Source organism: Perissodus microlepis, chromosome 8 (assembly GCF_051167445.1).
Source record: "Perissodus microlepis isolate ML-2025 ecotype Zambia chromosome 8, ASM5116744v1, whole genome shotgun sequence".
Classification (NCBI taxonomy): domain Eukaryota; kingdom Metazoa; phylum Chordata; class Actinopteri; order Cichliformes; family Cichlidae; genus Perissodus; species Perissodus microlepis.
In genome coordinates this window covers 17,965,553-18,036,263 of record NC_140468.1, presented here as the reverse complement: position 1 = coordinate 18,036,263, position 70,711 = coordinate 17,965,553, and the positions used below count along the sequence as shown (strand labels likewise).

The window sequence follows — 70,711 nt, the reverse complement described above, 5'->3', positions numbered from 1 at the left end:
CGACGGCGGTTTTCGCAAAACCCACCCTCTGCAAACCTAAGCGTACTCTAGCGAGGAGCGTGACAAGGATGTAGAGGGAGCAAGGAGGACGAGGAGGCTCGGAGAGCCTGAGGTCCAACTGGAGGGCGGTGTTCGCGTAATAGGCAGGCCAAGCAGCTGCTCTTTCACTAGCGAGGCGCAGGAGAACGATGGAGAAGGAGCAAGGAAGACGAGGAGCAACGGAGAGCCCGTGGTCCTCACTTAGGCCCATTTACGCGTAACCCAAGGCCCATCCGGAAAAGCGCTCACCTGCGAGGAGCAGGAGAACGGAGCAGAAGGAGGTCGCAGGACGGGGAGGCAGGGAGAGTCCGAAGTCCTCACTTAGGCCGGTTTATGCGAACACTGCCGAGAAGGAGACGATGATGATGATGATGATGATGATGATGAGGTGAAGTTGAGAGTTGTTTGCTCCGGCGGTTCGGGGTCCCCCCATACCCCAGTGTTTGCCATCGTAACTTACGAATGTGCATTGGGGTTGCGAAATACCCCATCGTGGGTACACTTTGACCCCTTAGTAATCGCGGAGCAGAGAGCACCCCCGGTCCTCGCGAAGGCCGGTTTACGCGTAACCCGGGGCCCACCTGGCTAAGTGCTCCCCTGCGAGGAGCAGGAGAAAGGAACAGAAGGAGGTAGGAGGACTAGAAGAAAGGGGGAGTCCGAGGTCCTCACGGAGGCCTGTTTTCGCGTAACCTGGGGCCCATCCGGCTAAGCGCTCGCCTGCGAGGAGCAGGAGAACGGAGCAGAACGAAGAAGGAGGACGCTGAGGCAGGGAGAGTCCGAGGTCCTCACTGAGGTCCGTTTACGCGAACACTGCCGAAAAGGAGACGATGATGATGTGAAGTTGAGAGTTGTTTCCTCCGGCGGTTCGGGGTCCCCCCATACCCCAGTGTTTGCCATCGTAACTTACGAATGTGCATTGGGGTTGCGAAATACCCCATCGTGGGTACACTTTGACCCCTTAGTAATCGCGGAGCAGAGAGCACCCCCGGTCCTCGCGAAGGCCGGTTTACGCGTAACCCGGGGCCCACCTGGCTAAGTGCTCCCCTGCGAGGAGCAGGAGAAAGGAACAGAAGGAGGTAGGAGGACTAGAAGAAAGGGGGAGTCCGAGGTCCTCACGGAGGCCTGTTTTCGCGTAACCTGGGGCCCATCCGGCTAAGCGCTCGCCTGCGAGGAGCAGGAGAACGGAGCAGAACAAAGAAGGAGGACGCTGAGGCAGGGAGAGTCCGAGGTCCTCACTGAGGTCCGTTTACGCGAACACTGCCGAAAAGGAGACGATGATGATGTGAAGTTGAGAGTTGTTTCCTCCGGCGGTTCGGGGTCCCTCCAGACCCCAGTGTTAGCCATCGTAACCTACGAATGTGCATTGGGGTTGCGAAATACCCCATCGCGATTACTAAGGGGTCACAGTGTACTCACGGAGTAGAAAGCACCCCCAGTCCTCGTGAAGGCCGGTTTACGCGTAACCCGGGGCCCAGCAGCTAAGTGCTTGCCTGCGAGGAGCAGGAGAACGGAACAGAAGGAGGTAGGAGGACTAGGAGGCAGGGAGAGTTTGAGGTCCCCGCTTAGGCCGGTTTACGTGTAACCCGGGGCTCATCCAGCTAAGTGCTTGCCTTCGAGGAGCAGGAGAACAGAGCAGAAGGAGGTAGGAGGACAAGGACGCAGGGGGAGTCCAAGATCCTCATGGAGGCCGGTTTACGCAAACACTGCCCTTTGCAAAGCTAAGCGTCCGACAGCGAGGAGCAGGAGAACCGAGGAGAAGGAGGACGCTGAGGCAGGGAGAGTCCGAGGTCCTCACTTAGGCCGGTTTACGCATAACCTGGGGCCCATCCGGCTAAGCGCTCTCCTACGAGGAGCAGGAGAACGGAGCAGAAAGAGGAAGAGGCAGGGAGAGTCCAAGGTCCTCGTTTAGGGTGGTTTACGCGAACACTACCGAGAAGGAGAAGATGATGATGATGATGTGAAGTTGAGAGTTGTTTCCTCCGACGTTTTGGGGTCCCTCCAGACCCCAGTGTTTGCCATCGTAACTTACGAATGTGCATTGGGGTTGCGAAATACCCCATCGCGATTCCTAAGGGGTCACACAGTACCCACGGAACACAGAGCGCCCGAGGTCCCGAGTTAGGCCTGTTTACGCGTAACTCGGGGCCCATCCGGCAAAGCGCTCACCTGCAAGGCGCAGGAGAACGGAGCAGAAGGAGGAAAGAGGACAGGGAGTCAGAGAGAGTCCGAGGTCCTCGCTTAGGCCGGTTTATGCATAACCCGGGGCTGATCCGGCAAGGTGCTCGCCTTCGAGGAGCAGGAGAACAGATCAGAAGGAGGAAGGAGGACTAGGAGGCAGGGAGAGTCCGAGGTCCTCACTTAGGCCAGTTTACGTGTAACCTGGGCCCGTCCGGCTAAGCCCTCCCCTGCGAGGAGCAGGAGAACCGAGGAGCAGGAGGTAGGAGGACAAGGATGCAGGGGGCGTCCGAGGTCCTCATAGAGGCCAGTTTACGCGAACACTGCCCTCTGCAAAGCTAAGCGTCCGACAGCAAGGCACAGGAGAACCGAGGAGAAGGAGGGAGGACTAGAAGGCAGGTAGCGTCCGAGGTCCTTACTTAGGCCGGTTTACGCGAACACTGCCAAGAAGGAGACGATGATGATGATGATGATCTGAAGTTGAGAGTTGTTTCCTCCGACGTTTCGGGGTCCCTCCAGACCCCAGTGTTTGTCATCGTAACTTACGAATGTGCATTGGGGTTGCGAAATACCCCATCGCCATTAGTAAGGGGTCACAGTGTACCCACGTAGTAGAGAGCACCCCCAGTCCTCGCGAAGGCCGTTTTACGCGTAACTTGGGGCCCACCCGGCTAAGCGCTTGCCTGCGAGGAGCAGGAGAATGGAGCAGAAGGAGGTAGGAAGGCGGCAGGGAGAGTCTGAGGCCCTCAAGGAGGGCGGTTTACGCGAACTCTGCCCTCTGTAAAGCCAAGCGTCCAACAGCGAGGCCCAGGAGAACTGAGGAGAGGGCCGGTTTACGTGAAGACTACCCTCTGTAAAGCTGAGCATTTGCAAGTGCAGGGTAGAAGGACCAAGGAGAAGGAGGAAGGAGACGATGATGATGATGATGATGATTATGATTATGTGAAGTTGAGAGATGTTTGCTCCGGTGGTTCGGGGTCCCTCGAGACCCCAGTATTTGCCATCGTAACTTACGAATGTGGTGTGGGGTGGCGAAATACCCCATCATGATCACTAAGGGGTCACAGAGTACCCACGGAGCACAGAGCGCCCGCGGTCCCCACTTGGGCCGGTTTACGCGTAACCCGGGGCCCATCCGGCTAAGCGCTTGCCTGCGGGGAGCAGGAGAACGGGGGAGAAGGAGGAAGGAGGTCGAGGAGGAACGGAGAGTCCGAGGTCCTCACTGAGGCCGGTGTACGCGAACACTCTCGAGAAGGAGACGATGATGATGATGATGTGAAGTTGAGAGTTGTTGCCGTGGTGCTTTGGGGTCCCTCCAGACCCCAAGGTTTGCCATCGTAACTTACGCGATCGATGGAGGGTTACAACCAATTAGGTGCCTTTGTCCGACGCTGTGACGAGACCCGCTATAGCCGGGGGTCCGCTGGACCCCCATCTGACCCCACCGCGAACCGGCGCCCTGTTTCGCGACAAGACCTGGGTCCGCGCTGCCGGGGTCTGCGTGACCCCCCCCCTTCTTTTTTTTTTTTGGTCCAGGGCGCACAAGGGTTAAAGTCTCTGCAAGAAAACAGAGAAGTTCTTCCTTCAGCTCGTCGGAAAACATCACTTCTAACTGATCGTGTTATGGATGCCTTAGCTGCAGAATTTCTCCTCGTTTATGGATTGAAGAAAGAATTTTTTATGTTATAGTTATGATTTCGCCCCCGTTGTGTCTCACGTCGTAGCTCTTTGTTACCACCATCAAATTCACGTCTATGCAACAGAGCTGCACTTGTGAGCAAACCAAAAGTCTCGAAAAGAGGCTGGTCCTCTCCGCCGACACACGTGACCGCTCGCGGTTACACAAACAAGGGAAAAGTGGCAATTTTACCTGTGATTGTTTTGGATCCCTTATCTTTTTTTCCCCTTCTAATGTTTAGGAAAAGTTTAAAGTGGGAAACATAGCACGTAAACACACAAACACACAGTCTAACTCTTTTGTTTTTATGTTGCATAATACAGAAAAAAACTGTTTTTACGACACTAATGATGCCAGTAGCAGTCGCTGTTGGGGAGGACAGTTTACACTGAGCATGTGCAGTTTAAAGATGCCTTTTATTTTTAAGGAGGAAACCATCCTGAGCTGCTAGCTGTCCAGTTTAAAATCTATAGCGAAGCAGTTTCTGATGTCTTCTTATTCCTTTTCAGTATTGTGGATGTTTTTGTCACGGTTTGGCATGGCAAACCGTGGGGGGTGTGGGGAAGGAGGACCCAGGCGCGGTGCTCTATGTACAAACAGTGCGTTTATTTACAGTGTATGGTACAAAACAACAATAAATCCCCGTGCTTTCCCTGACTCCCGTGTCGTGTCTGTCCGTGAATAGTCCGTGTCTCAGTGCTCTCCGCTCCCGTGTCTCAGCACCCCTCGTGCTGGCTGCTGTTTGGCGCTCCACACTTCTCCTGGGGACACAATAGACGCAGCCGTCAGGACACATATAACCGCGGGCATACACACACTAACTCAGTTCAACTGGATGACTAACGTGGAGTCTCATGGAATGATCCCGCATCGGTGGGAGCTCCAAGACTCTCCTAAGTAGCTCCCCCGACGAGGCCTGATCAGCAGCAGGTGTGTGGCTTCGGGTGTGGCCAGACCGTCAGCAGGGCCACACCCACCAGGCCTGAAGGCGCCCACCGAAACACATATACATACACACGCAAACAGGGAGAAGGACAGCAACACCAAATATACATACAATAATAATAATAATAATAATAATAATAATAATAATATAATTCATAACTGCTCAGGGATCCTGGGTCGCTCAGACCCAGGACCCTGACAATTTTGTACAATATTTCCTGTTTGATGTTTGTTTACCAGCCGTATTGGTATCAATACTTCCTGTTATTTAGCCGTAAATAGCCATTGTAGTGTCTTTGATTGAGATATGACTTATCGATCGTATTGATAGTTTACGGAGAGCTTAGAGATGGATATCTGTGCAAGTAATGGCACAGCTTTTTCCCCCCTTTTTTTTTTTTAGTATTAGGATTTTAAGAAAACAAAAACAATTAAACTGTAGCTGAATCTGATCAGAGGAAAAGAGGTATCCATCAGCCGTGACGCTGCGTTCTCGTTGATCTCCTTGAGATCGGAATGACATCAAACTTATTTTTGAAGTTTGCATTTACCCTGTTGTATTAAAAGAATAACTAAAGTTTCTTTTCCATTAGAGAATTTTTTGTTAACCTGTTTACTGGTCTTGATTATGCATCAAGTCAGAATCTGAAATTCATTTTTTTAAAAAAGGACGTAAAACTCCCACGTTTTACAGTGTCGGCTATGCGGAGGCTGCCAGGCGTCGTATTTACACACCCATGGATGTTTAACTGTATTTATTGTGTACAAATAAATGTGAAATAAAGATAGCTTAAATGGAACAAGACTCTGTTTTAACTCTTAATTCCTGCATCCACCTGTTTAAAATATATTATTTTAAAATAATGTGTTACATGACTACACAGAAGGATGTTTCAGCTCAGTATATAGCAAATATGAAAAATATAAATAATTCTTAATTTTAAAATAAACATTAATCTGATTATTAAAAAAAATTTTGCACAAAAAGTACATGGAAAAAAGAACTCGGTGAAATAGAAAAAATGAAGTTCAATATCTTGAAAATCAAATAGAATACAAGCTTTGTTTTCTTCTTTGTTTTCTGTATTTATCTGTTTGTATAAGACAAACAGTTTATCATAAGTAACTGAAAGTCTTTCGGCTCTTCGAAGAAAAACAAATAAACATAACCAAAAACTGCAGCCTCAAAAGTAAAACTCATTTGTTGCTGATAACGAACGCAAATCCAAAGTGTTGTTGTTCCCACCCCAGAGCAGCAGGTGGCAGCAGCACGATACAAAGGAACTGTACTGTACTGGGATTTCTGTTCGTTTATTTTTTTTTTCCAAAAAAAGAAGCCGTTTTTAACGTAAACTGTTGATTAAAGAGTTTTTTGTTGCAGTTTGACCTTCAGCTGAACTTAATGTTGGGTTTCTATTGATTTTAGAGAAGCTATTCGCCGAGAGGTTGTCATAATTCATGCATGAAAGGGTTAAAACTTATCCTTTGTTTAATTTTTTAGTGAAACTCTGGTAGAGTAGCTTTGAAACTGATAATTCAGCATATACTAAAAAATAAAAGCCTTTTCTTACAGTATATTTGTGTGTATTTTATTTTGCAATATTTCTAATTACCACACTTAAAAGTGAACAGCCTGTAATGCTATCATGACTCATCACTCAGATGCGTTTTCGTTTGAAAACGCATCTTTTTCTCTCCGTTTTGGCCTTCCGTCCACACTGAGACAGCGTTTTCGGTCAAGGAAAGCGCAGCGTTTTGAAAACGCTCTCCAAAGCGTATACATTTGACGCCGTTTTCGCGTAGCATTGTGGAAAGCGAACTGGAGCCTTTTTAAAAACAATGATACATTGTAGACTACGTCCACACGTACACGGGTATTTCTGAAAACTGAGATTTTTCGTTTTTTAAAAAAATCCCATCCACACCTCAACACCAAAAACGAAGGAAAATGCTGCCAGGAGCATGCCAAAGCAACAGGTGGCGATATATTCCTAACCGTGTAGAAATGTTGGCCAATCAGATGTCTAGACGCCTGGGCGGGAAAGAGTAAACAAAGATGGCGGCGCAAAGAAGCAGAAGTGAGTCCTATGTGTGGAGGGACAGTAACTGTCTGTGTATGTAAGCATTTAAACACTACAGAGAGTAAAATTAACAGTATTTTGTCTAAGTCCGCCATTGTAGAAATTAATTTCACCGAAACAATAACTTGGCGCACAGTGTGAAGTCAAAAAAGGCGCACACCTTTGACCCTGCGTTTTCTCCCTTTTCCTTGTCCATAGTAAACGCAAAAACGGAGTTCTTGAAAATCTCCACCCAGGCAGGAATTTTTAAAACTCTCCGTTTTCAGTGGCCGAAACGTGTGGACAAAAGGTACAAACGCATAGAAAAATCTACGTTTTCAAAAATACCCATACATGTGGACATAGCCTAGTCAAGTGATGCAATCATGTGATAAATTGTGACAGCCCCGTTAAAGATTAATATCAGTTTGTACATGCTCCAGATAGCTTTTCTTCAAATTCTTTAATTCTCAATCGCTTTTGCAACTTTGTACTTTTGTATTACTTGCAGCAACAACTCCACCTCATTGTTAGTCCATTTAAAAAACTCGTCGCTTTTCCTCGACATTTTGCCGCGACGTTTCAAAGAGCCGGAAAGTAAATAAACAGCAGACAGAAATGAGGCAGGTCGAGTCACCTTGCGTTTCACGCATGCGCAGTACTGGAACGTAAGCGTTTTCGGCCGTTTCAATGTGGACGCACAACTCTGTGAAAACGGTAGTCTGGAGCGTTTTCAAACGAAAACGCCTTTTTCAAATTTATCCGGGCTAGTGTGACGTAAGATCACAGGCCGTTCCAATGACGTCACCAATCACCACACTTCAAAGCACAAAGCCTGCGTTGTCACAGTAACGCATTCTGCGATAGGAGGTCATATATAGGAGTGAACTTGACTCTCACACAGCCTGAACTGTCTGCCTGTCCTCATGTCTGCAATGCTGCTGTCTCCTGTCACCCTGCATGTTTCTAAGGTTAGTTTTCTCCATATTTATGTTGTTCTTGTAGTTATTGTCCTCTGGTTTTTGTCCTTGAGGTTTGAATATATATATATATATATATGTGTGTGTGTGTAAATATATATTATATATATATATGTATATATATATGTATGTACATATATATGTTTAATTTCCTCATGTGCTTGATAACCATTTTTTCTCTCTCTTTGTTTCTCTTCTGTTGTTGTGAGTGTGTGTCTATGTGAGTGATGGTATTTATTGTTTTGTGTCTTTCAAACAGTTGCCATTCCACACCTGTATCCAGTCATCACACTTCAAAGCACAGTGTGTGATGTCACAGTAACACATTCTGTGATAGCAGGGCATATATAGGAGTGAAATTGACACTCACACACCCTGGACTGGCTCTCTCGACTCGGTTGAAGACGGGTTTCTTGGAGAAGGGGAGGGCAGTGAGGCACAGTCCCCCGTCCCCCCTCGCGATGCCCCTCCTTCTTCGATTAACCCTCTGCAGAGGAGCCGTGAGAGCCAGGAACTTGTGAGTTTTGTATGTCCACTCAGGCATTATTCATACCTGGTCTGTAGGAAGTTCCTGTCAGAAGGAGGGGGCACCGCGAGGGCGTCGAGGGGCGGAAGGCGGTGCCTTAGTGCCTCCCTCCTTCTGACATTGTAAAGGAACCCTAACTTTATTATTTTTTTAATAGTAAGATATATATATATATATATACATATATATATATATATATGTATATGTATGTATGTATGTATGTATGTATGCATATGTTTTTTGTCCTCAGATGAGGTTTGAAGTGTCTGTGTGGTGCAGCTGGTCTGGTCTGTCTCTGTACAGTCGAGGCTGCACCCACCTATAAAAGGTGGAGGCTCACCAGGACATGCACACCTCACAAGTTCCCGGCTCTCTCGACTCGGTTGAAGACGGGTTTCTTGGAGAAGGGGAGGGCAGTGAGGCACAGTCCCCCGTCCCCCGACGCCCCTCGCGATGCCCCTCCTTCTTCGACTAACCCTCTGCGTAGGAGCCGTGAGAGCCAGGAACTTGTGAGTTTTGTATGTCCACTCAGGCATCATTCATACCTGGTCTGTAGGAAGTTCCTGTCAGAAGGAGGGGGCACCGCGAGGGCGTCGAGGGGCGGAAGGCGGTGCCTTAGTGCCTTCCTCCTTCTGACATTGTAAAGGAACCGTAACTTTATTATTTTTTTAATAGTACGATATATATATATGTATGTATATGTTGTTTGTCCTCAGATGAGGTTTGAAGTGTCTGTGTGGTGCAGCTGGTCTGGTCTGTCTCTGTACAGTCGAGGCTGCACCCACCTATAAAAGGTGGAGGCTCACCAGGACATGCACACCTCACAAGTTCCCGGCTCTCTCGACTCGGTTGAAGACGGGTTTCTTGGAGAAGGGGAGGGCAGTGAGGCACAGTCCCCCGTCCCGCGATGCCCCTCCTTCTTCGACTAACCCTCTGCAGAGGAGCCGTGAGAGCCAGGAACTTGTGAGTTTTGTATGTCCACTCAGGCATCATTCATACCTGGTCTGTAGGAAGTTCCTGTCAGAAGGAGGGGGCACCGCGAGGGCGTCGAGGGGCGGAAGGCGGTGCCTTAGTGCCTCCCTCCTTCTGACATTGTAAAGGAACCGTAACTTTATTAATTTTTTTAATAGTACGATATATATATATGTATGTATATGTTGTTTGTCCTCAGATGAGGTTTGAAGTGTCTGTGTGGTGCAGCTGGTCTGGTCTGTCTCTGTACAGTCGAGGCTGCACCCACCTATAAAAGGTGGAGGCTCACCAGGACATGCACACCTCACAAGTTCCCGGCTCTCTCGACTCGGTTGAAGACGGGTTTCTTGGAGAAGGGGAGGGCAGTGAGGCACAGTCCCCCGTCCCCCGACGCCCCTCGCGATGCCCCTCCTTCTTCGACTAACCCTCTGCAGAGGAGCCGTGAGACCCAGGAACTTGTGAGTTTTGTATGTCCACTCAGGCATCATTCATACCTGGTCTGTAGGAAGTTCCTGTCAGAAGGAGGGGGCACCGCGAGGGCGTCGAGGGGCGGAAGGCGGTGCCTTAGTGCCTCCCTCCTTCTGACATTGTAAAGGAACCGTAACTTTATTATTTTTTTAATAGTAAGATATATATATATGTATGTATATGTTTTTTGTCCTCAGATGAGGTTTGAAGTGTCTGTGTGGTGCAGCTGGTCTGGTCTGTCTCTGTACAGTCGAGGCTGCACCCACCTATAAAAGGTGGAGGCTCACCAGGACATGCACACCTCACAAGTTCCCGGCTCTCTCGACTCGGTTGAAGACGGGTTTCTTGGAGAAGGGGAGGGCAGTGAGGCACAGTCCCCCGTCCCCCGACGCCCCTCGCGATGCCCCTCCTTCTTCGACTAACCCTCTGCATAGGAGCCGTGAGAGCCAGGAACTTGTGAGTTTTGTATGTCCACTCAGGCATCATTCATACCTGGTCTGTAGGAAGTTCCTGTCAGAAGGAGGGGGCACCGCGAGGGCGTCGAGGGGCGGAAGGCGGTGCCTTAGTGCCTTCCTCCTTCTGACATTGTAAAGGAACCCTAACTTTATTATTTTTTTAATAGTAAGATATATATATATATATATATGTATGTATATGTTTTCTGTCCTCAGATGAGGTTTGAAGTGTCTGTGTGGTGCAGCTGGTCTGGTCTGTCTCTGTACAGTCGAGGCTGCACCCACCTGTAAAAGGTGGAGGCTCACCAGGACATGCACACCTCACAAGTTCCCGGCTCTCTCGACTCGGTTGAAGACGGGTTTCTTGGAGAGGGGGAGGGCAGTGAGGCACAGTCCCCCGTCCCCCGACGCCCCTCGCGATGCCCCTCCTTCTTCGACTAACCCTCTGCATAGGAGCCGTGAGAGCCAGGAACTTGTGAGTTTTGTATGTCCACTCAGGCATCATTCATACCTGGTCTGTAGGAAGTTCCTGTCAGAAGGAGGGGGCACCGCGAGGGCGTCGAGGGGCGGAAGGCGGTGCCTTAGTGCCTTCCTCCTTCTGACATTGTAAAGGAAGCCTAACTTTATTATTTTTTTAATGGTAAGATATATATATATGTATGTATATGTTTTCTGTCCTCAGATGAGGTTTGAAGTGTCTGTGTGGTGCAGCTGGTCTGGTCTGTCTCTGTACAGTCGAGGCTGCACCCACCTATAAAAGGTGGAGGCTCACCAGGACATGCACACCTCACAAGTTCCCGGCTCTCTCGACTCGGTTGAAGACGGGTTTCTTGGAGAAGGGGAGGGCAGTGAGGCACAGTCCCCCGTCCCCCGACGCCCCTCGCGATGCCCCTCCTTCTTCGACTAACCCTCTGCGTAGGAGCCGTGAGAGCCAGGAACTTGTGAGTTTTGTATGTCCACTCAGGCATCATTCATACCTGGTCTGTAGGAAGTTCCTGTCAGAAGGAGGGGGCACCGCGAGGGCGTCGAGGGGCGGAAGGCGGTGCCTTAGTGCCTTCCTCCTTCTGACATTGTAAAGGAACCCTAACTTCATTATTTTTTTAATAGTAAGATATATATATATATGTATGTATATGTTTTTTGTCCTCAGATGAGGTTTGAAGTGTCTGTGTGTTGCAGCTGGTCTGGTCTGTCTCTGTACAGTCGAGGCTGCACCCACCTATAAAAGGTGGAGGCTCACCAGGACATGCACACCTCACAAGTTCCCGGCTCTCTCGACTCGGTTGAAGACGGGTTTCTTGGAGAAGGGGAGGGCAGTGAGGCACAGTCCCCCGTCCCCCGACGCCCCTCGCGATGCCCCTCCTTCTTCGACTAACCCTCTGCGTAGGAGCCGTGAGAGCCAGGAACTTGTGAGTTTTGTATGTCCACTCAGGCATCATTCATACCTGGTCTGTAGGAAGTTCCTGTCAGAAGGAGGGGGCACTGCGAGGGCGTCGAGGGGCGGAAGGCGGTGCCTTAGTGCCTCCCTCCTTCTGACATTGTAAAGGAAGCCTAACTTTATTATTTTTTTAATAGTAAGATATATATATATGTATGTATATGTTTTTTGTCCTCAGATGAGGTTTGAAGTGTCTGTGTGGTGCAGCTGGTCTGGTCTGTCTCTGTACAGTCGAGGCTGCACCCACCTATAAAAGGTGGAGGCTCACCAGGACATGCACACCTCACAAGTTCCCGGCTCTCTCGACTCGGTTGAAGACGGGTTTCTTGGAGAGGGGGAGGGCAGTGAGGCACAGTCCCCCGTCCCCCGACGCCCCTCGCGATGCCCCTCCTTCTTCGACTAACCCTCTGCAGAGGAGCCGTGAGAGCCAGGAACTTGTGAGTTTTGTATGTCCACTCAGGCATCATTCAAACCTGGTCTGTAGGAAGTTCCTGTCAGAAGGAGGGGGCACCGCGAGGGCGTCGAGGGGCGGAAGGCGGTGCCTTAGTGCCTTCCTCCTTCTGACATTGTAAAGGAACCCTAACTTTATTATTTTTTTAATAGTACGATATATATATATGTATGTATATGTTTTTTGTCCTCAGATGAGGTTTGAAGTGTCTGTGTGGTGCAGCTGGTCTGGTCTGTCTCTGTACAGTCGAGGCTGCACCCACCTATAAAAGGTGGAGGCTCACCAGGACATGCACACCTCACAAGTTCCCGGCTCTCTCGACTCGGTTGAAGACGGGTTTCTTGGAGAAGGGGAGGGCAGTGAGGCACAGTCCCCCGTCCCCCGACGCCCCTCGCGATGCCCCTCCTTCTTCGACTAACCCTCTGCATAGGAGCCGTGAGAGCCAGGAACTTGTGAGTTTTGTATGTCCACTCAGGCATCATTCATACCTGGTCTGTAGGAAGTTCCTGTCAGAAGGAGGGGGCACCGCGAGGGCGTCGAGGGGCGGAAGGCGGTGCCTTAGTGCCTCCCTCCTTCTGACATTGTAAAGGAAGCCTAACTTTATTATTTTTTTAATGGTAAGATATATATATATGTATGTATATGTTTTCTGTCCTCAGATGAGGTTTGAAGTGTCTGTGTGGTGCAGCTGGTCTGGTCTGTCTCTGTACAGTCGAGGCTGCACCCACCTATAAAAGGTGGAGGCTCACCAGGACATGCACACCTCACAAGTTCCCGGCTCTCTCGACTCGGTTGAAGACGGGTTTCTTGGAGAAGGGGAGGGCAGTGAGGCACAGTCCCCCGTCCCCCGACGCCCCTCGCGATGCCCCTCCTTCTTCGACTAACCCTCTGCAGAGGAGCCGTGAGAGCCAGGAACTTGTGAGTTTTGTATGTCCACTCAGGCATCATTCATACCTGGTCTGTAGGAAGTTCCTGTCAGAAGGAGGGGGCACCGCGAGGGCGTCGAGGGGCGGAAGGCGGTGCCTTAGTGCCTCCCTCCTTCTGACATTGTAAAGGAACCGTAACTTTATTATTTTTTTAATAGTACGATATATATATATATATATATGTATGTATATGTTTTTTGTCCTCAGATGAGGTTCGAAGTGTCTGTGTGGTGCAGCTGGTCTGGTCTGTCTCTGTACAGTCGAGGCTGCACCCACCTATAAAAGGTGGAGGCTCACCAGGACATGCACACCTCACAAGTTCCCGGCTCTCTCGACTCGGTTGAAGACGGGTTTCTTGGAGAAGGGGAGGGCAGTGAGGCACAGTCCCCCGTCCCCCGACGCCCCTCGCGATGCCCCTCCTTCTTCGACTAACCCTCTGCATAGGAGCCGTGAGAGCCAGGAACTTGTGAGTTTTGTATGTCCACTCAGGCATCATTCATACCTGGTCTGTAGGAAGTTCCTGTCAGAAGGAGGGGGCACCGCGAGGGCGTCGAGGGGCGGAAGGCGGTGCCTTAGTGCCTTCCTCCTTCTGACATTGTAAAGGAACCCTAACTTTATTATTTTTTTAATGGTAAGATATATATATATGTATGTATATGTTTTCTGTCCTCAGATGAGGTTTGAAGTGTCTGTGTGGTGCAGCTGGTCTGGTCTGTCTCTGTACAGTCGAGGCTGCACCCACCTATAAAAGGTGGAGGCTCACCAGGACATGCACACCTCACAAGTTCCCGGCTCTCTCGACTCGGTTGAAGACGGGTTTCTTGGAGAGGGGGAGGGCAGTGAGGCACAGTCCCCCGTCCCCCGACGCCCCTCGCGATGCCCCTCCTTCTTCCACTAACCCTCTGCATAGGAGCCGTGAGAGCCAGGAACTTGTGAGTTTTGTATGTCCACTCAGGCATCATTCATACCTGGTCTGTAGGAAGTTCCTGTCAGAAGGAGGGGGCACCGCGAGGGCGTCGAGGGGCGGAAGGCGGTGCCTTAGTGCCTTCCTCCTTCTGACATTGTAAAGGAAGCCTAACTTTATTATTTTTTTAATAGTAAGATATATATATATATGTATGTATATGTTTTCTGTCCTCAGATGAGGTTTGAAGTGTCTGTGTGGTGCAGCTGGTCTGGTCTGTCTCTGTACAGTCGAGGCTGCACCCACCTATAAAAGGTGGAGGCTCACCAGGACATGCACACCTCACAAGTTCCCGGCTCTCTCGACTCGGTTGAAGACGGGTTTCTTGGAGAAGGGGAGGGCAGTGAGGCACAGTCCCCCGTCCCCCGACGCCCCTCGCGATGCCCCTCCTTCTTCGACTAACCCTCTGCAGAGGAGCCGTGAGAGCCAGGAACTTGTGAGTTTTGTATGTCCACTCAGGCATCATTCATACCTGGTCTGTAGGAAGTTCCTGTCAGAAGGAGGGGGCACCGCGAGGGCGTCGAGGGGCGGAAGGCGGTGCCTTAGTGCCTCCCTCCTTCTGACATTGTAAAGGAACCGTAACTTTATTATTTTTTTAATAGTACGATATATATATATATATGTATGTATATGTTTTTTGTCCTCAGATGAGGTTCGAAGTGTCTGTGTGGTGCAGCTGGTCTGGTCTGTCTCTGTACAGTCGAGGCTGCACCCACCTATAAAAGGTGGAGGCTCACCAGGACATGCACACCTCACAAGTTCCCGGCTCTCTCGACTCGGTTGAAGACGGGTTTCTTGGAGAAGGGGAGGGCAGTGAGGCACAGTCCCCCGTCCCCCGACGCCCCTCGCGATGCCCCTCCTTCTTCGACTAACCCTCTGCATAGGAGCCGTGAGAGCCAGGAACTTGTGAGTTTTGTATGTCCACTCAGGCATCATTCATACCTGGTCTGTAGGAAGTTCCTGTCAGAAGGAGGGGGCACCGCGAGGGCGTCGAGGGGCGGAAGGCGGTGCCTTAGTGCCTTCTTCCTTCTGACATTGTAAAGGAACCCTAACTTTATTATTTTTTTAATGGTAAGATATATATATATGTATGTATATGTTTTCTGTCGTCAGATGAGGTTTGAAGTGTCTGTGTGGTGCAGCTGGTCTGGTCTGTCTCTGTACAGTCGAGGCTGCACCCACCTATAAAAGGTGGAGGCTCACCAGGACATGCACACCTCACAAGTTCCCGGCTCTCTCGACTCGGTTGAAGACGGGTTTCTTGGAGAAGGGGAGGGCAGTGAGGCACAGTCCCCCGTCCCCCGACGCCCCTCGCGATGCCCCTCCTTCTTCGACTAACCCTCTGAAGAGGAGCCGTGAGAGCCAGGAACTTGTGAGTTTTGTATGTCCACTCAGGCATCATTCATACCTGGTCTGTAGGAAGTTCCTGTCAGAAGGAGGGGGCACCGCGAGGGCGTCGAGGGGCGGAAGGCGGTGCCTTAGTGCCTCCCTCCTTCTGACATTGTAAAGGAACCGTAACTTTATTATTTTTTTAATAGTACGATATATATATATATATATATGTATGTATATGTTTTTTGTCCTCAGATGAGGTTCGAAGTGTCTGTGTGGTGCAGCTGGTCTGGTCTGTCTCTGTACAGTCGAGGCTGCACCCACCTATAAAAGGTGGAGGCTCACCAGGACATGCACACCTCACAAGTTCCCGGCTCTCTCGACTCGGTTGAAGACGGGTTTCTTGGAGAAGGGGAGGGCAGTGAGGCACAGTCCCCCGTCCCCCGACGCCCCTCGCGATGCCCCTCCTTCTTCGACTAACCCTCTGCATAGGAGCCGTGAGAGCCAGGAACTTGTGAGTTTTGTATGTCCACTCAGGCATCATTCATACCTGGTCTGTAGGAAGTTCCTGTCAGAAGGAGGGGGCACCGCGAGGGCGTCGAGGGGCGGAAGGCGGTGCCTTAGTGCCTTCCTCCTTCTGACATTGTAAAGGAACCCTAACTTTATTATTTTTTTAATGGTAAGATATATATATATGTATGTATATGTTTTCTGTCCTCAGATGAGGTTTGAAGTGTCTCTGTGGTGCAGCTGGTCTGGTCTGTCTCTGTACAGTCGAGGCTGCACCCACCTATAAAAGGTGGAGGCTCACCAGGACATGCACACCTCACAAGTTCCCGGCTCTCTCGACTCGGTTGAAGACGGGTTTCTTGGAGAAGGGGAGGGCAGTGAGGCACAGTCCCCCGTCCCCCGACGCCCCTCACGATGCCCCTCCTTCTTCGACTAACCCTCTGCATAGGAGCCGTGAGAGCCAGGAACTTGTGAGTTTTGTATGTCCACTCAGGCATCATTCATACCTGGTCTGTAGGAAGTTCCTGTCAGAAGGAGGGGGCACCGCGAGGGCGTCGAGGGGCGGAAGGCGGTGCCTTAGTGCCTTCCTCCTTCTGACATTGTAAAGGAAGCCTAACTTCATTATTTTTTTAATAGTAAGATATATATATATATGTATGTATATGTTTTTTGTCCTCAGATGAGGTTTGAAGTGTCTGTGTGTTGCAGCTGGTCTGGTCTGTCTCTGTACAGTCGAGGCTGCACCCACCTATAAAAGGTGGAGGCTCACCAGGACATGCACACCTCACAAGTTCCCGGCTCTCTCGACTCGGTTGAAGACGGGTTTCTTGGAGAAGGGGAGGGCAGTGAGGCACAGTCCCCCGTCCCCCGACGCCCCTCGCGATGCCCCTCCTTCTTCGACTAACCCTCTGCGTAGGAGCCGTGAGAGCCAGGAACTTGTGAGTTTTGTATGTCCACTCAGGCATCATTCATACCTGGTCTGTAGGAAGTTCCTGTCAGAAGGAGGGGGCACCGCGAGGGCGTCGAGGGGCGGAAGGCGGTGCCTTAGTGCCTTCCTCCTTCTGACATTGTAAAGGAACCCTAACTTCATTATTTTTTTAATAGTAAGATATATATATATATATGTATGTATATGTTTTTTGTCCTCAGATGAGGTTTGAAGTGTCTGTGTGTTGCAGCTGGTCTGGTCTGTCTCTGTACAGTCGAGGCTGCACCCACCTATAAAAGGTGGAGGCTCACCAGGACATGCACACCTCACAAGTTCCCGGCTCTCTCGACTCGGTTGAAGACGGGTTTCTTGGAGAAGGGGAGGGCAGTGAGGCACAGTCCCCCGTCCCCCGACGCCCCTCGCGATGCCCCTCCTTCTTCGACTAACCCTCTGCGTAGGAGCCGTGAGAGCCAGGAACTTGTGAGTTTTGTATGTCCACTCAGGCATCATTCATACCTGGTCTGTAGGAAGTTCCTGTCAGAAGGAGGGGGCACCGCGAGGGCGTCGAGGGGCGGAAGTCGGTGCCTTAGTGCCTTCCTCCTTCTGACATTGTAAAGGAACCCTAACTTTATTATTTTTTTAATAGTAAGATATATATATATATGTATGTATATGTTTTTTGTCCTCAGATGAGGTTTGAAGTGTCTGTGTGGTGCAGCTGGTCTGGTCTGTCTCTGTACAGTCGAGGCTGCACCCACCTATAAAAGGTGGAGGCTCACCAGGACATGCACACCTCACAAGTTCCCGGCTCTCTCGACTCGGTTGAAGACGGGTTTCTTGGAGAAGGGGAGGGCAGTGAGGCACAGTCCCCCGTCCCCCGACGCCCCTCGCGATGCCCCTCCTTCTTCGACAAACCCTCTGCAGAGGAGCCGTGAGAGCCAGGAACTTGTGAGTTTTGTATGTCCACTCAGACATCATTCATACCTGGTCTGTAGGAAGTTCCTGTCAGAAGGAGGGGGCACCGCGAGGGCGTCGAGGGGCGGAAGGCGGTGCCTTAGTGCCTTCCTCCTTCTGACATTGTAAAGGAACCCTAACTTTATTATTTTTTTAATAGTACGATATATATATATGTATGTATATGTTTTTTGTCCTCAGGTGAGGTTTGAAGTGTCTGTGTGGTGCAGCTGGTCTGGTCTGTCTCTGTACAGTCGAGGCTGCACCCACCTATAAAAGGTGGAGGCTCACCAGGACATGCACACCTCACAAGTTCCCGGCTCTCTCGACTCGGTTGAAGACGGGTTTCTTGGAGAAGGGGAGGGCAGTGAGGCACAGTCCCCCGTCCCCCGACGCCCCTCGCGATGCCCCTCCTTCTTCGACTAACCCTCTGCGTAGGAGCCGTGAGAGCCAGGAACTTGTGAGTTTTGTATGTCCACTCAGGCATCATTCATACCTGGTCTGTAGGAAGTTCCTGTCAGAAGGAGGGGGCACCGCGAGGGCGTCGAGGGGCGGAAGGCGGTGCCTTAGTGCCTCCCTCCTTCTGACATTGTAAAGGAACCGTAACTTTATTATTTTTTTAATAGTACGATATATATATATATATATGTATGTATATGTTTTTTGTCCTCAGATGAGGTTCGAAGTGTCTGTGTGGTGCAGCTGGTCTGGTCTGTCTCTGTACAGTCGAGGCTGCACCCACCTATAAAAGGTGGAGGCTCACCAGGACATGCACACCTCACAAGTTCCCGGCTCTCTCGACTCGGTTGAAGACGGGTTTCTTGGAGAAGGGGAGGGCAGTGAGGCACAGTCCCCCGTCCCCCGACGCCCCTCGCGATGCCCCTCCTTCTTCGACTAACCCTCTGCATAGGAGCCGTGAGAGCCAGGAACTTGTGAGTTTTGTATGTCCACTCAGGCATCATTCATACCTGGTCTGTAGGAAGTTCCTGTCAGAAGGAGGGGGCACCGCGAGGGCGTCGAGGGGCGGAAGGCGGTGCCTTAGTGCCTCCCTCCTTCTGACATTGTAAAGGAACCGTAACTTTATTATTTTTTTAATAGTACGATATATATATATATATATGTATGTATATGTTTTTTGTCCTCAGATGAGGTTCGAAGTGTCTGTGTGGTGCAGCTGGTCTGGTCTGTCTCTGTACAGTCGAGGCTGCACCCACCTATAAAAGGTGGAGGCTCACCAGGACATGCACACCTCACAAGTTCCCGGCTCTCTCGACTCGGTTGAAGACGGGTTTCTTGGAGAAGGGGAGGGCAGTGAGGCACAGTCCCCCGTCCCCCGACGCCCCTCGCGATGCCCCTCCTTCTTCGACTAACCCTCTGAAGAGGAGCCGTGAGAGCCAGGAACTTGTGAGTTTTGTATGTCCACTCAGGCATCATTCATACCTGGTCTGTAGGAAGTTCCTGTCAGAAGGAGGGGGCACCGCGAGGGCGTCGAGGGGCGGAAGGCGGTGCCTTAGTGCCTCCCTCCTTCTGACATTGTAAAGGAAGCCTAACTTTATTATTTTTTTAATAGTAAGATATATATATATATATATGTATGTATATGTTTTCTGTCCTCAGATGAGGTTTGAAGTGTCTGTGTGGTGCAGCTGGTCTGGTCTGTCTCTGTACAGTCGAGGCTGCACCCACCTATAAAAGGTGGAGGCTCACCAGGACATGCACACCTCACAAGTTCCCGGCTCTCTCGACTCGGTTGAAGACGGGTTTCTTGGAGAAGGGGAGGGCAGTGAGGCACAGTCCCCCGTCCCCCGACGCCCCTCGCGATGCCCCTCCTTCTTCGACTAACCCTCTGCATAGGAGCCGTGAGAGCCAGGAACTTGTGAGTTTTGTATGTCCACTCAGGCATCATTCATACCTGGTCTGTAGGAAGTTCCTGTCAGAAGGAGGGGGCACCGCGAGGGCGTCGAGGGGCGGAAGGCGGTGCCTTAGTGCCTTCCTCCTTCTGACATTGTAAAGGAACCCTAACTTTATTATTTTTTTAATGGTAAGATATATATATATGTATGTATATGTTTTCTGTCCTCAGATGAGGTTTGAAGTGTCTGTGTGGTGCAGCTGGTCTGGTCTGTCTCTGTACAGTCGAGGCTGCACCCACCTATAAAAGGTGGAGGCTCACCAGGACATGCACACCTCACAAGTTCCCGGCTCTCTCGACTCGGTTGAAGACGGGTTTCTTGGAGAAGGGGAGGGCAGTGAGGCACAGTCCCCCGTCCCCCGACGCCCCTCACGATGCCCCTCCTTCTTCGACTAACCCTCTGCATAGGAGCCGTGAGAGCCAGGAACTTGTGAGTTTTGTATGTCCACTCAGGCATCATTCATACCTGGTCTGTAGGAAGTTCCTGTCAGAAGGAGGGGGCACCGCGAGGGCGTCGAGGGGCGGAAGGCGGTGCCTTAGTGCCTTCCTCCTTCTGACATTGTAAAGGAACCCTAACTTTATTATTTTTTTAATGGTAAGATATATATATATGTATGTATATGTTTTCTGTCCTCAGATGAGGTTTGAAGTGTCTGTGTGGTGCAGCTGGTCTGGTCTGTCTCTGTACAGTCGAGGCTGCACCCACCTATAAAAGGTGGAGGCTCACCAGGACATGCACACCTCACAAGTTCCCGGCTCTCTCGACTCGGTTGAAGACGGGTTTCTTGGAGAAGGGGAGGGCAGTGAGGCACAGTCCCCCATCCCCCGACGCCCCTCGCGATGCCCCTCCTTCTTCGACTAACCCTCTGCGTAGGAGCCGTGAGAGCCAGGAACTTGTGAGTTTTGTATGTCCACTCAGGCATCATTCAAACCTGGTCTGTAGGAAGTTCCTGTCAGAAGGAGGGGGCACCGCGAGGGCGTCGAGGGGCGGAAGGCGGTGCCTTAGTGCCTTCCTCCTTCTGACATTGTAAAGGAACCCTAACTTCATTATTTTTTTAATAGTAAGATATATATATATATGTATGTATATGTTTTTTGTCCTCAGATGAGGTTTGAAGTGTCTGTGTGTTGCAGCTGGTCTGGTCTGTCTCTGTACAGTCGAGGCTGCACCCACCTATAAAAGGTGGAGGCTCACCAGGACATGCACACCTCACAAGTTCCCGGCTCTCTCGACTCGGTTGAAGACGGGTTTCTTGGAGAAGGGGAGGGCAGTGAGGCACAGTCCCCCGTCCCCCGACGCCCCTCGCGATGCCCCTCCTTCTTCGACTAACCCTCTGCGTAGGAGCCGTGAGAGCCAGGAACTTGTGAGTTTTGTATGTCCACTCAGGCATCATTCATACCTGGTCTGTAGGAAGTTCCTGTCAGAAGGAGGGGGCACCGCGAGGGCGTCGAGGGGCGGAAGGCGGTGCCTTAGTGCCTTCCTCCTTCTGACATTGTAAAGGAACCCTAACTTCATTATTTTTTTAATAGTAAGATATATATATATATATGTATGTATATGTTTTTTGTCCTCAGATGAGGTTTGAAGTGTCTGTGTGGTGCAGCTGGTCTGGTCTGTCTCTGTACAGTCGAGGCTGCACCCACCTATAAAAGGTGGAGGCTCACCAGGACATGCACACCTCACAAGTTCCCGGCTCTCTCGACTCGGTTGAAGACGGGTTTCTTGGAGAAGGGGAGGGCAGTGAGGCACAGTCCCCCGTCCCCCGACGCCCCTCGCGATGCCCCTCCTTCTTCGACTAACCCTCTGCGTAGGAGCCGTGAGAGCCAGGAACTTGTGAGTTTTGTATGTCCACTCAGGCATCATTCATACCTGGTCTGTAGGAAGTTCCTGTCAGAAGGAGGGGGCACCGCGAGGGCGTCGAGGGGCGGAAGGCGGTGCCTTAGTGCCTTCCTCCTTCTGACATTGTAAAGGAACCCTAACTTCATTATTTTTTTAATAGTAAGATATATATATATATGTATGTATATGTTTTTTGTCCTCAGATGAGGTTTGAAGTGTCTGTGTGGTGCAGCTGGTCTGGTCTGTCTCTGTACAGTCGAGGCTGCACCCACCTATAAAAGGTGGAGGCTCACCAGGACATGCACACCTCACAAGTTCCCGGCTCTCTCGACTCGGTTGAAGACGGGTTTCTTGGAGAAGGGGAGGGCAGTGAGGCACAGTCCCCCGTCCCCCGACGCCCCTCGCGATGCCCCTCCTTCTTCGACTAACCCTCTGCGTAGGAGCCGTGAGAGCCAGGAACTTGTGAGTTTTGTATGTCCACTCAGGCATCATTCATACCTGGTCTGTAGGAAGTTCCTGTCAGAAGGAGGGGGCACCGCGAGGGCGTCGAGGGGCGGAAGGCGGTGCCTTAGTGCCTTCCTCCTTCTGACATTGTAAAGGAACCCTAACTTCATTATTTTTTTAATAGTAAGATATATATATATATGTATGTATATGTTTTTTGTCCTCAGATGAGGTTCGAAGTGTCTGTGTGGTGCAGCTGGTCTGGTCTGTCTCTGTACAGTCGAGGCTGCACCCACCTATAAAAGGTGGAGGCTCACCAGGACATGCACACCTCACAAGTTCCCGGCTCTCTCGACTCGGTTGAAGACGGGTTTCTTGGAGAAGGGAGGGCAGTGAGGCACAGTCCCCCGTCCCCCGACGCCCCTCGCGATGCCCCTCCTTCTTCGACTAACCCTCTGCATAGGAGCCGTGGGAGCCAGGAACTTGTGAGTTTTGTATGTCCACTCAGGCATCATTCATACCTGGTCTGTAGGAAGTTCCTGTCAGAAGGAGGATGGACAGTGAACATTTTAAGCCCACTCGGCAGCGACAGATGGCCACCCCTTCCTGAGCCTGGTTCTGTCGGAGGTTTCTCCCCGTTAAAAGGGAGTTTTTCCTCCCCACCGTCGCCAAGTGCTTGCTCACAGGGGATTTTTTGGGCTTTTTTTTAAAACCAACTGCTGATAAGTTCACTGCCATCAAGTTTAGGACTCTGCAAATATTTAAATGGATCATTCGTCATCAAGTGAGGAATGATCCATTTAAATCATATTTGAGAGTCACATATATTTGTATATAAATATGATTTGTTGGACAATAAGGCCAATCACAGACTAATTTGGACAATTGGGAAAAATTTAATAAATAAAAAAAATTGGATAAAATGCATGTGTCATTGTTTCATATTGATTTCAAATAACATACCATTTGATTTCAACATATTTTTGTTACACTTGCAGTGGTGTTATTTTGTTATGATCCTGTTCATTTTAAATATAAATATAAATATAAATCATCTAAATAGAAATGGAAAACTAGAAAAATTAAAAATATAGCTTTACTAATCTGAGAGTTATTTGTCATTGGATCCATCATTCCCACAGTGGAAACACATTATTTCATATTATGTTCAATTCAGTAGTTAAAAGTATAAAATTTAATAATGTCTATTTTTAGTTTACTTTGTTAATAAACACATTTTTTAGTATTTTAGAAACACTAACATCATACATATCCAAATATGAAGCAATGTTTTAACTCCCATTTACATACAGACCTGTGGCCAACTTTATAAACCATTTTGAATTTTTTCCAGCTGAGGCCTTCAAAATAGATATACTTTTGATTGTCACAGTGTTATTTGGGCAGCTGCCTGCCTAATATAACATAACATCACCACAATATTTTACATTAAATGAGGAAATGTATCTTTGTTTCCTCAGCTAAGACTGCTTGGCTGCTGTAGCTTGTGTTTATGTTGAGAGTGACATCTGATTTAAAAGCAAGAAGCAAAAGCCACTGAGCACCATCAGTCAGCACAGAGGCAATGCTACAAATTTAAGGAACGAAGGTCAATTCTTTGTGTGTGTACATGCACAGAGCACATGTGCACACGGTTGTGCAGATTAACTCACAGATGTATATGACAACTCACGTTTGTGGCATTGACATTGTTTTCCAATCTTAAATGTAATACATACATTTCCGTCATTGGCCATAATTCTTGCAAGGAAGGGACTCAAAGGTCACAAGTTATTAAATAAAATTAATTAAACACACCATTAAAAGAAGTTCACTATTCACTCCTTAAACATCATAGCTAGCAGCAGTTATTTATATCTATGAAAGAGAGAGCTTAATTGTTTGATTAAGCTTGATTGGAATGTCAGCTCCACACTGTGGCTGGTTGATTAAATAAGTTGGGGGAGCAAAAGTAAAATGAGCTACTTGTGGGATACTATTTAACTTGGGTTGGGTTGGGTAAGCTGCTCATTTTATGCTCATTTTACTTTTCAGATGGTGTCAAGCCTGGCAGTTTGGTGTAATTGTTAGCCTAGTAATTCATAGTAATATATTTCTCACACACAACCTCAACCTCAACCTCTGCCTCTCCATGTGAGCAGAGATGCAGCAGCATCTTGTTTCTGCAGGAAGCCTGATTAAAATGTGAGGCATTGATACGGTGTACAAGATTAAAGAATATAAAACTGATATTACTAAACCTGATTTCCTTCCATCTATTTTCTGCTGCTTATCTGAGTCCGGTCATGATGCCCAGACGTCCCCCTCCCCAGCCACCTACTCCTGCTCTTCCTGGAGAACAGTGAGCCGCCACTCTGGTGCCTTTCGGTGTAAACGAGTAGCTTTCCAAATAACTCAGCTCTTCATCATGTTTCTAAGGCAGAGCTCAGACATCCTTCAGAAGATGCTCATTTGTGTCAGATTTTAGTCATAGGTAAAGGTATGACTGTAGACTGACGGGTAAATCAACAGGGATCAATACCCTGCTCCTCTTTTTTCCAATACAAGTTCCTCTATCAAATCATTTTTTGACACTTGAGTCAGCAGTCCAAGCAGAGATGTCCAGAAGTTCCTTTTCCCACTTAAGTGGTATTTATGGTCACACAAATGCGTCTGACAACAGACAGGCAGCGAATACTGGGATACCACGGCGAGCCGGCCGAGATACATAATGTGTCCCAATGTGTCCAGTGTGTGTTTGGTCTGCCATTACCAGCTCGTCTAGGAGACATTCTGGAGGCCTCCTATTTCAGATGCCAGTCAAACCACCTACACTGGCTCCTTTCCTTTCTGTGAATGATCACAGTTGAGGAGGAGAAGCTATGCTGTCCCCTGGTATGGTCTCCCCAAGGCAACTGGTTCTTGATGAGGGGCCAAACTTAAGTACAATTCAAAAGACCAAAGTTACTAGCCTGGGACCAGTACTGGGGAGGTTTCTTTTTTTTCCAGAACAGCTGATAGCTGTGCCCCATGAGTTCAGCTTAAAATATCCACACAGGTACTTCGTCCTCCCTCAGGTGGGCAGAGAGCTTTGTGGTCCAGGTGGTGGTCCAGTCCCCGGCTGCTTTAGCTGGCTTTAGAAAAAACCTGAAATTAGAATTAAAACTGTACCTTCACCTGTGTTACTTACAGTGATATGTTATGTAATTTGTTAACTGTCTCCTTAAGCTTTCAGCAGCTGGAGGGTGAGCGTTTGTTAAAAATAGTCTGTGTGAAAATAGGCAGGCGGTGAACTCGAGCCTGTGATACGTTTTTAATGTCAGGCTGTGACCACAAACACCAGAGTGGTCATCAGCATTCAGATCAGCTGATAGTAACCAGAAACGGCTTTATGGTCATTCTCTTAATTGTTATTGGCGTTTTCTTTTATTTGACTTGTGTAAAATAATAAAAAGCTGATTTGGGTTCATTTCATAAGCAAATCAAATAACTTAATACAACAGAAATAAACTGACAGAGTAATGGAAAATAAAAAATTATAAATGTGGCCCTAAGCTACACGGATCACTGGCCACAATTCATTCAGCTGGAGGTCTTTTTTTTTTTTAAGTTAATTTTAAATAGAAATAAATGTGGGCAAGAAATTAAAACTAAATAGGGAGCAAGCCTGAACCCTAAAGGCTTTACTAAGTGTTAATTGTGCAGGTTTAGACATGGGCTGATTTGTAAGCTTGTGATAAACCTTAAATAAGTATATATGTATATTTTTGTCTGTTCCCTTGAAACACATGCAGGTTCTGCAGGAGTTTCACCAGCAGCTGTTTGTGCAGAAGAACATGGCGTTCCAGCAAGCACCAGACTTCATGTTCCAGCCTGTCGACTCAGACACGGTAAATACTGATGTTTTTCTCTTTTTATTCATTATTAAATGCATAAAATATCACATGTGATTGCTTTTAGTGATTATTGGGGAAAATAAACTCGTATTTATTATGCATGGAATGAAATCCCCAACCTTAAAAATTTTGAACTTAACATGATTTCTCTAAAATGTTCAAGTAAAACTTGAAGAATAATTTTTGAAACTATTAAAATCCAAATCTCAAAGTGTTTGGGTTGCTTTTAATACAAATTTTGTAGCATAAAATAAGGTACGTGTTTGACTAATTTCGTTGGCAGGAGGTGTTGATCAGTTTACCGGAAAATCAATTTCTACAGAAAGGTGAAGTGAAAATGTGGATCCTTCAGGTTTGAACTGCACAGGTTGGAAACCACAGATAAAATGCTGTAATGAAAACAGATCAGAGGAGATTGTTGAGAAGTGGAACAAAGCTCAACAGATGACAGATTCATTTGTTTAGACAACAATCAATACAAAATCAGACGAGTGGAACAAGCAGCTCACGGGCATCCTGAAAGCTGAGCTGGCCGGGCCACGTGGCCACAAAAGCCCGGACTGGACTCGGCTCAGGACCTTGATGCTCAAAGCGGCTTTAGGCAGAGCAGATCCACCATTTTGGTCCAGAGTTAAACATCTCAACAATACCAGATGCAGAAAAGATTTTTTGTTTTTAGACATTCATGATCACTGGATTATGAAGCTTGAGAAGCTGGGGGATGACTTTCCCTCTAAATTGATACACAAGCAGGAAAAAATGTTCAAATTTTTCTAATTTTCTAAAAATTTGTAAGTAACAGACAAAGTAGCTCCATTGTTTGAGTGTCAATAATCTGTCTGCACTGAAATAAACGACTAATTTAAATAGATTTTAATCACGAAAGTGCTGCACACACATTATGGAACAGTCTGGGTAAGAAGTCAAAGCAGGAAACATAATAAGTCCTGCGTGATTGGTCTTTATCTTTGTTAGTCTGAACTATGAGCCTGAAGGCAGAACAGTGAACTCTTGACTTTGTACTGTACTCCTCGCCCTGCACAGGAACTTAGATTATTTCCCATTTTTAGTTTTAATTTACAGATGTGTCGTCTCATTTCCTCACCGTGGGACTATTTCCAGCTCGTGTTTGTTCCGACTTTATCAGACTGTTTATCTTCCTAAATAAATGCACAACCTCTACTTTTAATTTGCACTTCAGTACACACACACACATACATATACATATATATATATATATATATACACACACCTTTTAAAAAGCATATCTTAACTAGTCGCTGTCCTAAACACAGAGGAATATCTGCACAATATAATGACATTTTCCATTTTTATTGTTAATGCACACCACGCACTTATTCCTCTGAACTTCACACTTCCAGGAAGTGTAAACAGATAAACGCGTGCTTTAAAGCAGCGGTCCCCAACCTTTTTTGCGGCACGGACCGGTTTATGCCCGACAATATTTTCACGGACCGGCCTTTAAGGTGTCGCGGATAAATACAACAAAATAAAACTAGTACTGGTACCGAAAAAAAGAAGATTTATTCATAACACATGTGAAAAGACCCAGCAAAACCGAGTTAACGATAAAAACGATAACAAAATAACGCTGAAAACCCCGAAAACCATACATTTCACACCTGAGCCTCAACTCTCGCGGCCCGGTACCAAACGACTCACGGACCGGTACCGGTCCGAGGCCAGGGGGTTGGGGACCGCTGCTTTAAAGATTGTCTCAGCTCATTGTCCTCACTGCTAAATGACCTGTGATTATAAGACAAGATACAGACACAGTAATCTGGAAAAGACTGTCACTGTTTTCTAGGGCTGGGCGATATATCGAGTTTTTTAAAAATATCGATATATTTTCATACGAGATATAAGATGTGACAATATCGTTTATATCGATATAGTCTATGTTACGTTATAATTATACTTGTGGAGCCGCAGGTTTGCCTCTCTTTCGTCCACTTTTGTCTCTACGCAACGTTACTCGGCCTCGCCTCTCCTTCACTGAACACAACTCCCCCTCCCCCATAGCTTCACCTGCAGGCAATGACAAGATGAAAGCGGAAAATCTCCGTTAGCGAGTTACCGCAGATCGCCCCGTGCGTGGGGCTGGACGGCGTCAACGTGTTAGCGAGCTAACCGCGCTAACGACATGCAGCCCGGAGGGGCTGCACGGCCTAAAATCCTTTCATTTTCTCAAAAATCGACAGTGCGCCTTATGTATGAATTCTGGTTGTGCTTACTGACCGCGAACCGATTTTATGTGGTACACAGCGCTCAGCAATTTGTCAAAAAATGTTTTAATATGACTTTGCTAAGCTACGGAGCTGCACCGCTTGATGGATTGTCGGAGGATTACGGCTACGGAGGAGGAGCCTCGCGGAGTGATACGTACTGTGCTTCAACGTAATATTACCGTACTGTGTGTGTATAAGGACCACAAATGGCACCTGTTCAGAGACGTGGTGCAGCTGTGAAATCTGTCTCTTTGTTATTATGCTCAGCGTCTATTAGTTTACATTTTGACTGCACAATTGTGAGCTTTTTGTTATGCACAAAAACAACATTGTTTTCTTTTATTTATGGACCATGATTATTTAATAAATGCTGATAATTTATTTTTGAGTAATTTCTTCATGTACATCTACGCTGTATGTAAATAAAAGTGCCCGTGTGACATCTGGGACACAGTGTGACTAAGAACTCTCTTTTTGTTCTTAACTTATGGCTTTAAAAAAAAATATCGAGATATATATCGTATATCGCCATCCAGCTAAAAAATATCGAGATATGAATTTTGGGTCATATCGCCCAGCCCTACTGTTTTTCATTTACTTTTGCTTCCAAGCTCTCGTTTTGTCTTGTGCTTTAAATCAAAGAGTTTCACCTCGTTTTAGAAGTCCAAACACTTGTTGTTTATTCATCTTGAGCCATAAGGTTATGAAAAGAGACATAGTATCTGCAGTCTTCTTTATCTGTGATTACCTGGTCTATTTCAGTCATTTTAGAGGCCATCAAAATCCATCCGGCAGCATCAGGCAAAATCTACCTAACTGATATCTGACAGATGCCAGCTAGAAGATGATCCTGGTATAAATATGGAGAAGTTTCATTTGCACTCACTTGGTAGCACACGTTAAGAGCTTTGAGAGTTTTACTCAAAATGCTGTATTCGCCAGTGAATTAATAGAAAACACACAAAACATCCGGCAGCACCGATGTTTGCTTCTGTTTCTCCACATCATAGAGATTAAATTGGTGCAGGATTGCTGTTTGAAACTACTTGAAACAACTCAAAGTTGATTGAAGGAAACAAGATTTTGGCTTTAGATTGTGGCATGTGGGTTAAAGTTGATTATTTGCAGTTTTTTTGTTTGTTTGTTTTTTACCAGAGCTTTAATGTGTTTTTCCAGCCCTGTTAATTTCACATAGATATCTCCTGTACTTATAAAATTATGAATCTTCAAAAGCGCAGTTGAAAAAGTTTTACATTTCAACTCACCACTATGCACTTTCTGCGCCTATAATTCATAAAAATGTACTAAAGTTATTACACATATATATTCAGCTGATTGTAACGGGGTCATGTGGGGTCATGTGTGTGTGGAATGACCCAGGATTTTTATTTTATAAAACACCCGCAGGTCTGAACCTCCCTTTCTACATGATAGCCCTGTGCAACAGGTCATGTAACATGTAACAGGCCTTTAAAGTTAGGTAAGAAGTTTACAGATAATCAAATGCTGCTGTTCACCTCATGATTGCCACAATATGGCTGGTGAAATGATGCTGCTGAGATAACTTTCCAGAGTTGCTAAATTCTTCCTTCCTTCCTTCTTTGCTTCCCTCCGACTGTTTTGCATCTGTTACGCTCTCAGCTTTATGGATTTCTCAGTTCAACTTGACTGCCTGGATTGTTTTTCAGTGCCAGTTCAGGTCTGAAACCTCTGCTGTGGTCAAAATCTGCCCTGGGAGCTGTACTTTAGGTGACAAAAGTAGATATGCGTATATAAAATACACATCCTAAACTCCTTTACGAGTCCCATTGCTGACATGGGTGCAATTCAGGTGCAATATTTTATGTATATTTACTTAGGTGATTATCTTTTCATATACAGATATAGTGTTTTAATGGGGTATTTATTTTAATGAATATAATCATACATAAAAATGTGAGCAATATCATTTATATAGATCTGTTTTAGTGCTGTGATGTCTGTGTGCATTGTCTGTATTTCCAGGCCAGAAACCGTAGCGGACAGGTGGGCTACGTCCCAGAGAAATACCTGCAGCTGCCCTCCTCCAACAGCCTGCTGAGCATGCTGCAGTCGCTGGCCGCGCTGGACGCCCGATCCCATTCCTCCAGCAACTCCACCGAACCTGAAACCGAACTCCCAACCGGCTCCGTCAACGGAGACTCCAGTGGTGAGATCCGCCTCCACCAGATAATATCGGAGTTTTGATTTCCTGCTTTGTTTAATACCCTCGTTGCCACTGTCTGTGTTGCAGTTTCATTCGTAAAGGCTTTGTACGACTACGCAGGACAAACAGAAGATGAGCTGTCGTTCCCAGAAGGCGCCATCATCCGCATCCTGAGCAGAGAGACCCACGAGGACGATGGCTTCTGGGAGGGCGAGTTTAACGGCGTTGTTGGTGTGTTCCCCGCAGTTCTTGTGGAGGATCTCACTGTGACCAGTGAGAATGGAGATGGGCAAAGAGACGGCAGCGCTCAGGTAGGCTCACGCTGACTTAAATTTCATGTTCTACACAATTAAAGTTCTTCTGGTTGAACGCACACACACTGTGTCCCCCCCTGGATCAGCTGCCTCTACATCAGCGCAGTACAAATCTACTGTAGCAACTTATTTGTGACACTAAGTCCTGTGTTGTTAAATAATTAATTTCTTTTTATTTTATATAAAATATTAAAGTTTGCACACCTGTCCACTGTTTGTGTTGAAGGCTTCCCCGTCCACACTCTCAGTGCGACCGCTCCCCTCGTGGTCCCTTCCAGCCGGGACCTCTCCACAGCAGCCCCCTTCAGACCCCCACCGTGTCCTCTCCAGTGTCGAGTCCCTGCAGCGCCACAGCCTCTCCCATTGGCCGACCACCCTCCTATCACAACGGACACCACAGACCGCCGCCGGCTCCACACAAAAGCCCCTTTCACAGTAAGAATCTCTGGTTGTGAGTGGTTATCTGTAAGAAAAAAGGCCGGTGTGAATAATAATCTGCCTCCTCTGCCCTCTTCAGGTCCAGCACAAAGCTCCCCCCAACCCCCCAAATACCCGGAGAGCGGCGGTGGCACCATCCGACCCGTGAGTAAAACCTTCTGTGGTGACGTAAATGACAGCAGACTTTTTTATCTTCATTTTAACTGAGCCGGTGGATTTTTACAGGTACGTGCCGCACCTCCGCCCCCGAAGCAGCATCCTCGCGGGCAGGTGAAGCGGCGAGAGGAGGTTGAGATCACACTGGTGTGAAGGCGGCACCCCCTCGAGCAGGGACTCGTAAAAACACTCCCAAAGGAAACCCAAGGAAACTTAAAAACTCCTGAAGACGCCTGGAGACGGAAGAAGCCCCCCCACTCGGAGAAGGAACACCGCTGCGCCTTTTTCTTTTAACTTCCCGTTCAGTGTTCTCGTTTCTCAACACTACTTTACCCAGAGTTTGTACAAGGCTTCATTCTCACCCCCGAACAGTTAATAAGGTGATAACGAGCAAAAGAAGTTGATAGAAAAGTTAACATCATTTTATCCGTTAGTAAAAATCAGTGTGTTTGGACTCGCTGGCTGATATTTTAGGGAGTCGAGCTCATTCGTTCCCTTGCAGAGAGCTCAGTGTGGTATCATTCATCAGTTCGAGCAGCCAGTTTGGTTCTAAAGAACATGCAGCTGACTGAATGAGGCGTTTCATGATATTTAACGCACCGACAGCATAAAACAGAGTGGTTAGCTGATGAGCAGACCCTGGATTTTCTGTTGTTTGAGACTCGGTCATAGCAGCGTTTCATGTTAAAGTAAAACATGTTAGACTGGACTGACCTTGACCTTTGACAGGTCAAACTGAAGGAAGCGTTTGTGTTTTACCTTCATTTTTCTGTTTATGAACAAAGACACGAGTCTGCAGAACATATCGTCGATCAGGCCTCTGTTCCCTAGATTTAGACACATTTCACACCCCTTCAGTGAGTCTTGATAATTTCAGCTGTGTTCTGAAATGAGAAACTGAACCCTTGAACACATCAGGGAACTGTTCACAGAGGTCCCAGAGACCTCTATAGGACCAGAAGTCTTTTACAGACGCAGGGGTCGCCCCCTGGTGGCCTGTAAATAGAGTACAGTTTTTTTTTTGTTGCTTCACTTTTCCAACCTGGCAGCTGTGTCAATGTTCTGATGTCTGTGGTCCTTTTTGGCAGTGACGTCATTCCCGAGTTTGTGCATTCCAGCAGGAAAGTCAGAAAAGCAAAGTAAGATGGGATTTATTTTAGCTGCAGCACGTTCATTGATAGAATGTGGTAAGTGCTTAGCGTGTGGCTTATATCATGAGTCACAAATGCAGGTGAGTGACAGAGCAGATTATGTTTATGTTCTCTGTCACCATCTTGGATTGTTGAGGCTGCTCTGACTTTCCAAGAAGGAAATACTAGTTGAGGGGGAGTTCCAGATGAAAATTACTACTGGGAGCTCAGGAATTCCGACTTCCGACTCAATCTGGAATGCACCGTAAACCAAGGGCCAACAAGACAACAGCAGATATTTTGAGGTCGCCCCCTGGTGACAGGACAAGGTTACAGCACCATTGTACAACCACACCGCTGCCTTCAGTGACCTTGCTTTTTAGGTGTAACCACTTTTCTGTATCTCTGTTGACACTTAATCGCAAAAAAAAAAAATATTGTTTGAAGTCAAAATACAAAGAAATTGTGAGCAGTAATGGGCAAAAATAGTCTGATAATCGCTAATTACATCATCAGCAAACCATAAATCAATTTTCTGTTTTCACCTGAGCGATCTTTAGGCTGCCCGTGCTCCACATGGGTATTGCACATGTTTTCACTTCTTTTTTGGCTTCATTAGTCGATTATGTTTAAGATAAACTGCCTCCTGGCTCCGGTTTCACATTAACCCTTGTGCTCCCCTGTGGGGCAGCTCCGGACCCCGGGGGTCCCAGAGTACCCCTGGGTCGCATTTCACAGGCCGCGCATCAGGGTTGGCTCCTGCGCCCCGTACACCCACGTTTCCCTCCCTGAATGCCACTCCCGTTTCAATTTTTCTCTTAGTTTCAGGCAGGCTCTATCATGTTCGTCCATGGGAGGCCGCTGTTAACCCTTGTGCTCCCCTTCGGGGCAGCCCCAGAACCCGGGGGTCCCAAAGTACCCCACCCTCAGTAGAGACAGGTGAATGAAAATGAAAAAAACAGAACGGTCATTTGGGGTCGAAGAGTGCCCCAGAGCGATTCTAATGGGTTCGTCAGGGGATCGGGAAAGAAAAATGTAGCACTTGGGGGCCACGCACAGAAGCTGCTGCGGCAGCGTGGGGGTCATTGATACCCCAGTACATAAAAATGAAGCATAATCACAATAATGATAATAAGGATAATAAGAAGAAAAAGAAGAATACAGAACACAGACGCTTCTGAGTTTTATTTTATTTTATTTGGAATTACACTCACGATACAACTGAGGCAATCTGGAAGGCCATACCTTTTAGGGAGGGTGCGTTTTTAAAATGCCCCCCCTCCCCCCCGGGGCTGTATTTTTGATTACAATATCAACAAACTGTCCGTGTTTCAGGTGCTCGGTGCTGTACAGCGCCTTCGGTGGCTGTGAATACATGATCAGGAGACGTTGAATGGAAGGAATGAAACGCGGCATGAGGAGTCTTTTCCTGATGCTGTAATAATGTTCAGCGTAAAAGTCATCCTCCAAGTGTCACAGCGGGATGGAACGGACACACGCGCAGGCTCTGAGTTGGGAAACACAAGAATCTTTATTACAGCACACCAGGTGATCTATTTACAGAGGTGAGGGGGAAGCCGGGCTCCGGGGGTCCACACACAAAGGGAAAAGACGCTGAAAGTCCACATGCACTCCGTCCACTCCTCACGCTCCTCTCCACACTCCACAGAAAACACAATGACGTACTCCACTCCTCGCACACTCAATCACTCAGGAAACACAGGGGTTGGTCCAGGGAATGCGGGTCGGCAACGGTCCAGCGACGAGAAACACAGAGCTGCCGTCTTATAAAGGAGCTGGAACACTCTCGTAACGACCCACAGGTGCGTGATGGCGACCAGGTGCGTGGACCAAGGGCAGAAGCCCACAGGTGAGCTCTGCCCTGGCAGAGGGAGGAGGGAAAGAGAGGAAGGAAGAGAGCAGGAACAAAATGAAAAACATATGTAGCCATACTGAGCCGACCGGGTAGGCACAGGGACCCTGACACCAAGACTCGCAGACACTCGTGTTGTCTCTGGCTGGGGTGATTGGTCTTGCACCCGTTGCATGCTTCGGTGCGGTACTCGTTGATCACTAGGTCGAGTAGGTGATACACCTACGCAGTTTTCACGGTATCGACGAGTAAAGAAGACGCCCAACCGTCAAGCTCGGTGTCTTTAACTGAGAATATCCAAGGGCTCCACCGAGCCCCATGAGAACATAAGATGTAAAGTACGCTCCTGTGCCAAATAATCCCAGGGAAGCGAGGCGGAAGAATTTACACCGCTCCTTCAATTCGATCCTCTCCTCTTCTTCCCTTTTTCTTTGTTCTTCCTCCTTTCTCCTCTTCAGCCTTTGAAAGTGTTCGCATCCCCCAGGATGGTGTTTCCGGATGCACTCTTTCCCGATCCTGTTTTACCGACCAGAAGGAGTCTCAGTTCTTCACGGGTCGCAGAGCCTGCGGGGTTGGGGAAATGATAGTAACATTTGAATCATTCTAGAAAAAAAAAACATAAAACACTACGTTACACTAGGCTATTCTTTTGTTATCTTTGTATTGATGTTGACAGCAAGCAGTTTGTCCACATAAAGCGAGTACCACAAGCAGCACACAACCCTGGGATTGCACTTTACCTTTGTATCGATGTTGACAGCGAGCAGTTTGCCCACATAACGCCAGTAGCACAAGCAGCACACATCCCTGGATCCGGCCTTTGGTCGCCAACATTTTCAGTAAGCTAAGAAAAGAAGAAATAAAAAAGAGGTGAAATTAAGGCACATTCAAGGAAAGTATTTCAGATCAGATTAGCAAGTTAAACCAGACTGAAAATACACGTCGAATAAACCATGGCCCCAAACTGGTCGGTTGTCCCATGTGTTTCCCCCGTAGCTGCTCCGGGCGCACACACAATGAGCCCTGGTTTCGCGACGCAGGCGTAGCAACAACCTCCTTCTACTCCTCACTGCCTCCTGTATGTGTGTGTGTGTGTGTGTGTGTGGGAGGTACTGGGTTCCTCACAGACGGTGGTGTTCGCGAAACCCACCCTCCCCAAAGCTAAGGGCTCGCCAGCGAGGCGCGTGAGAGCGAGGAAAATGTTTTAAAAAAGGGAAAGGAGGATGAGGAGACACTGAGGGTCCGAGGTCTAAACGGAAGGCTGTGTTCAGGTAACCCGCCCTCCGCAGACCTAAGCGTACGCTAGCGAGGCTCTTGAGAACGATGTAGAGGGAGCAAGGATGAGGAGGAGGCAAGGAGTGTCTGAAGTCCAAACAGAGGGCGGTGTTCGCGTAATAGGCAGGCCACATAGCTGGTCTTTCACTAGCGAGGCAGATGAGAACGAAGGCAAGGGAGCAAGAAGGACAAGGGGCATGGAGAGCCCCAGGTCCAACTGGAGGGTGGTGTTCACATAATAGGCAGGCCAAGCAGCTGCTCTTTCACTAGCGAGGCGCTTGAGAACGATGTAGAGGGAGTAAGGAGTACGAGGAGCAATGGAGAGCCCGAGGTCCAACTAGAGGGCGGTGTTCGCATAATGGGCAGGCCAAACGGCTGCTCTTTCACTAGCAAGGCACTTGAGAATGATAAGAAGGAGCAAGGAGGATGAGGAGCAACGCAGACCCCGAGGTCCAACTGGAGGGCGGTGTTCACGTAATAGGAAGGCCAAACAGCTTCTCTTTCACTAGCGAGGCGCATGACAACGGTAGAGAAGGAGCAAGGAGGACGAGGAGCAATGGAGAGCCCGAGGTCCTCACCGAAGGGGATGTTCGCGAAACCGGCCCTCCACAGACCTAAGCATACACTAGCGAGGAGCATAAATGGAGGGCGGTGTTCGCGTAATAGGCAGGCCAAGCAGCTGCTCTTTCACTAGCGAGGCGCAGGAGAACGATGGAGAAGGAGCAAGGAAGACGAGGAGCAACGGAGAGTCCGTGGTCCTCACTTAGGCCCATTTACGCGTAACCCAAGGCCCATCCGGCAAAGCGCTCACCTGCGAGGAGCAGGAGAACGGAGCAGAAGGAGGTCGCAGGACGGGGAGGCAGGGAGAGTCCGAAGTCCTCGCGAAGGCCGGTTTACGCGTAACCCGGGGCCCAGCAGCTAAGCGCTTGCCTGCGAGGAGCAGGAGAACGGAACAGAAGGAGGTAGGAGGACTAGGAGGCAGGGAGAGTTTGAGGTCCCCGCTTAGGCCGGTTTACGTGTAACCCGGGGCTCATCCAGCTAAGTGCTTGCCTTCGAGGAGCAGGAGAACAGAGCAGAAGGAGGTAGGAGGACAAGGACGCAGGGGGAGTCCGAGATCCTCATGGAGGCCGGTTTACGCGAACACTGCCCTTTGCAAAGCTAAGCGTCCGACAGCGAGGAGCAGGAGAACCGAGGAGAAGGAGGAAGGAGGACGCTGAGGCAGGGAGAGTCCGAGGTCCTCACTTAGGCCGGTTTACGCATAACCTGGGGCCCATCCGGCTAAGCGCTCTCCTGCGAGGAGCAGGAGAACGGAGCAGAAAGAGGAAGAGGCAGGGAGAGTCCAAGGTCCTCGTTTAGGGTGGTTTACGCGAACACTACCGAGAAGGAGAAGATGATGATGATGATGTGAAGTTGAGAGTTGTTTCCTCCGACGTTTCGGGGTCCCTCCAGACCCCAGTGTTTGCCATCGTAACTTACGAATGTGCATTGGGGTTGCGAAATACCCCATCGCGATTTCTAAGGGGTCACACAGTACCCACGGAACACAGAGCGCCCGAGGTCCCGAGTTAGGCCTGTTTACGCGTAACTCGGGGCCCATCCGGCAAAGCGCTCACCTGCAAGGCGCAGGAGAACGGAGCAGAAGGAGGAAAGAGGACAGGGAGTCAGAGAGAGTCCGAGGTCCTCGCTTAGGCCGGTTTATGCGTAACTCGGGGCTGATCCGGCAAGGTGCTCGCCTTCGAGGAGCAGGAGAATGGATCAGAAGGAGGAAGGAGGACTAGGAGGCAGGGAGAGTCCGAGGTCCTCACTTAGGCCGGTTTACGTGTAACCTGGGCCCGTCCGGCTAAGCCCTCCCCTGCGAGGAGCAGGAGAACTGAGGAGCAGGAGGTAGGAGGACAAGGATGCAGGGGGCGTCCGAGGTCCTCATAGAGGCCAGTTTACGCGAACACTGCCCTCTGCAAAGCTAAGCGTCCGACAGCGAGGCACAGGAGAACCGAGGAGAAGGAGGGAGGACTAGGAGGCAGGTAGTGTCCGAGGTCCTTACTTAGGCCGGTTTACGCGAACACTGCCAAGAAGGAGACGATGATGATGATGATGATGATGATCTGAAGTTGAGAGTTGTTTCCTCCGACGTTTCGGGGTCCCTCCAGACCCCAGTGTTTGTCATCGTAACTTACGAATGTGCATTGGGGTTGCGAAATACCCCATCGCCATTACTAAGGGGTCACAGTGTACCTACGGAGTAGAGAGCACCCCCAGTCCTCGCGAAGGCCGGTTTACGCGTAACTTGGGGCCCACCCGGCTAAGTGCTTGCCTGCGAGGAGCAGGAGAATGGAGCAGAAGGAGGTAGGAAGGCGGCAGGGAGAGTCTGAGGCCCTCAAGGAGGGCGGTTTACGCGAACTCTGCCCTCTGTAAAGCCAAGCGTCCAACAGCGAGGCCCAGGAGAACTGAGGAGAGGGCCGGTTTACGTGAAGACTACCCTCTGTAAAGCTGAGCATTTGCAAGTGCAGGGTAGAAGGACCAAGGAGAAGGAGGAAGGAGACGATGATGATGATGATGATTATGATTATGTGAAGTTGAGAGATGTTTGCTCCGGTGGTTCGGGGTCCCTCGAGACCCCAGTATTTGCCATCGTAACTTACGAATGTGGTGTGGGGTGGCGAAATACCCCATCATGATCACTAAGGGGTCACAGAGTACCCACGGAGCGCCCGCGGTCCCCACTTGGGCCGGTTTACGCGTAACCCGGGGCCCATCCGGCTAAGCGCTCGCCTGCGGGGAGCAGGAGAACGGGGGAGAAGGAGGAAGGAGGTCGAGGAGGAACGGAGAGTCCGAGGTCCTCACTGAGGCCGGTGTACGCGAACACTCTCGAGAAGGAGACGATGATGATGATGATGTGAAGTTGAGAGTTGTTGCCGTGGCGCTTTGGGGTCCCTCCAGACCCCAAGGTTTGCCATCGTAACTTACGCGATCGATGGAGGGTTACAACCAATTAGGTGCCTTTGTCCGACGCTGTGACGAGACCCGCTATAGCCGGGGGTCCGCCTGACCCCCATCTGCCCCCACCGCGAACCGGCACCCTGTTTCGCGACGAGACCTGGGTCCGCGCTGCCAGGGTCTGCGTGACCCCCCCCCCCCTTCTTTTTTTTTTTTTGGTCCAGGGCGCACAAGGGTTAAGGTGAATTTAAAAAAGAAAAATGTTTACAGCAATATACAAGCAAAATTTATTGTGGGGAAAAACAAATTAGAAAGTCCCACTAGATGGAAAGACTAGGGTTAGAGGCTTGGAAGAGGATGACAGAGTAAGAGAAAGAAGAGGAGAAAGAACTGTGGCATCAGTGAAAAGTGTGCCAGCTACCCTGGCAAAAAAAAAAGAAAAGTAAAAATCAACAAATTATTTTAAATTAAAAAACCATACAAAGAATAAAATTGCAGATTTCTATTTTGCTGCCAAAAGGTTAATGGAAAGTCCAAAGTCAACAGACAAAGGGCAATATTTCCTAATATATTTATTTCCTAAAAACATAATTTCCCAAAGGGTTTGAATGAACACCATCACAGAAAAAGTGGCCAAGATTTCTATGCTTCACGTATGGATGCTGTACAATACTACCACAAAAAGGTAGCCATCACACAAAGCATCGAGCCTTGTCCATCTTCTGTGGATGACCACATCTCCACTGGCATTGCTGGGCAATGGCAGAGAAACCAATTTTCAGGAAACTGCCGGTGGAGATCTTGCAAGTACAGAAAGGGGTATTCAACAGCAAGTAACCAAAAACTGGATCATGCTCAAGATCAGGGAAGATAAATTTGTAAATAGTCCTTCGCAGCTCAAAATTCAGCCAAATAAGTCTTGACGGATAAAATATGTCCGTAATAAAGTATTCAGAGAATGACATCGCTTATTAAAATCACCAAATTTCTGTTCTTAAATATGCTTAGAAGTCTGAAAGGGCTCATTTAGAACTTGCTGGAGAAACAATTTTTTTTAAATTTAATGTTTAAGCCTATTGCTTAATATAAGTTTAAAAAAAAAAGGTTTTAATCAACAAATGTTTTAATTATTGTTACACTAGGGTAAGTAAACTACAATACTGTGGAGTACCAAGTTGAAATATCACTTACGTCCCGTCGTCTTAAGAGTGTCATTTGTATTTATTCAAGTATTTTCGCACTCTTAATAATTACTTCACTTTTGATCATTTCCAGTTGTTATTTTGTTTTCTGATCAAAGTTTCTTGCAGAATCTCAACTTTAGCTATGTGTTTATTTTTAGCCTAAATTTATTTATGTCTATGGATTAGCTAACGGACACGACTTTTCCTGGCAGCTGACTTAGCTAGCTAGCTAAGGATGTTAATTACTAATTAGCTTGCAAACACACATTTAACTTAACCAAAGAAAAATGCAATGGTGCCTCAGGTCCAATTTATTCCAGACCTAGATTAAAACAAGTAATCAAATTCAAGAAAAGATGGGTAGAACTGATTACGAAAAAGAAGGAGCCAAGTGCTGAGAACTGAAACAACATACTATGTTCTACATGCTTAATGATGTGATGCAGGATGTTTGCCATGTTGAAATTCTAATCTCTGAGATGTCTTTTTATAAAATATCTCAGGGATTAAATATTTTTACACTGACAGAAATGGGGGTTTCACTGGTCCACTTACAGCACACAACATAAAATTAGTTTTATATCCCTGCTGTATAGCTTAAGCACAATTGTGAAAAAAACACGACAGCATCACATTACCTGGGTTACTGCATCTTGAGCATGTAACAAAACCCCTTGTTTTCACAGTGTTGTATGAATGCTGGTCTTTGCAGATAAAGTATGTGATGGATTATGTTATTTTCTTAGCTAATTTCTAATTGAAAGATAGCTTTATTAAGCTAGTTGGGCCCAGCATTGGTTGCTTTTTTTAATGGAACAGATTAAGAGTTAGCTTTAACGTCTTCGGTTAATGAAAAAGATTTTATGGTGTGATGTTGTGTCTCCAGCTTTTTGTTTCTGGTAGCACGCTTACACCATCATCTGGAGTTGCCGGCTTCAGCCACGTTCTCTTATTTACACTCCATTCTGAGCAACGCTATCAACAACAGTTAAACTAATAAAAAAAAGTGCTACTTCCTGTTAGTAGAGAGACAGTGCCCTAAAAAATAATGATCACGCCACAACAGGATTCAGGAACATTACAGAGCCCTCGTGATCTTATTATTCCTATTGTACTTTATTTTCATACGAAGGCAATTCCCATGCGACACATTCATTTCCCTTGACCCATCCTTGTTAAAAAAATAAGTCTAGAAGTTTGATTTAAACTCAGATGGCTGTTTCCTGATTTTCTCTGCCTCCATCTTTGTTTTACCAAATTCATCCCAAATACAAATGACCAAATCTGCTAACCCCACTAGAGGAAAAAGCAATGTTTGATTTCTATTTAAATTTCATATAAAACGTTTTAAGGAAAGCCTAGTTTGGTTAGAAAAGCTGGAACCTATCACACTTTGTGTATTGTGCATTTTATATAGAATTTAATTAGATGAGTACTCAGTGTAGCTTGAATTGTAAAAATGTTTAAGGACCCTTTATATAAATAAAGTGTCTAATAATAAAGTGCAAATAAAGCATGGCTTCTTGGTCAGATCTCCTTTGAAAAAGAGATACACAACCCCAGGTGTGCATGTGTGCACAGGTGTTCCAGTTAAGGAAATTTGATTTTTATAGAAACGTAAAGGATTTTGAAGGATCACTTTAAAAGGCTGCAAACCAATTTCAGGTCGCTTCGGCAGTCGACTCTGTCCATAAAAAGCAAACAAACAAAAAAAAACAACAACCTGCTTTTAGTGCAGCTGCTTTTCAAAGTTGCAGGAAGATGGTAGTAAGCAAATGTTTCAATTTGGCCAAAAACAGCATTTTCAGTGCTCTTTGTGCTTACAGTTACACATTGAGGGCATTTTCACCAAATGTTCTTCTTTAGATTTTAAATCGCTCTTTTGGCTTTGTGGATGTTTCCTAATAAAAAAAGACAGTTGCATTAAATGGTTCATCATCTGTATTCTTTGCATTTAAAATAGGTGTTTACAGTTTTCTTTTCAGTATTAGACCTGCTAGTTTTGCCCAAGTATAAAATTCTCAAGAACAGTATGTGCAACTGTATAATTACTTCCTGCAGATAATCAATCTGTCTCTTAGACCCCATTCCTACAAGACTGCTTAAAAACGTCTTACCATTAATTAATGCTTCTGTCTTGAATATGAGTATGCTGTCTTTATTAACGACCTCTGTACCACAGGCTTTTATTATGGCAGTAATTAAACTTTACTTGACTACGCTGTCTTCTGTAATTTTATGTCAAAAATTCTTAAGTAGTTGTAAAACAGTTAACCGATCATCTGCAGAGGAATGGTATATTTGAAGAGTTCAATCAGGTTTCAGAACTCGTCACAGTACAGAAACAGAACTAGTGAGGGTTAGTAATATTACTTATGGCCTCTGACAGTGGACTCAACGTTGTCAATGTGTCAAATGTGTATTTCCTGTTTTATTTTGATAGTCCCTGGTCTCATGTGTGCTGTTTTTTGGTTTTGTTGTCTCGTTAGTCAGATTCTGTTCAGCTGTGTTCCCTGATGTTTCCCATCTCCCTAATTGCCCAGTGTTTAAAAATTGTCTTCCTTTGGTTTTTGTAACATCGTCCATGCCGTATGTTTTCCCTAAAGAACATAAATAGAATTAAATTGAAATTCAACTGAGTGGCACTCTGTTCTTTGTTTGCTTACTTGCTGTGGAAAAAAGCAAGCAGACTGTTCAGATTTTGTTTGAAAAATAAACTTATATTCATTGCAGGCTACTTGCTCATGGTGCATCAGTGACTTTTTATTTTGAGTTTGATTGTAACAGTTAACAAGTAGCCACTACAAAATCAATGGGATTTACATAAAGGATCCATTCAGGTCTGAGGAATTCCTGCAGCATGCCAGTACTTCTGTTATATCACTGGGTATGAAACAGAGTTAAATTCTATAAACATAATAGGAAAACATATCATCATCATATTCAGTTTCTTTCACCAGCAAACTGATGTTTTACTTATATACTCACCAGCAACTTTGTTAGGTACATTTGTTCTTCTGCTTGGTAACACAATCGTTTAAACAGCCAATCACAGGGCATCAACTCAGTGCATTTAGGCATGGTGTAGATCAGCGGTCCCCAACACCCAGGCCGTGGACCGATAGTGGTCCATGAGTTGTTTGGTACGGGGCTATGAGACTTGAGGCTCGGGTGTGAAATTTATGGTTTTCGGGGGTTTTATCTTTATTTTTTTATCGTTAACTCGGTTTCCCTGGGTCTGTTCCCGTGTGTTATGAATAAATCTTCTTCTTTTTTGGTACCACTTAAAGGCCGGTCCGTGAAAATATTGTCCAACATAAACCAGTCTGGTTGGGGACCACTGGTGAATATGACCTGCTGAAGTTCAAACTGAGCGACACTAACAAAGTGCCTGCTGAATGTAGCATAAAATGTCTCGGAGCTGATCACTCAATATCTGGAAGGGAAGGCTTTTCACAAAATTACTTTCTGCAACAGTGGCATCCAATTACAGTACCACACTTAAATTAAGTGATCCTAGAGGCATGGTCCAATACTATTGTCCATATAGTGTTGCATACAGTTACAATGGTGGATGCTCGTGTTAAACAAGGCCATGGTTTCAAATGATCCAAGCGATAATATCTATGCGTCTGAAATTCAGGCTTTAAACCGCTAAACACTGACAGTTTTTTCTACCCTTGGCTCTGTATAATGTATTAATATTGTCATCTCAGGCACAGATCTGTTATGAGGACATCTACGAACCAGAAGAAAGTTGTCTTAAAGGAGAGGGAAAGGAAAATTATTTAAAACTATGAATCATGAGCAGCTGCTCTAGCAGATTCCAAGAATAAAAATATGGAGTTGTTTAATATAAGCAGGGAATCTAGAGGATACACGGCTGCCCGTGGAAACACAAATAAATAAGGTTAAGTTAAGGATATTATAATATTAATTATGCTATTATTCCTTACTCTAACCTATGAACAACTAAAAAAAAGTGATAAAGGTACAGTGTCCCAGGATAATTGTGAACTGTCTGGGTTTTAGGGAAACATTTCATATTTCTGTGCCAAATAAATTTAGTACAGAAAGTAAGGACATTTGTTTGGTTGATGCTTTGAACAATGCTTCTTGGCAACAAATCTTATGCGGCTGAAAAGCCTGTTTATTCTCCCTTAAATGGTGCTACATTTGTAAGAAAATGGATTTGTAGGTTGAGCAGTGTGTGGGTTGCGCCCATGAAAAAATTGCCAAATCTTCTCTACCAATTATTTTGCTATTGAGTCTACAAATGCAATTGTTACAAAAAAAATCAAAGATCAACCAACCATAAATGTCCTTACTTTTTGTGCTATTTTTTTACATAGGAATAAACATACAGGTTCAAAGGAACTCGTGCATCACATATTTACAGCATGTATTAGAAAAGATCAGCTTTCTTCTTCATGTCATTACGTTTCCAAAGTGGAAGTCTGTCAAATTCTTGAATATCCATTCCAAAGATCTGGAGGAATGATTCTGGGGACAGGTGCCGCTGCAAAAAGAAAGCAGGATGAACTAAATGTTTCTGTGCATAAAGCCGCAGAGTAATTCTGTCTGATTATTTCTTAATATAAAGCTCAAACATTACATTTAAGTGAAACTTATAACTATTTTTTTTTAAAGAAAACCATTTAAGCCACACCTCAAGTCTTGTTCTGTCAACATCCCTGGGAAGCTTCACTCGTCCTCTGTTACTAACTGTGAGCATTTCATATGGATAGATCTTGACAAACAAATAAAAACCATTTGAGAAAATTTTATTAATTAAATCTACACAACCTCATCAGGTCTTAAAATTTGGTAAATACAACTTAAGATGAAGAAAAATACATAACAAGTTACACAGTTTCATTGTTTAACACAAACTAAGCCAAAGTTCAGAAGCAGTGTGTGAAAAATAACAAGTCCACACTTACTGCTTCCATAGAAATTTAGTGGGTAAGTATTCGCTTGTTAATTGATCATCAACAAATGTGAGCACTTGTTGCATAAAAGCAGCTTGCTGGTCTGAAGCATTCAAGTGTGTTAAATGTTTAAGTTCATGGCTGTACAATTAGAAAACATCTCAGGTTTGCAAAGTTGCATCTGAACAAATCACAAGACACTTGGAACAATGTATTGGGCAGATGAAACTAAAGTGGAGATGTCTGGCAATAATGCACTGTGCCATGTTTGGAGCATTTGTTATGGAGCACTTTATATAAAATCTAATGTGAGGCCATCTGTCCAACAACTAAAGCTTGGGCAAAGCTGGGTCCATGCAGCAGGACAGTGATCCCAAGCAAAACCCAAATCTACAACAGAAAAAGTCCTACTTTATCATTACTTTAAGTTATGCTGCTAAGCATGGTGTAATGCGTCATGTTGCTGTTCAGCTGAGGTTGTATTTACATATTTTCAGGACCTGCTATGGAACCAGACGCTATATCCCTCAGCCGTAAAAGGCTGATGTGGTATTGTCATCACACCACCATGTGGGTGCTGTGGAGACCCAAGTTTGTGATTGCAATAACTCGAGAACAAACCAACTTCCTTTTTCGGAATCACACCATAGGTGCATCTACTAAAACTCTCATGTGATATAAGTGTGTTAAAAGACAAATTATATAATAAAATAAAATATAATACTTGCATTTGGTTCCAACAAATTAGGCATAGACACTCCTCTCTCCATTTGTGTTAATGGGTACTGATGGTCATAGATGAGCTACAAAATGAAGCAAACACATGCAATTGGAAAATATCGTGACCTGATTGAAGACTTGCTGATTATTTCCAGATAAATGCGAGTAAAGCTGAATATATGCATGATTAAAGAGCGGGTTATGTAGAAATATGAGTTAATAAAGATATATTCACACAATGAGTTAGGCCAGTTCTTCAAAAAAATATGCCACAAACCAAACAGGGAACCAGGACTGACTCGAATACCAACTCCATTCAGTTACTGTCACATACCCTGAAGTCTGAAAGAGAGAGAGTAAATCCCAACAAAGTGTAATTAATTTCATTTTAATGGTAGCTAAAATAGTAATTAACCACATCTGTCTACATGGATACCTCTGCATCTGTCGTCATGGTAGTGGGAGAAATCAGCTGGCCGTGGCTTAGAAAACACATGAAAACAAAATTTTCACAATATTAATATAATAACCTTTTCTAAAGTGTTTATTTAGTGCCTACATATATCAAATAGAAAAGCATTAAAAATAAATAAACTGTATTTTAATATAATAATATAATTTATATATGTATGTATGTATATATATATAGATGTGTCTCTTAAATCAAACGAAGATGTGCACTTTAAAAAAAGATCCTCACTGGTGGTTGTCTGATTTAATTTGACTTAAAAACAAAGCTTGATCAAAGTGTGTATCTAATTAATTCAGCAATTAGACGAATGTCATGTAGCAGGCTTATGCAATCTTTCCAAAGTGAGATTTAAGCATTAGTAACGCGTGTCCTACCGGGCTGAGGCTGTTCCGACCGGGCAAAGAGGATGCTGGGGATGTCGAGGAATTTGGATCTGTGTGAAAGCAGACATATAAGCTCATCACGAGACGGTTTACACTCAGACTGGGATCTTTGCCCGAAATAGACCTACTGAGAAAAATTTACCTTCTCCGGTTCTTAGCTCAGCCATTTACTACTAACTATACTGCAAAACTGACTTTAAAATATCTTGTAGTGACTTGAGGTAAAGTTTTATCAAGATCTTAAGGTCTTGATAAAAAGTTGTTTCTTTAGCTTAACTTACAAAGATACAAATGCATACTTTTAAACAACACAACTGAAACTTAAATGTAATTTTGAGTGATTCAAGCATAACTTATACCAGGTTTAAATACTGCACCTTGCTGTTTATAAATCGGGGCCCTCCTGTACACGTTGAAGCTTTCGTCTGCTGTCAGAAAAGAATGCAGTATTAGCAGATGCTTCATTTTTAACTACTGCACAGTGGAAACATTAGATTAGTATGAATGTATGTTTCTGGAAGGTGGCTGTCAAACTATTCCAGTTTTATTCTCAGTGTTTTAAACAGTTAGTATTAACACTAGCTTCTTGCTTGAAATTGAAAACATCAACCTTCAAAATCAGGAAGCATTTCAAGCAATGAAAAATGCAAAAATGGTTTCCTAAAGGCAGTTAGTTTGTAATCTACCACAGCAAAAACACAGACCAGTGATGACTGATCAAAGCTCGGCAGATCTTGTTCGCACACGATAAACTTCACTCAAAGGCACAAAGCTGCTATAAATAACCACAGCTGCACAGAAAGTTGTGTGTGAAGTTGGAAAGAGACTGAAATATTTATTTATCTAATCAATCAAAGCCATTTTAAAATAATTAAACCAGGCAGAATTTAAGTTCTGAATTCTGACCACTAGGTGGCACAGTGTTTCAAAGAATAAAGTGAACCATGCGTGCTAGTTCCAAATAGTTTGTTGGTATTATTTTTGTGTTTCAGACTTCATCCAAATTAAATCCAGTGCTGCGTTCACCATTAAATAATTTGGGTTAATAAGGAATACAAAATGCAATTTAACACACTAATAGAGGAGAAGACTTAAAGACGGTTGCACAGAAGAAGGGGTCTTACCTTTGCTTTGAGAGGGAAAGGTGTGATATAAAAGAGAAGGAGGGAAAGTGCCAGTGTTGCCACAGAATAAAGAGGAAGAAAGCGGGAACCCTTTGGATTTCGGGAAGTGCAGACAGAGGGAGTTGTGGTGGTAAAACGGAGAACAGCTGAACATGGGATGCGTTTCATATCTTTAAACAAGAGTGTTGGTATGCTTCTTTCGTGTTATCTCACCTGGTCGGTGGAAGTGTTGTGGTGATCTGGACGAAGTTGGAGTGTAGCTATGACGATGGTACATTGTATGAAGTCCAAAAGGCCCTTGGCTTTTAGATTTGGGTACACGTGTTCTTATTTCAAAACTCTCCTGAGAAGAGGAAAACAAAGCCAGCTGAAACTCCACGTGAAAATAAATCGATTTAAAGGGAAGACTGGCTCACACTGTATGATACCAGATTTCATGGTATTTCTGTGCGTCTGTTGTAAGTAAAGTTAATAAAAGTGTGTTTTACCTCTGTGGGTTCAGTTTTGATTTCTGGTGACTAAATCAGACAAAGAAAAGAAGCAAAATCAGCACATTCACTGAATCGCGTAGTTAATTCAAAGGTAACACAGCATATGGGTGATTCCATCCCAAATTAGAAAGTTTATACGTTTTCTCCATGCGTTTTATCTTCATTTGTCAGTCTTAGAGGCAATGCTTGACAATGAAAATCTAAAAAACTATAAAAAATCAAATCCTGAATCCCTTTTAAAATGACTCAGGATCTGTATTTTGGGACAGATACATCTCAAAATATCTGAGTATTGGTTTATTAAAATACGATTTCTTTCATTTTTAGACTAAGAATTTCATATTAACAAGTAATCTATGTTTTATTTTTGCATGACTATGAAATCTGAATGTATACTATTTAGAAATACTCACTAATTGTCTTTTGCAATGTCAAGGTTGTTTATTTTAACTAGTGCACACTCTCAAATATGGGACTTGACAGGGCTTCTTCAATTGTTTTCATATTTTAATTAGTCCGTATGAAGACATTTTTCGATGTATATGTCCCAACTACAGATTCTGGTTCATTGTGATGGCAAGTGAGACCAGTGAAAATTTGAGGCTTGTATCTTTAATAGCTTTCGAGAGATTCATGTTCAAACATTGACTCAGATTTCAATGTGAGATAAACACATGAAAGTGGATTGATGGACCATTTTAATGTAATAATCGAAACTTGAAGCATTCTTGCTTCAAAGGACACTCTAAGGGACAATTCACAAAAATATACATGGTTTTTCTTCTGGTCTGTGGCACTATTTATCCATCTCGACTGTTCTGATGTTAGCTGCCAAGTTTGGCTTCTTTTGAATACGACTGAACTAAATGGCAAACACCAAAAAACATGTTGGAAAACCTCAGCATCGGTGCTTCCACTGATCTAATTTTAAGCAGTTTAATGTAGGAACTCTGACTCCACCTACCAAACTAAAGGAAGCATGCAGTTACCTCACATTACAGCTAAGCTCAGAGAGACGTCATTACTGCTGCCACTGTCATGAGCATCCACCTCCCTGCACAGCATGCTTCCTTCAAGACAGTGAAACAGACTAAATAGATAAATAGCTCCACATTCCACAATAATGACATGCATATTTCATTTTAGGGTGATCTGTCCCTCTAAAGAATTGTTTTTACAATAGATGTTTTCATTTTCTGGGCCAAATACAACTAAACACAAGAATGAGGAAAAACAAGACTTTACTTGGTTAGACTCCTAAATAAAATAAACACACAAACATGTCACTCGACACAAGTTGGAGCGTTGGATGAAATTACCTCTGCAGGACTTTTTTGGACTCTTTGGCTGTGTTGTGTGTTTCCTTTCTCATCCAAAGTAGAGGGGTGGTCATTCACAGACTTATAAGATATCATATCAGGATACTCAATATCATATATAGCCTTGACTCTGGGAATTGCTGCTAAGTCTCTGTAATCAATGATCTCATTATCTACTTTGGCCTGGGAGCAGGACAGGGAGGAAAGGAGAGGAGAGGACGCACAAGGAGCAGACACAACAGATTAGGTTTTATGAAAGGTCAAAGGTGTCTTATTACATCATTTCAGGGAGGAATTAAACTTTAATCCCGTGATTTAGGCACATGAGGTGAGCGGATTCCATTAGTCTAGTATAAAATCCAATGTTTTTGTTTTAACATGCAAAATGATTTCCAGGCTTTTGTGCATAGCAGAGGTAGTTTTCTTATATTCTGAAGTGTTTTGGTGGGAGTAAAGTTTATTTCATTTCTGTGGGTGATAAAAAGCTGCGTGGAGGAAACGAATTACACCGAAAGCACCAGTTTTTGTGATCAAAGTCGGTCTGAATGCATTCGAACCCTGATTTTCTCAGTAAATTTATGGATGCATTGACATTCTTTATCATTCAGCCACAACTAAAATCACATTTTGCCTAACAAGCACCAAGAAACTAGTTCCAATCAGTCAAGGTACCACTTGTTGAATTATGTTACTGATTTTAATGTTCTATTTCCCTAAGTGTTCCTCCACATTTCACATCAATATGAATTTTTTTGCAAGGGGGAAACTCCATCCGTGCGACTCCCCTGTATAAATAAAGGATAGGTCAAACACAGATCAACCCACGGTGAATCACGCACCATAGACGCAAATGCTGGCCTGTGAACTTACACAGATGGTTCGACCTGGGCTGCCAGGAGTGCATGAGCCCGGCCTGGAACAGGAGCTTTCAGATGATGATCTAGTTTGCTGAGAATGGGAGAGAAAAAAATCAAGCAACAGAAAGAGCTACCTTGGAAACAGTACTCTTTTTTTGCTGTCGATTGTGGCCTTTCACATGGCTTTACATCCACGCACACACAAGCGTTATTTTCAGGAATGCAATCCATGGCACACTCAGTGTACAATAGAGGCACTTAACTAAGTAATGTGATTAATTAAGAGATTTCCAGCCAATTTCAATGTGGTTGATAGCAAAAAAAGTGTGAAGGCGAGCATGCAACACTGCCAACAAAGTTCATTCAGAAGCAGTAGCTTATTAAAGGTCCTGCTAATCATTGTGCAATGTAAAAAATCTAATGTAGACTGTGAATCAAATGAAACAAGCTCTGATTTGACCAGCCAGGTGAGCAAAGTGTCTGTCATATTGAATTGTGAAACAAGCACGTGTGGTTAATCTCGAATCACGAGATCGCAGCCTGCTCACTGCAAACCGCAGACCTGCTCGCAGTATTAACCTTCAGTTCATGTTGAGGGAAAAAGAAATCAAGACAGGGCGTTTTAGGTCTCCCGACCTGGGGAGGAATACATCTCGTAAAGAAATCACCTTGTACAGCTGCAGTAAGTCTTTGCTCTGTGAGTTTGTAAAATCACTTATATTTGTTTTAGAAAATGATAGTAAGAATCCTCAAACTGCCTCTAACATGTTTAACAATGAGTAAAAAAAAAACCTTACCCTGTAGCTGTCCTCCATTCTGCTGGTTTCTCTGCAATCTGGGTGCCAAATTACTGATCCTGTGAAAGAAGAGACAATTGATTTTTGCAACTTTTACCAAAATGAGAAGACTTTTACCGTTTTTAACCAACAGGACCGTTCTTATGCATTCATCAATGACCAAAAATGCTTCTTGGTCTCAAATAGACAGGCCGTTTATTTAAAGAGAGGCTACGATCTCAAACTGACCTTGCACATACATTTCTTCTCCTTCTGTGAACATCCTGTCGCATTGGCTGCATCTTGCACAGCTGGGGTGATAATGTCTGTCCCCAGCCTAAGTCAGATAATGAGGAAGACAAAAGTGGCTCACAGACTGCGTATGTACAGGAGCTGCATGAAATGAACAGCTGCAGAAATCACATTGCAGTTCACCAGGTTACGTCTGCCCATCAGTGTAGTTGGACCGCTGACTAAATGAGGTGTTAACAGCCTAGATTGTGGTCGTTAGCATGGGAGGACACTTGTTAGGAGTGGGAAATGATAATAGCCATTAAATAGACAGATAACATTCAAAACAGGTGATTAGACCTTTTTAGGAATAGAAAAAGTGGCGGCACACGCGACGCTCCAGGGAAAGAAGTTGCATGAACACTCAGCAAAATTAAAGACAGGCAGCTACGGACTACAAAGAGGAATTCAACAGATTTAAATCTCTGAAGGGCTTCTGAGACGAATGTTTGTAATAAAATGTACTGCAACAGAAAAAGAAACAAAGACTCTTCGCTGAAAGCAGACCTCTCTTACCTCTAAGAGTTTTCCAGTTATAAACTTCTGACATGCTTCACATTTTACCCCAAACTGAATCTGGTAGTCTCTCTCACAGTAGGGAACTCCATCCCTGAAAGATGCACATGACAAACTCTTACCCAGCAGTACATGTGGAACTTTTATATCATCATTTTAGCAGCATTCATCATATCATACTCAATTTAGAAATAAAAGATTAAGGAAGAGGAAGACAAAGCATATTGAATGAGTGAGTACATGAATGAGACATTTATATTTACTTGCTGATATATTCTCCGCTCAACGCTTTCCTGCAGGTTTTACACTTGAAGCAGCCTAGGTGCCACTGGCCTCCGAGGGCTAATAGAGCCTGTCCATTCTTGATGTCTCTACCACAGCCAGTGCAGTCTGAAAACACAACATATACGTTTATACTCAGTGGTCACTTTAGAAGGCAGCTGCTCAACTTATTAGACATGCTCAGCTGCTCATTAATGAAAATATCTAATCAGCCAATCACATGACATTTAGCCATGTAGACCTTGGTGAAGACACCCTGCTGAGGTTCAAACCGAGCATCACAGTGAGGAAAGGGTATTTCAGAAACTGTTGATCTGCTAGGATTTTACCACACAACCATCTCTGGGGTTTACAGAGAATGATCTGAATAAGAGAAAACATCCAGAGAGCAGCAGTTCTCTGGATGAAAAATGGCCTTGTTGATGCCAGAGGTCAAAGGGGAATGGCTGGACTGCTTGGAGCTTATAGGAAGGCAACTGTACCTAAAATAATCACTCATTCATTTATATTTGGTATGCTAAAAACAAATACAATGACAATGATGAAAAGTAAGAACAATACCAATAAAAACCAATGTTGAGTCAAAATCCAGAAACTATAAATGTGTGTTAAGATGAGCTTTAAAGAAATGTATTCCATAAACTAGGGAAGGCAACAGAGAATGCCCTGTCCCCTCTGAGCTTCCACTTTTGGGCCCCTTAGTGCTGAGTAATGTTTAAACACCACAGGTTACATGAGTGTTGTTGCTGACCATGGCCATCCCTTCAAGACCTGACTCTACCCATCTTCTGACGGCTGCTTCCAGCAGGAAACACATCAGAGCTCATATCATTTCACCTGGTTTCTTGAACATGGACAGTAAGTTCACTGTAGTAAAATGACCACAGTCGCTGGCTCTCAATCCAATAGAGCACCTTTGGGATGGAACTGGAAATTCAGATCATGGCTGTGCAGTCTATAAATCTGCAGCAACTGTGTGATGCTCTCATATCAATATGGACCAACATCTCTGAGGAAAGTTTCCAGCAGCTTGATGAATCTCTGCCATGAGAAAAGCACCTTTCCGCACACTCCTGCGGAGAGATCCTCTTAGTCCAGAGGCTTTGTGAGTCCGAATCCCCTATTTATCCCCCATTTATCTATAATCACTACACAGATGAGGTCAAGCAGAGGTAAAGAGTTAAGTTTTACTGTATCTCTTGCTTCATACTGGCAGGTTCACAATAGGATGACTGGATTCATGAAGGAAAGTCAACTTAAAGGGTTGTAAAGAAATCCACAACAGCTGCAGGCGGGTATTAGACTGGATTTAGTGACACTGTGTAGCCGTCATAGTGATAAGAAAGGTGACATTACCCAGACACAGAAAAGGCTTACAATTGATGATTGATTTCTTTCCCCCTCTTACATGCAGATTTCATGAATGACCCCAAATACTTTTGTTATCCAATTAGTTCTACACAAGCACAGGAGAGTCTGATGTGCTACCTGCAAAAAAGTGAAGACTTAAACTTCCTGTTTGCTAACAGATGTTGACCTTGAATGACTCTTGAAGACAGGATAGACTAAATACACAAGCAGCTGGCAGAAGACCCACAGCTGGCCAGTGTTCAATGTATAATCCACTGTCTTATTAAAACTACAAGGGATCAAAACCTTTGATATATTTTTTAAATATTTTGATATGAACACTGCTTAGAGAGTATGCAGAAATGCTCTTACTGCTGGAATAGCTGGTGGCGTTTGGAGACGGCGACACAGGTTCCATACAGCGCTGACAGAGGCAGTCTCTTCCAATGAAGGTGACACATTTCCCAGCAGGAAAAGGCTGTCTGAGAATCAAAGTAAGAGACACACTTATACCACAGATTTGTAAGACATGTATGTAGAACTAAAACCTCCCAAACATTTTTTTTAAGATTACTTGCAAATGGCGCAAACAAAGCAGGCTGGGTGGTAGGTCTTCCCCAACACCGTAACCACCTCTCCCTCCACAAATTCTCCACAGCTGTTGCAAGCTGTGCCATGACGTCGCTGGAAGTCCAGCGGGCAGAGGTAGTCCCCATTCTTCATGAAGAAGCCACTCTGAGCTAAATCACAGCCACACACTGCACAGAGACACATTCAGAGAAATATCTGATCAACATTACAACGTTTTATATCAAGTTACAAGTTAGTGATGTAAAAGCTAGTGATAACACCAAAGAGGATTATTACCAGCTCTATTTAAAGACTTTGCCTGACCCATTTATCTTTAAGTCATTGCAGACATCTTTTTCATCAAAACCTATCAAACCTTTGACCCTAAAGTGGCCACTTTAAGTTGGTTTAAAAAGTAATATTCTTACTTTTCCCTTTGTCTTTGTGCGTTTGTTTACTCTGTTGCCCTTTAGTTTAGTTTTCAGACCATAGCTAACGTAAAGTGTCACCTTCACACTGGATGTTGTCACTGTAGGAAGTTAATAAAGCATCGGATAAATGCTATTTCTGCTCCCTGACCCTCTGATTTTTAAGGCTTCCTGAAACATTTCTGTGGTTTTGTGCATTACACACAATGTAAACATTGTGCGTGTGTACTGATCAGCTTTGTGCCAGTTTACAGGCGATATATAGAGTTGTCTGTCTGCTTGTTATTAGTTATTTGATACTGCAGCATCCAACCTGTTCTGCTGCGCCTGCCACAACAGAATGCACACAATGCCAAGGACAGATTTGTGCTGCTCTATTCCTGTCCGCCTGCTACTCTCTAACAATGTAAACAAGTTCCAAATTATGCTATTTTGAATTCAACCATCTTTGAACATGTCCCTGCTTCCATGTTAAAAGCGGGAGATTTTTTTTAATCAATAGAAACTTTGTGCAAATTTCTTTAAATTTGCACAAAAATAATGACAGTCCTCCACAAAATATCAACAGCCCTAATTCACTGCATTTTAACAAGGATATTATATTTTACTGGCACCAAGTTGGCGAAAACTTAACACTGTTCTTGGCCACATAAACAGCTGAAAAATAAATCACACATCTTATACAATCAAACGCTAAACACAACACATCTGATATGACACAAGATTTACTTTAACATAAATATTAACATTCATGTGAAACTACTGGGATAGCTGCTGACCAGAGTTACTACCTCTTTGGCTCACTGCAATATTTTTTCCTGACATTTGAATTTTTGTATGAGATATGTTTACGAAATGAGGTAGTGGTATGATTTTGCAAGCAACAGACTTAAAAAAGACTGACTGAAGAACAATAACAGTAACAGTGTGTGGTTACTTTACTTTAAAATGTCCTGTATTTTAACAGCAATGTGTTACAGTGTAACACTGATAGACACATTTCTGACAGTCAGACATTGATTCATTCGCCCTGCTCTCTCCGTACTGCAAGCTTCTGTTCTCTGAAAGTCTCTTTGTTTCCCCTGCGCTGTAAACATCGTCACAATGACATGAAAGGACAACAACACTAGAAGCTTGTCAGAGCTTATTAGTGGGGACAATTGCTTGCAGAGGAAGCACTGCATGTTTTCCACGAAGCAGAGTAACACCACTGATTGGCCATTTGACAACCCAGGTGGTTCTCACAATAGACTGCTGAATTACTGGCCTGTTGTCCTCCGGAAAATTGCATCACTGTCTGGTTAGACAAAGCCAGACTGAAATGGAAATGACAATCAGGAACATTGTTATAAACAGATTCCTCTTTCAGCCTAAAACTCGAGTGCTGCATTACCAGGACAGTAATACCAGTGCAGTGGTGTCCTACCATCAACACTCACCTTTGCATGTAAAGCAGTTTATGTGGAAGTAGCTGCTCTGAACACGCAGCACCTCTCCTCTGCATGACTCCCCACACCTGAAGCAGCAGATTACCTTCTTCCCTGCTGGAGGGCAGGGGTGGCAGCTATCCTGGGTGTGTAGTACTACATGAACACAAGATATAAATAAATCAGTTAAGTATTGATCAGTCGATTAACTGCTATAGTTTTGCTGCTTTACACTGCTCTTTTTTGTCTATTGTATGCAACAGAGTTGTGCATTGCAGAGTCTTCCATAATTATTTGCAAACTAATATTTGCAACATCATGTTGGTACAGGAAACTTCCACAGACACAAAAGTCTGTGAACATGTTTAGCAACTTAGCATGTTCACATTTGCTAATAAGTGCTTAAGACGAGATGAGGCCAAAGGACTGGCCATTTTTTTTGCAGGTGTTTTAAAAAAGTAATTGGACGAACTAAAATTTTGACCTGTTGATCCAGAATTCATCCTGTGGGGACCATGAATGTCCTCAGATAATTTAAGGCAACTTGCCCAGTACTTGTTAGGACGGTGTACACCAGTGGTTCTCAGACCACTAGTTTAAATGCTCCCATTTATGATCATGTCTTTTTTTTTTTTTTATCAACCATTAGCAACAGAACAAAACTGAGTTCAATTTTAGGGAAACAAAGAGTATCATTAAAGGGCTTACTTATTTTCTCACAGGTTTCACTCTATTTTCCCACTCTATTTGTCTAGAACCAGTTGGTTAAACCTAATTCCCTGGAGCCATGCAAACCAGTGAGGTTAAAACACAAAATGTGTCGCTGTGCACCTCATATGTACACAAATGTACACGCCCACAGTGCCATTACATGACAATCAACATTACTTCATTTTCTAATACAAGTCACTGTAAAGCAATCATGTAAAGAATTTATCCTGCTCTGCCTGAACAGCTCATAACGTTAATCCTGTCAGCCAGTCAGTTCAGCTTTTACATAACTGAGATAAACATACAACCCAAATCTGAAAGGTTCGGACTCTGTGTAGTATGTAAAACCTGTATTTTATTCACATTAGAACAAAGAAAAATATCAGATGTTTAAACTAAAATATTGCACTATTTCATGAAAGGTATAATATGCATTTTGAATAATGGGGCAACGTTACTCCCCCACCCCCTGCCACAACTTTTGTTGTAGATATTTTGCTGCCATCAAATTCAACATGAGCTAATATTTTTCTTAAATCAGTACATTTTCTCAGTTTAAACATTTAATATGTTTCTAGGTCCTATTGTGGATAAAATATGGATTTAAGAGACTTGCAGAATCATTGCATTCTCTTTTTATTTACAAGAGAATATTTACTTTTTACACAGCATCCCAGCTTTTTCAGAACTGGGTACATGTGCACTATGTTTTGGCTTAATTACACATCCACAGACTTTGAATACAGGCTGGCCAGGTGGATATTACCCCACAAAAGTCAGACAACATCACAAAACTTTTTTCCCCCCATGGAAACATAAAAATTTTGATGTTACAACACTTTTAGTAGGTATAATGTACAAGAGCAGTGGCCCTTGTGCAAAGTTTTGTCTTATATCTTACTAAAACTCTTAAGATAATTTCTCTTTCTGTATCTTTCTGAATGGCAGCACCAGCGTGCCTGTACAATCTAATCACAGCCACTTGAAACGTCCTTAATGTGATTATCTAAGGAGAGGGAGGAAAGAATGTGTTGTGTCGAGAGCAGTCTGTCATCCAGTAATCGGACACCCAGCATACAAAGAGATAGACACATGAATTTCATTTTTCATATACTGCTGGCAACCAAAAAGTCAACAGTACTCCATAATACACACACATACACACTCTTATTAAATTCACTAACTGGAAATCTGTCTCAGATACTATTAGTCACACTAATTTCAATGAGCTGGGTCTAAACTTATTTGATTCAAACAGAAAGATTTGTGCAGACTTGAAGGTGAAATGTTTTTTGCACGGGCTTGTGAATGTTACTGAAGTGAGTCAAGCACCGCTGGTATGTGGCTCCGATCTGCCCCGCACCAGGAGAGATTTCTTACTATGGCAACAAGCGACATTTAGGGACCATATCTCAAAGGCTCATTGTACAGACACTATGGTTAAATGTACATTATTTAGCACAACAGTTATGAAAAAGCCTATCAATCAACAATCTATCCCAGTGTTATGGAATAAAACTGAACATAAAAATCTGGAGTGTTAGAGCAGATGGGATGATCCTAGTTGGAATGTAGCCCATCAATTAGGGCATAGGACAGTAACAACTATTGAAACAGGTCTTTGTCCTAGAGCGCCTCGGACATTTGTTAATGACAGAGATGTTCTGCCAGCACGAATTCATGCAATTCACTTGTCATGAAGTCAGAAATACTTTAAGTTTTGTTCTTGTTGGAAACTAGATGATGGATATATTCAGGTCTAGCTGTACTATTCTGCACTGTGTGGTGTGTGGTGTCATCCTGCACTGAAGTATATGCACCCTTTGTGTGCTTTTAATTGTCTTTTTTTAAATGGTAAAACTAAAAAATGATTGAAGCCCTCAGATGGAAAGCTTTTTAATGCCCTCCCACACTTTCTTGATCTCTTCCAGAATCTGAAGCTGATATGTGATATGTGTCAAGTATTAGCAAACGGTAGATTTAGAAAGACAGCAAATGGAGAGAAACCCGAGCCGAACAGCTAATCGCACACAGCCCAGCTATGAAAATCTGTATCTGTGTGTGTGTGTGTGTGAGAGAGGAGTATGGGAGCATCTATTTTTGGTATGCTTAGTTTTTATGTATGTAGGGGGAAGTAAAATGGCATCAGAAGATTTAAACTTCAGTGGTTCTTAGAACTCTATTGTCAAACAAATACATTTCCAAATCAGCTTCTAATTTGTTTTTTAATAACATATAATTGGCACAATAATAAATAATGTGCAAAGGTCTCATTGCCTATCATTTCATCACCGCTCATCACTTTACAAGGAGTCAAACTTTCTTGTCATATTTTAAGGTGGTCTTGAATGATAGCTCTTCAGGCTTTTTGAAGCTCTTTCAAAGTTTTCCTTTGGACGTTGGTTCGTTTGTCATTTAAAACTGACCTATGAAACATTGAAAATTCTTTAGCCGAATCTGTGAAAAATGCCAAAGGTAACACAGTTTGACAGGCATGAACTAGTATTTTTGTATCAGTAAGGTGTCTTGATGCTCAATCATCCAGGTAAGAAATTCCCCAAAAGTTGATCCTTGAATAATGATCAAGGAAATGACCTCCCAGCCCACTGTTCCTTCAGTGGTGCTAGTTTCAGTCATTATTGTACTGTTTATAAGATTGAGGAAACTTGCAGTCAGCTGAGACTGAAGAAGTCACTTGGATGAGTTACGAAACGTTTCTCCCACTGAAAACACAACGTCCACATGGACAGAATTAACTTTTGGCGATATCAGGAAGGTGGTTCCCAAAGAGCTGTTAGCTGGAAATTTGGCATATCAATGTGACCTTAAAAAACATGAGGAAACTGGATAAGTGGAGGACAAAAGAAGATGTTGCAGGCCTAAAACATTATCTAAAAAGTATCTGACAACAGCTCTGATGAAGTGATGAGTCCAAATTAGAGAATTCTGATAATAAAACAGTGTACAACAGCGAGTGTCTCCAGACAGCTGTAAAACCAGTGGTGGTGGAGATCTCATGAAGATTAATGGAATTATGAATACTGATAAGTAACATCAGATTTTGATCTACCTTCTAATACCATTTGGAAAGCCTCTGAGTGGCAACTGCCTCATTTTTAAGCGTGGAAACGATCCCAAACACACTGCCAACAGTAAAAGCATACAGTACTCGGATAGAAAAACACAAGGTGGCCTCCCCAGAGCCCAGACCTCAACATTATTGAAGCAGTGTGGGATCATCTTGAAAGAGCAGTAAAATAGGAAAGCCTACAAAGAGCCAAAAAAGAGCTTTGAAAGTCCTTCAAGAAGCCTGGAGAAACTTTCCTGAAGACTACTTAGATAAATTACGAGAAAACTTGCTTAACAGAGTTCAGGCTGTGTTAAATAATAAAGGTGATTATACCAGGCAATGACTTTCAAGCTCATTAGAATTGTACAAAATCTGTTTTTGCCTTAGGTCAGAGATCTACTTAAGTGACACGTTACTAAACCTAAAAAAAACTGTGGTGCAGGGAATATTTACATTTCTAATCTGGATTTTTAAGGCTGTTTTTTCATATGCACAGATATTGTAATGTACTACAAATCAAAGTCTTGCAGTGTATTGTGATGCCATCATTATCTTGGGCAGATAGATTTAAAAGCACCCTATCTGCGCTCTACAGAGGCTGTATTAAAGCACTCAGGCTGTGATTCCAACACTACAAAGATGTAAAATCAGTGTAACCCTTCAAATTACTTCAGGTTCAGTAGGAGCAAAGTAGCAATGGGAATTTCTAGAGTAGAGAGCACCATGTGTGAGAATATTATACAAATAACCGCTCATTTAGTTGAATGTCTTTAAATTATTTATAGATGTTTCTTGTTGCTGCTGTGGAAGACAGAATACCGTCACTCTAATAAGAGTCACCTCCACATTTTAGTCACATCTGAGTGCTCCTTGTTGCTGCACAGTGGGCTAATCGCTGCTTAATTCAGAGGTATTTCTGAAATCACATGCTGTTCTTTCCCAACTATGTTCTACTTTTATTGTAACAGCTGTACTTGCACTTTTCACCGTACACTTTTACACATGCACAGTGTCAATCTAGCATAGATGTAGGTGTTCAGTGATAAATCTATCTGAAATGAAAACGTCAGATTTCTCATTTTTACTACCACAACCAAAAGTGTCATCCGGATCCAACTTTGACTCAACACAAATAACATCTCATAAATATAAAAAGACAACCAAAAATATACACAAGGAGACATTTTTCCTTTCTTTGTTACCTATACACAAACACAAACACACGTGAAAATGTCTACCTTTCTGTTTCATGGTTTCTGTTCTTCTGCGCTGAAGCTCACGGCGTGAGTGAGGAGAGGCACTAACTGGACTGCTGGTCCAAGAGAAAGGGGTGGTTCCACAGCACAGAGGCCAGGGGTGTGTGTTTGTGTGTGTGTGGTGTGTGTGTGTCAATGACAGAGGACAGCAGGACTGCCATTAAATTCTCTTGTGCTTCTGATCTATGACCTCATCCATACCGAGGGGGAGAGTATGTGAATGTGAGCTTACTGCAACGATGTAATTGTTTCTCTGAAATATAACGCTGCTGCACTTGTGTGTTATTCTGAAGTATTAGTGTTGGGGTTTTCTTTTAGAGGGAAAAACATACAAACTTTTCTATGTCGGCATTACATAAATGATGATCATATATCAGGATTACTTGATTGTTTTCGAAAAACAATCACACTGGTGCAGCAGCTGGGACTGTCAGATCATTCTGGGACTGAACGTTCCTGGGGGATCTCTGCATGCCTGTTTGGCTAATAGTTTATTTTAAATTGGCTCTTGTGTTCAGAAAAGTGCATTTTTGGCACCAAACTCTTATTTTGCTTTTGCGCTTCACTGCAAAAGCCATGCCTCATTGTCCATTTGCACTGTGAAGCAATGTCCAAATAATTTTGCACCATTTGTCTGAAACCGAGCAGAGAGCATAGTCCTGTGTACTTCAAAATTTATCCTGCTTCTTCTGTCAGCAGATACATCATCAATAAACACTGATCACCTCGTTCCACTGCCAGACAGACATGCCCAGATTTTGTTTCCAGAACTGTTCAAAGTCTGTTTGATGTTTTCTGGCAAAGGCTTCAGATGTTTAACCTTTTCTAAAACCAACTAATAATTCTGTCATTATACACTTTAGCTGTCTTCTGTGATGTTTCAGGACTTTCTTGTGTTGCTCAATAAACTTCAGCTTCAAGATGTGCACAGCAAGGGTTGTGCAGACTTATGATGACTGAAACTGTGATGCATGCAGTCATCATGAGTGCATGTAGACCTCAACCCTATGGACAATTTGTGAACTACGCTTAAAAGCCGTGTCTGTGCCAAGAAACCAATTGATTTAACTCTACCTATTCTATCAAGTCAAATATTCAGCCAGAATTGTGCCAGAAGTTTGTTGATGGATACCAAAAGCATCTGATCCAAGGTACAACTTGCTAAGGGACATTTAACTAAATATTAGTTAGGGGTTTATGTCTGTATCTATAATTTTGACCCAGTATGGATTAGAGAAAACGTTATACCACTTTATAAACTTGAGGGAAATATCAAGCAGCAGCTCATTTTTCAAAAGATACGACCAATAGCTAACACCTAATGAAGTAACGAGTCATTACCTGACAGCTCTGCAGGTATACCTGCCAGCTTTTCACACAGAATGTAGTCGTTTGGGTTGAGGAACGGTAGCTGCTCCATTATGGACTGCTTTGGAATCAAGTAGAGAACCTCTGCGAGTTGACCGTCTTCAATTATTGACATGCGCCTGACGGAGTTCTTCCTCTTCACCCGGTCCAGAACTATCATGTCGTTGCTGTGGCTGGAGCCGCAGATCTTGCCCAGGTTGCTGAGGTTGAGAAGGCTTGACACGCTCATGTTGTCGAGACTTTCAGCCAAACAGTTCAGGCTGAAGACCGACTGCTGGTTAGAAACCATAAAGCAAACTTGAAGAGGTCAAGCCCTTGTGTGGAATGTCAGGTATTAAATCGACTTTGTGAGTCAGCGTGAGTGTTTGTGTGTGTTGTCCATCAGGCAGTCGCAGACTAACTCCCACCGCACACCCCTTAAGAAGCTTAGGTGAGGTGTATTTTTAGGGTTGATCCTCACAGTAACAGAGGATCTCAGCTCTTGGAAGTCTCTTTCAAGTAACCTTCTCTCCGTTTTAGTAACACTGACTTCACACAAGTATGTCAGCATTCGAATCTTACTTTTCTACTCAATTGGGGCAGTCTTTTAAGAAGATTATGAGCTGTATGCCCGTATTTGAAGCTTTGAAAAAAAGGGCCATCCATATCTGTACAAGTCAGTCTGTTTGATGGTTGGACGGATTATGGCTGAACTAAAGGACAGCTGGACACAGACACACACATGTACATGTAAATGATATTCACTAACCTTATAACACCGTTTAACCCACCTTACTCATGCTGTCTCAGCTTTGCTATAATCTAACCAGCAGATGAATGAAGCACAACACAAGTGACTGAACAGTAAATGTGACACAGCAGATCCAGAACAGTACGATCGTTACATCATCTGCAGGATTGTTTTTCTTATCAAAAGAGAAGAAAATGCAGCTTATTTTCTTTATTGTTATTATAACTGATTTAACCTGGTTACATCTGCAGAGGAATGAATTGAAAATCTTCAAATGATGTCAGATTCACCAACTTTACTTCTTCCTCCTGTCATACTCCTTGATACTGTGAGTTATAACTCAAGAATCAAAAGGCATTTTGCACAAGTATTTGCATTTAGATTTTATTTAGTAGCATTGATGTTTTGTCTTTTAGAAATGGAAAAAACTTGTACAAGACTGAGTAGCAGTGGACCAATACAAATGGAAAACGGAATTAAATACACTGATGTCACTACCAATATAAAAAGTAGTCAGAATTAGGCGGCATGGGGAAAATCAGTGAACGCCTTAAAGACTCTGTGGTATTCACTGAAGAGGGTGTGCTGCTATTTATCTGCAGCTATTTTAACCAAGGCCACATTCTTACAGGTGTTGAGTTTGATGGGTGTGATATGAAGTACTGTTATTCTGCCTACCTCCCCCAAAATTCCCACAATCACTTATAAAAAATTTTTTAAAAAAAAAAGCGCCCACTGCATATTTGGGGATTAACAATAGAATTCAAAAGGTTAAAATACGGGAAACATCCAACTGAGGTGAAAATCCTGCAAAGAGAAAAGTGGACTCTTCACAATCCCATGATCTTGATACAAACTGTACATGTGTGAGGAGCGCCACCTAATGGCTGTTGTGTGTTTAACATGCACTCATAAAAGAGACTACAACCAAACGCTCCACCTGCAGGTCAAGTTGACGTGCTGAAATCGCAACTTTGCAAGAACATCTTTAACATGTTTGTGTGAAGAAAAACATTTTGTGAACACTACTTACTACTTACATGATCACCATTTATGTTGCATATTTCAATAAACGCAAGTTCTGATGACTCTTTTCTAAATCTGTTTTCATGAAACCAAATGTGTGAGAGAAACAACTCTTTCTAGCAGTTATAAGCACCACCGTGTGTAGCAGCTAGGTGCTGATCGTGTCTGTCATGTGCTGTGTTTGTGGTCACTGTGAGGGAAAACAAATTAAGTTTCAAGTTGCACAGATAAAACACTAAACTGAAATGATAGAAGTTTGGAAAGCAGCAGAATTATAAGAATCTCACTGTTGTTACAAATAAAACTTAGTAACTGCAGGAATTTCCACACAATTATTTATAGCAGTAGAGTCATTATAGTCACAACAAGACTGACAAAATGTGTTTCAGTGTTTGTAATTATTTATTTTTTTTAAACACAAAGTTAAAACTCGAACAGAAATCTGTAACTTACAAAAGTATTCAGACTGTTTGCTTTTGTGTTCCTATCATCAGATAGATCCCTTTTTCTTTAATAATCCTGGAAATGTTTCTAGAACCTGAGTGAAATTCACCAGAGGGAATTTAAAACATGGTTTATAACTGTAGATTTTTTTTTTTTTTTTTTTTTTTTTTTTTTTTTTTTAAAAACGACTTCTGAAGCAATCAGGAACGATTTGACTTAAAAAAAAAAAAAAAAAAAAAAAACACGTGACATAAAGGACCTGATTTGGCAGGACTCGTCGTATGCTTTTCTTGCAAGAAGGATCTCGGTCAAAGAGGCGACCAAGGACCTGAGACTCTTTTAACGGTAGTTTGGTTATCTGTGAGATGAGAGAAGCCCAGGATATCCATCTCAACAGCACCTTACTAATCGGCTTCACGGCTGTGCAGCCACATGGAAGTTACTCTAACTAAAAGGCATAACAGATTCATTGAGCTTCCAAACGGCAAACTTTCTCAAAGGAAAAGATAATCTAGCCAACACCAGACATGACTCATAACCTGCTCAAAACTTCACTGTAATCCCTACAGTAAAGCATGATGGTTGTATGATAGGGATACTCGTCAGAGCTGCTGAAAACTTAATGAATGGCATGAAAAAGGAAAAGGAACGGTCTTGAATACCTTCTGAGTTGACTGCAAGAATAATGCTCAAATAAGAAAAAACTGTGTAAATGAAAAGCTTAAGAGTTAATAGAACGAGATCGAACAGCATCACCATCTTGCTCATTTGGCTCTTCCTCTGCCTGGGTGAGCGGCTCTCGGTCCGGGTCTCTCTGCTCCTGCCCTGACTTCTTGGTTGTCTTGTTCAGGGTCCCACCCTGTAGGGACAAAAAAAATAATAATTAACTTCCTGCTGAGTGTGTGTATAGAGTATAAACTCATGAGATAACTTCTACAGATGTCTGACCTGTCTGTGATCAACAACATTAAGCAGCAATGAGGTCACAATGCAGCTGATGGTGTTGGCCAACATGAAGATCATCATCCTCTGCCAACGCCACAGCGGGATCTTAGTTTCACTGCAACACAAATAGAGAAACTGCAAAGCTAAACAAGACTGGAAGGACAATTAGTGCACGGCAATGAGATTCTAATGTCAGGTTCTCCCCACCTGGACTTGGTGCCTAGTATCTGTCCAACAACGAGATTGGAGATCCCGATCCCAATCATCTGTACGGAGGTGGCCAGGCCCATGGCAGTTCCCAGAGTCGCCTGAGGTACGACAAGGGGAATAGACGGCCACATGCTGGCCTGGAATGCCACACAGGCAGCAACAAGTTTAATATACTAGGAAATACATTAATTCATAGTAAAAATTTACCATTTTACTGATGTCTATTTACTCACAGCAGCAAAGGAGTAGGTGACTCCCAGCCATATGGTTGAAACCAGAGGAGGGACAAAAGTGAAAGCCAGGAGTCCAAACACGGGCAGCGTGAGGACGGCGCACGCCACAGCGAAGACTCCCCGCAGACCCATATAATCCTGAAACACATGGCAGCGAGAGTGTTTCATGATAAACCAACTCAACTCAATGCAGGAATACAACTTGATTTAGACTAAAGATACATACGATGAGAATGCCCACGCTGGCTGAGAGGACCAGTGAGCTGTCATAGACTGCTCCTGCAATATAAGCCGCCTCCTTCTGGCTGTAGTAGCTGTACTTATCCTGGATGAACTTGCTGGCAAATGAAAAAAATAAATGGCAGATGTGAATGCTTATGACACCAGTATCACTTTGGTGCTGGTCTATTCAAAGGAATGCAGGGTTATAATTCACTGGTTGCCCTGAAAGTGGTGTGTAAAGGTGGGGGTTTTTTTTGCATCTTTGTCGCATTTAAATGTTTCAGATCAAACAAATGTAAATATTACATTACAATCCAAACCTACATGGCCCTGTGTGAAAAAGTAATTGCCCCTAAATCTAATAAGTGGCGGTGCCACCGTTAGCAGTAACAACTTCACTTAAGCATTTGCGTTAACTGGCAATGAGTCTTCACAGCGCTGTGGAGGAATTTTGGCCCATTCATCTTTGCAGAAATGTTGTAATTCAGCCACATCTGAGGGTTTTCAAGCATGAACTGCCTTTTTAAGGTTATGCCACAGCATCTCAATCAGATTCAGGTCAGGACTTTGACTAGGCCACTCCAGAGTCTTCATTTTGTTTTGTTTTTTTCCAGCCATTCAGAGGTGGACTTGCTGGTGTGGTTTGGGTCACCCAGGTGCCCTTCAACTTGAGGTCATGAACATATGGCCTGACATTCTCCGTCAGGATGTTTTGATAGACGTGCCACACGGTTCCATTTACCACAGCGTGTCTTCCAGGTTCAGAGGCAGCAAAACAGCCCCAGACCATCACACTACCACCACCATATTTTACTGTATTTTAATGTTCTTTTTCTAAAATGCTGTGTTACTTTTACAAAAACGTCTGGCAGTAATCAGGCCTGGGTGTGGCTAGAGAAACTAAACTCAGCTTTCTAAAGATTTGACACACCACAGTTAATTCATCTTATCTAATAAAAACTTTGGCGTGGTTTAATCAAAGACCTGACCTGAATTCGATTGAGATGCTGTGGCATGATCTTAAAAAGCCGGTTCATGCTGAAAAACCCTCCAGAGTGGCTGAATTACAACAATTCTGCAAAGATGAATGGGCCAAAATTCCTCCACAGCGCTGTGAAGACGCATTGCCAGTTATCGCAAATGCTTGAAAACAAACAAACAAACAAAAAACCAAAAACAAAACAAAAACAGGAAATCAGGCAGGAGGACAACATTTTTTTTTCACATCACTGTATTTCATCAGTATGCACACACTTTATGTCAAGAACTCTACCTTGCATCAGCAATGAAGGGGAAGATGCCGTTGTAGAAGAACATGATGGTGAGAACCAGCAGCCAGTATCTTACTGACAGGAGCTTCACATCCTGAATCCTCTACACATAAAAACACACAACAATAAATGATGCTCCCCACACAGATCACTAGTGTGTCCATAATACTGAAAAAACAAGGTTTAAATCATCAATGTTACGTATGCATAAGGATGGGTACCGGTATCCGGTGCCATCATGGCACCGGTTCTGACATAAACGGTAGTAACCGAAAAGCAGCGCAGATTTCGGTGCTTATTTTTCCTGAGCTGTGATACACTTTAGATTCTAGCCAATCATTTTACGTTTCCGAGGATAGTAGGTGGGCCCAGGTACGTACGTTCTTTTAGAGCAGAGCTAGAGATTAAAAATGCCCAAGGCGAAGCGGTCAAAAGTCTGGCTGTACTTCACAGCAAAAGATGCAAACTCAGCAGCCTGCAAGAAGTTCTTTAAGGTGATACTGTGCAAAAGAGGTAACACCTCAAATCCGATGAAACGCCTGGCGACGCATAGCGTTTTTTTTAAAAGCCGAGAAATGCGCCGTATTTGATCGCTTGCTGAGAGACCTCACACTGAGCACATCTACTGCGGGTGTGGTGCCTGTTATCGGACCCGGAGTTTGCAACATCCCCCAAAAACCCGAAGAGGAGAGTCCTGGCCCCTAGCCCTGCCAGTGTAGCAGAAATGATGACGGATGATGATGGCAGCAGCAGCCGTTCTTCTCTGCGCGAGTAGCTTAATGTTGTTTATGTGTAATTTACGTTGAGTAGGCTAACCACGTTATTACATTAATGCATGTAAGGTGAACTAGCAAACACCGTCGTAGTTACATGCGGCTATCTTCTTGTTTGATGGCAGGTACTCCCTTCACCCTGGCCAAAAAGGCTAAAATGACCAAAGAAAAAGTGGAAAACAGTTAAAGATGAGAGGTTTTTGGACAAAGTTTGTGTTTTTTCCATTGATTAAGCACTGCTTCCAGCCAAGAGTGATACCATATATGCCCTATAGCTGCAGAAAAGGCTAACATTGTTATCTTTTTACAAAAAAACAGCTGAACATGAGAGGTGTTTGGACCAATTTTGTGTTCTTTATTCTTTAAGCACCGGTTTGAGCACCGTTTGAGCACCGTTTGAGCACTGGCACCGTTTCAAAAGTACCGGTTTGGTACAGGTATCGGATGAAACCTAAACGATACCCATCCCTACGTATGCATGTTGTTATTATTAAAGGATATTGATTGTACCACTTTGCGAGACTCTTCTTGGATGGCTCCATCGAGACCCAGCTGTCTCATTCCAATCTTGTCCAAGGTGCTGACAATGACAGCAGAAGCGAAGCCCAGCACACACAACAGTGCGCCTAAGAAACAATAACATGAGAAACCCAGGTCACATGGCACCACACCATAATCCTTGAGATTTCTTCGCATTCGTCACCTACCACCCCAGAGTGTCCACTGCATGCCATATTTTTCTTCAAACTTCTGCGTGAGGAAGAAGTTCAACACCGAGCCCAGCCGCGAGAAGGCCAGGGTCAGGCCGAAAGCCAAAGCCAACTCCTTCCCTTTGAACCAGAAGGCTGTGATGCGATTCTGAACAACTAATGAAGAAGGAGAAAGGTAACTGAGCGGTTAAGAAATGCTCCTCAAAGGCGATGCTGCAGAGAATATTTGTTCATATCCATGAAGGGAACTTACTAGTCAGAGATCCATTGCCTGATCCAAACAGCAGACGGCCGGTGAGCATTAGCGGCAGCAAGTAGGGAGATCCCTTGAAGTGGGAGCCGAGAGCAAACAGCGATGAGCCCAAAACACAGAGAAAAGAGAAGAGAAACACACCGACTGCAAAGAGGACCAAAAGAGAAATGGTTGTACCATCATTTTACTGTCAGTAGATTAAAAACAACTGCAGACCATGCAGAGAGAAAACATAAAACAAAACTTACAGCGATTTCCTAATTTGTCAATGAGGAATCCAGCCAGGATCACAACTACAGCATTCCTGTTGATAACAGAGAGAAGCTTCTCATTGATAAGCCACTTTTCTGCATTTTCACAGTGAAATCAATGCATTAACGTGCTTACGTCCAAGCATAGATGGCATAGAGAAGATTGTACTGCTGAGGGGTCATCCCCAGTCCCTCCACACAGTCCACTGTCCCATTGATCACTGTCGCATTGGGACACGTCAGGTTCTGTCAAAAAAACAACAGTCAAACATTAAAAACAACATCAGTCTTTCCCTGCTGATAATCAAGTCGTGCAATATTGATGCGATCTGTAAGCAGCGCTGCCTCTTGCTCACCCCTTGGAACTGATCCTGTAACACACTGGGAATGTCGAAGCAAAAGTAGGACCCAAAGGTCAGCAGACAGTTAAAGAAGAGCACCACAAAGCGATAGTATGCTGCAAGACAGTGATAACAATAAAGAAAGGGCAACATCAGGTGATTTAAAAATGCAGCAGCCTCAGATCAATATAACAAATATTTTATTATGTCTGAGGATATTTTTGGTTTTTAACAAAGTGCTACTGTGCGACCTGGCACTGTTTTTTGTTTTTAAAGGAGGAAAAAATATATGTAATTCTTCTTGTTCTGTACAGTTAAGCTTATGAATTACCAAGAACAGAGTGGAGAATTATGTGTGCTAATTACGCACAGAGCGAACTGAGTTTCGTGTTCAGCCAACTTCTCCTACAGTCACGAGCTCTTTTTGTGACACTGGAAGTATAAAATGCTGAGTTGGTCACTAAGAGGCTTTTTTTAGGGAATCGTCAGCAGGGTTACAAGCAGAGGTCTTGGTCAGCTCAGTAAAATATGCTGGCTTGCTGTGTTTTTAATAAATAACTTTGTAGTGACACGTACCTTTCTCCGCCGGCTGCGCCATCGTGTTAGCTGTAAAACAAAGCGTCAAAAACCATATCCTTCGCTGTTGTTTACATGAACATAGTTAGCGACTGCTACGCTTCTTCAGCAGCTGACGTCGAGAAACCGCAGATCTTAAAACCACATGGATGGAGCTGCTGCCGTAAATATGAACACGTAATGACGTACGGCACGTTTACGAAGCAGCGGAGACCGGAAGTACCCCGCTTTTTTTCTTTTTGGAAGCTTTATTGACAAGTAAACGTTTACATCCAAAAATAGGCGGAAGATTTTCAGCAAAATTACTATAATAATTACAAAAAATAGTTTATTCAATCTATTTCGTTTGGGATTTTTTGTTTGTTTGTGTTTTTTTTAAGGAATAACACTATTTTTAACCGTTTGTTGCAAAGACTTTAGCCAAGATTGTGGCTATGCGACAGCTCTCCTGGACAAACACTCCAGGTTTCAATCAGGTTTCTGTGCTGTTTATTGGACTGATGACAGTTTGATGCTGGGTGATGCAGGAGAATGTTTTGCTTTGCTGATCTTGGGCTTGACCTCTTCTCTTGATACTGTTGACCATCACATTATGCTCAATAAGAGAGGTCGGCAAATATCCGTATCCATACCAATGCTGGTATTGGTAGCGAATATATACCAGTTCAGTATGTAGTGTTCAATAAATAGTTTTTTTTAAAATAAATCATTTCATCATTTCATCATTAAATAATAATCATTTTAATTTATCTA

At 44.3% G+C, this 70,711-nt stretch overlaps 3 protein-coding genes and 1 long non-coding RNA gene across 4 annotated transcripts; 2 read left to right on the top strand and 2 right to left on the bottom strand.

The window, feature by feature from the left end:
- The first annotated feature begins 24,236 nt into the window (after nt 1-24,236).
- LOC146381786 (F-BAR and double SH3 domains protein 2-like) lies at nt 24,237-30,381 on the top strand. Its single transcript, XM_084938687.1, has 3 exons — nt 24,237-24,359; nt 25,792-25,887; nt 30,147-30,381. Exons 2-3 carry the CDS (start codon nt 25,834-25,836, stop codon nt 30,366-30,368), a joined length of 276 nt encoding a protein of 91 aa, XP_084794813.1. The 5' UTR covers nt 24,237-24,359; nt 25,792-25,833; the 3' UTR covers nt 30,369-30,381.
- Nucleotides 30,382-30,876: 495 nt separating this feature from the next.
- LOC146381785 (uncharacterized) lies at nt 30,877-32,631 on the top strand. Its single transcript, XR_014801159.1, has 3 exons — nt 30,877-31,076; nt 31,159-31,223; nt 31,305-32,631. It is a non-coding gene; the product is annotated as an uncharacterized LOC146381785 (long non-coding RNA).
- Nucleotides 32,632-41,298: 8,667 nt separating this feature from the next.
- On the bottom strand, nt 41,299-62,347 carry LOC146381784 (actin-binding LIM protein 1-like). The gene is made up of 20 exons (XM_084937911.1): nt 61,947-62,347; nt 55,581-55,724; nt 53,718-53,901; nt 53,516-53,625; nt 51,775-51,901; nt 51,512-51,605; nt 50,954-51,041; nt 50,726-50,784; nt 49,942-50,019; nt 49,072-49,254; nt 47,750-47,779; nt 47,475-47,604; nt 47,262-47,351; nt 46,515-46,565; nt 46,129-46,187; nt 45,719-45,764; nt 45,617-45,624; nt 45,291-45,365; nt 44,301-44,381; nt 41,299-44,150 (listed from the first exon to the last, which is right to left on the bottom strand). The coding sequence occupies exons 1-20, from the start codon at nt 62,260-62,262 to the stop codon at nt 44,037-44,039; spliced, it is 2,067 nt and encodes a 688-aa protein (XP_084794037.1). The 5' UTR covers nt 62,263-62,347; the 3' UTR covers nt 41,299-44,036.
- A 1,765-nt stretch (nt 62,348-64,112) lies between these two features.
- On the bottom strand, nt 64,113-70,111 carry LOC146381783 (lysosomal dipeptide transporter MFSD1-like). The gene is made up of 13 exons (XM_084937910.1): nt 69,959-70,111; nt 69,398-69,498; nt 69,178-69,287; nt 69,039-69,094; nt 68,791-68,934; nt 68,535-68,693; nt 68,338-68,453; nt 67,057-67,157; nt 65,788-65,899; nt 65,562-65,699; nt 65,326-65,465; nt 65,122-65,233; nt 64,113-65,032 (listed from the first exon to the last, which is right to left on the bottom strand). The coding sequence occupies exons 1-13, from the start codon at nt 69,978-69,980 to the stop codon at nt 64,895-64,897; spliced, it is 1,449 nt and encodes a 482-aa protein (XP_084794036.1). The 5' UTR covers nt 69,981-70,111; the 3' UTR covers nt 64,113-64,894.
- Nucleotides 70,112-70,711: the final 600 nt, after the last annotated feature.

What these genes read in the sequence shown, in the direction of transcription:
- LOC146381784 (XM_084937911.1), bottom strand. Translation starts at nt 62,262, where the DNA reads ATGGTTTCTAACCAGCAGTCGGTCTTCAGCCTGAACTGTTTGGCTGAA. An exon ending in GTCGGAACAGCCTCAGCCCG is followed by an intron (nt 45,765 to 46,128) that starts GTAGGACACGCG and finishes GTGTTTTCTAAG; the next exon opens with CCACGGCCAGCTGATTTCTC. An exon ending in TTGACAGAACAAGACTTGAG is followed by an intron (nt 44,151 to 44,300) that starts GTGTGGCTTAAA and finishes TTCTTTTTGCAG; the next exon opens with CGGCACCTGTCCCCAGAATC.
- LOC146381786 (XM_084938687.1), top strand. Translation starts at nt 25,834, where the DNA reads ATGGCGTTCCAGCAAGCACCAGACTTCATGTTCCAGCCTGTCGACTCA. An exon ending in AGCCTGTCGACTCAGACACG is followed by an intron (nt 25,888 to 30,146) that starts GTAAATACTGAT and finishes CTGTATTTCCAG; the next exon opens with GCCAGAAACCGTAGCGGACA.
- LOC146381783 (XM_084937910.1), bottom strand. Translation starts at nt 69,980, where the DNA reads ATGGCGCAGCCGGCGGAGAAAG. An exon ending in TACAGGATCAGTTCCAAGGG is followed by an intron (nt 69,288 to 69,397) that starts GTGAGCAAGAGG and finishes TTTTTTTGACAG; the next exon opens with AACCTGACGTGTCCCAATGC. An exon ending in AGGCAATGGATCTCTGACTA is followed by an intron (nt 68,694 to 68,790) that starts GTAAGTTCCCTT and finishes CTTCTTCATTAG; the next exon opens with TTGTTCAGAATCGCATCACA.